This window comes from Haemaphysalis longicornis, unplaced genomic scaffold (genome assembly GCF_048455015.1).
Source record: "Haemaphysalis longicornis isolate Haplotype H1 unplaced genomic scaffold, Haemaphysalis longicornis Haplotype H1 scaffold_5, whole genome shotgun sequence".
Classification (NCBI taxonomy): Eukaryota; Metazoa; Arthropoda; class Arachnida; order Ixodida; family Ixodidae; genus Haemaphysalis; species Haemaphysalis longicornis.
In genome coordinates, this window is record NW_027526385.1 from 153,854,393 (window position 1) to 153,926,481 (window position 72,089).

At 47.5% G+C, this 72,089-nt stretch overlaps 1 protein-coding gene across 1 annotated transcript; it reads right to left on the reverse strand.

The window, feature by feature from the left end:
• Positions 1-5,342: 5,342 nt before the first annotated feature.
• LOC144139470 (uncharacterized) lies at positions 5,343-58,558 on the reverse strand. The gene is made up of 5 exons (XM_077671805.1): positions 58,415-58,558; positions 45,247-45,352; positions 21,785-21,873; positions 20,459-20,567; positions 5,343-5,523 (listed from the first exon to the last, which is right to left on the reverse strand). Exons 1-5 carry the CDS (start codon positions 58,524-58,526, stop codon positions 5,424-5,426), a joined length of 516 nt encoding a protein of 171 aa, XP_077527931.1. The 5' UTR covers positions 58,527-58,558; the 3' UTR covers positions 5,343-5,423.
• Between the last annotated feature and the right edge of the window lie 13,531 nt (positions 58,559-72,089).

Here is a 72,089-nt window from a genome sequence, read left to right on the forward strand (position 1 = left end):
CACCGAAACCGGACGGATGCTGATCAACTCTTTCTTCGTGATACAGGTTGGTGTAAAATACCAAACATATTCTATTCGAGACAATTCCGTTACGTTGACGGAGCTGCCAAGCCAACACTTTCTTGTTACCATGATGTTTGATTGTATAAGTGTTATCAAATTATTGTTGCTAACGTCGGGTGATGTTGAACTGAACCCGGGGCCGTCCTCGGCCTCTGAGTCTGATTCTGAAGCAATGACTACGAAGCAAATGCTAGAAAAAATATTGAAGGAACAAACCAAGACAACCCAGACATTGAAGGAACTAACAAAAAACTTAAAACATGTTGAAACAACTGTTGCTAACATCCAGGAAAGAATTAACGCGATTGAGACTGATATGGGTCGTTTGACAAAGCGTGAAGAACAAATTGCGGAATTCGAAGAAACCTGTCAGAGAACTAGTAAGCAGGTTCAAGATATAGTGGCAAAAATAGATGACTTAGAGAACCGGAGCCGAAGGAATAATCTTGTCATTTACGGAGTTACTGAGGGTCCGAGGGAGGATACCCAGTCATTGGAACAAAAAATGAAGAAAGACATTTTTAAGGACATATTAGGTATCGATGTAGCCTCCATAGAACGAATTCATAGAGTTGGTTACCCTCAAAGCGGGCGTCAGCGACCAGTCGTTCTCAGGCTTTATAACTTCGCCGAAAAATACAAAATTCTCCCCTGTTGCAATAAGCTCAAAAGTTCCGACATCTCAATTTCTGAAGATTTTTCAAAGACAGTTAGGGAAATACGCGAAAAACTTTGGAAATCTGCCGCGGGTGATAAAGTTAACGGAGCAAAGGTATCGCTTGTTTATGACAAAATAAAAATTGACGACAAACTATATGTTTGGGATGCTGAAAAGAACTGTCGAATTGAACAGGCCAAAATTCGCGCGAATTCACAGAAACGCCTGGGAACTCCTGAAGGCAAATGACCGGAAAACATAAAAACTCTCCGAATTATCAGCCTTAATGCTCGCAGCGTAGTAAATAAATTCGCACTGCTTGAAAGTATCATCCTAACCCACAACCCCCACGTTATAATCATAACGGAGACTTGGTTGCACGCCGGTGTGCAGGACTCTGAAGTTGTTCCTTCGTCGTATAAGCTACTCCGCAATGATCGAGGCTCACGTGGTGGTGGGGTAGCTATTGCCATAAAAAACAACGTTAAATTTTCTCGCATGCCTGACATCATTAACCATGAAAGTGTGTGGTGCAAACTGGCATATTGTGACAAAGCAATTACTTTAGGGGGCGTATACCGACCACCTAAATCTGGTCCAGAATAGGTTGAAGTAATTCATGATTACTTAGGTCGACACACTAATTCTCGCTCAAAAATAATTATTACGGGAGATTTTAGTCTACCAGGTATCAATTGGCTTAACCTGACGCACGATGGCAAGGAAACCTCAAGTGCCGATTCTTTACTGTTCACTGCCTTCAGTTTCTCATTAAACCAGCTTGTTACCGATAACACTAGATGTTCTTCTACGCTTGACCTTATGCTTGTTAGTAGTTCGTTAGAAGATTGTAGGACCACAGTAGAGACTGGTATTTCCGATCACATGATGATAAACCTAACCTGTCCATTTTCAACTTCGCGAAAAAGGGTAAAGCCCAAAACCACCTTTTTAAAGACTACACCCGTGCAAACGACGCGGCTATCATGAAATACTTAGAATCCTGTTTCGCCCAATTCGCTGCTATTACTGACGTATGCACGATGTGGTCCCGCTTTAAGGCCATTGTCTCGTTTTGCGAAACACACTTTATACCAGTAAGAAAGCAACGTGTTAACCGCGAATACCCATGGGTGACAAGAGAAATAATTCACCTAAAAAGAAAGATAAAAAAGGCGACGCAAGCATGGCGACACAAGCCAGCTTCAAATCCTTATCACTGAGATGCGAGATAAAGTGCGCGCCGCAAAGGAGCATTTCTTCACGAACACGCTTCCTTCGTTTATGCGCCATGAGCCCCATAAGTTTTGGCGTTACCTATCTGCTGAAAAGACCCTAGTCCCAGAAATAAAATCGCCTAACGAAACGGTGGTTGATCCTGTAACCGTAGCCGAAAAGTTTAATAGCTTTTTCCAGTCAGTATTTACCCGTTCTTGCTCACAAGTAGCCTTAAAACCATATACTGTTAATAACCCTATGCCTGAAATAAATATCAGCGAGGAAGCTCGACTTAAAAAAATCTCCTGGCCCTGATAGCATAACAAACAACTTCCTATTTAAATACGCTGAGTGGACTTCAAAATACCTGTACAATATTTACACAGCCTCTCTTAACACCGCCACAATTCCAGATGATTGGCGCTGTGCAAAAATAAAACCGATCCATAAGTCAGGCTCAAACCAAGATTTTAATAATTATAGGCCAATTTCATTGACAAGCACGTGCTGTAAAATGCTTGAACATATTATCTTCAAAGTAATCATGACCCATTTAGAATCTAATTCTCTGCTTTACGAGCGTCAACATGGTTTTAGAGTTGGTATGGTTTAGAGTTCATATGCCGCACAGAAAAACAAAAAAACACGTAAAATAGCTTGGGCTAAGATTATGAGTACGGCGCTTAAAGAGCGGGTCTTTTGACGCGGGGCAATCAGCACAGGGCAAATGAGACGGGACAAATAAAACGGGGCAAATAAGATGGGCAAAAGAGACGGGGAAAATGTGTACGGGGCTTGTGAGTACGGGGCTTTCGAAAACGGGGCAAAAGCCGCGGGGCTTCCGGCGCAGGGCAAACCAGACGGAGTTTTTGAAATCGTGGGCTTTCGTGCACCACCCCTTGGCCAAGGTGGTCTTCGCGCCATCTTGGTGCGAATGCCCAAAGGGTATCCGTTCTCAGCTTTCTGGTGCGCGCAAATATAAAAATTGATTTAAATTCTGTTACACTGAACGCTTACGTCGGAAGTTTCCGGGAGTTATCCCCATAATACAAAGTAGGTTTTTTTCGCAGTTATCTCAGCTTTGAAATTTCGTGTCGGTACTACTTTAGGGGCACGTTGAGAACCTGGATGACTTGCACTTCAGGAAGGGACCGTAGTACGATCGCAGCGCCAATGTAGCAAATGCCACCGCTGGCTCAGCGCTCGGATCGACGTTCTTGTCTCCACACGCGCTGGGCCGTCCTCTGTTTTAGATGCAAAGCATCTCTTAGTCGACCCTCCGTCGTCCGTCGGCGTCCGGCGTCCGCACCTCTCCTCCGCGTGACCCCCTCTCCACGCCAGCTGCGATATCGCCGCTCTCCTCCTCACCGCTCGGCTCGTCTCGTGCCGGCTCAGGAAGACACCGGCGACACTGTCGCTCCAGGAGCCATCTCATGGTCGGGGCTACGTCCCTCCCTTGTTGTTGTGCCGTCCACACCCCCATTGCGCATGCGCGTCTCTCCTCCATTCTCCTCTCCTCCAGCTGTATAAAAGCAGGTGCGCGCGCTGCGCGGCGTTCAGTCTGCTCCGAGACACCGCCTGCGCCGGTTCTGCTCCGGTGTGGAGCCTACACGGAACCCCCATGCTTTGTATCACCGAATAGTTCCCTTCGGGTAGATGGTTAATTTTTTTTCTGCTGTTGCCCGGTGTGCACCGATCGATGATCAAAACTGTGCGACATGCCCCTCTCAATAATAAAAAAAGAGTGCGCTATTCATATATTTCATTTCGGAGGGCGTTGCTAGCGGTCACATTGGCATTTGAGGCAAGCAAACTACGCTCGTCGTACCCCCGACAATACTGTGGTGCCTGCTATGGTCTCTGCGCCAACTGATTGGCACATCGGTGGTGGGCCTGTTAATTCATATTCACCAAGAGGTGCACAGTGAGGCGTGTAGTGGCAGTTCGCACCTTCAGTAGTGAGAGGTGGCGTTTGTGCTCGTCGTACGAATTGAAGTCTCCTGCAGAGTTGGGGAATATGCTGTGCTTGCTAAACGTTCGCCTGTACAGCGCATTCTTGGTGCGCGTGAGTAAATCTAACTGCTCGCCCTAAAGTGTTATCGCATCCAGTTATTCGGAAGGTCACTCATCATACCAGCAAAAAAAAAAAAATGCCGGCGATGCAGAAAAATAGTATTTTTTCGCAAGAATTGGGTATGGGTGAGAGTTCATGGTCGCATGAAAGAAACCTTACACGCGAGGCCTTAATTTTCGATTCTTACGGAATGTTTATTTACATCCCCGCGGTTTTATTACAGCGAGTAACGACTTTAACTTCCCCCCGATCCCTGGCAGGCTCTCTAGATGTGCATGTGGCGACTTAAAGAACTCACGCCTTTCGAAAGGCGTGGGTTTGGTCCCCACTCTGGGCTGGTGTTTTTCTTTCTTTCTTTCTTCCGTATATTTAAAAAAAAATGTCAACTTCATTAACCGTAGTAAAAAACAAGAGCCGGCCTAACCACACCCCTATGCCTCTTTTGGCGTTGGAGACTGCCGACCTATCTTTCTGTATATATATATATATATATGCATATATATATATATATATATATATATATATATATATATTACGCGGTTTCTCTGATGGATGGGGAATGCGAAAACGCCCGTGGGTTAAGATCGCGGTGCACGTTAAAAGCGTCGAGGTGGTGGCAAAATTCATCCGGTTCCCTCATTATGGCGTGCCTATGATACCCCAGGCGTAACGTCCACCAGTTACACCCCCAAAATTTTATTTTTCTTCTCTTTCTTTTAGTTTGGCACCAGGGAACGTTGAAGTCTTGGTTACTATTTAAGCAAATATTTTAGGGATGAAGCTCCTTAGTGGCTCGGGCTGTCGGTGTCTTCTTTCGTCGTCTCATGTCGTCACGTACTAAAACAACACGGGACACTCGTTTTCCAACGCCTCGGACACGACCGCTTCATGCCCGTGGCAAACACGCGTCCTAAAAGAACCCGCCTGGACACTAGTTTCCTAACGCCTTACGCTAGAACACTTCGCACTTCAAAGACACGAGACTTTTACATCAAAGCTGAATACCTCTACCCGCCACGATTTCATTTCCGTGGGCAACAATGCCACGGCGCCAATACTACGCTTATACACTGCATGCTTCGCCCCTCCCCAGGTTTCACGTTCGTGGAGATGGCCGGGTTTGTCTAAAAAAACCCATTATATTTTGTCCCCACATCGCCAAGGCAAACATTTTGGTTTATTGATGCAAATAAAAGTGCAGAGTTAGAAACTTATCATAAATTGCTATGCTTAACATTCAGATTTCATTTTCCAAATGTTTATTAACAGAAATTCTTATTGGAAGTTACAAAAAAATAGCACACTGTGAGCTGACAGTCCTCTTCTGGTCGTGGTTTTTTCAGTGTGCAGCGATACCGTCCAATTAGCTCCATATTTATTCCTATTATCTCCTCCTTTACGCCTTTTTTGTTACGAACAAGCTATTACTCCACAGCAGGCAGGGTACGGGGCCTCTTCAGCAAAGGATGCCGTGCACTTCGGGTCCTTAAGCAAATGAGCATTGGGGCACCTAAAAAGATAAGAAGTATTAATTTTCACTGTCTCGTGGAGTGTATTTCCTCGTGTCATCTTTTCTTTTATGCTTTGTAACCTTACACACCATCTGTGAAGCAAGCTTAGATATTTTTGTATAACTTTTTGCATCTAACGACGTACTCGTACCCGTAATGTGAGCATGTTCAGCAAGAGCGGGTCATTAAACAACTTGTCATGTACATTCCACTCTACTCTCAATGCATGTAAACGTTTTGAAGTGGATTTTATGTGAACACCTTTTTGCAATAGAATAAGTAGAACAAGTAGCCGCAAGCGCTGTCTTACCGGCTTAGAGTAGAGGAAAGGGAATAAATCCTAAGAATTAAGAAAACGCGAGGTGTTTTCGGATGGTTCATGCAAGTTGTGGAATTTTATACAAAATCATATTTACTATGCCTAGATGAGCAGCTAATATGGTATACGTAAAGTTGTTTTAAGACGAGCAGTTTAGAGACGCCACCGAATCACAAGGTGTGGCATATGAACTTCCATGAGTAAAATCGCCCAATATGCAAGAAAAGCAGGCTGTGTGCATTCAATTCAACGAATTGTGTTTTTGTTTCAAAATAGCGAGGTGGAAGATAATGGGATGACTAGTGAGCCGCGGATAGGAGGCCTAGTCCCTCATAGGTTGACACATCATAACTTTTCTCATCAAGCGGGACAAAGGAGTTTCATTCTGCTCCCCTATCTACTCTAACCCATCACTGTCCCTCAAGAGGAGTTGGATCGCGTTTCTGCTCTTGGAAAGTTCGCCTCATTTATTAAGTATTGCCATGAGCACCACCAGAGTCCCCTAATAAGCATTGAAGGACTCTGCTAGTATATATTATTGTAAAACTCTACGGCTGAGACAGCACCATCCCGCCAAACGGGGCCACCAGTCGGTATCGGTAGGCTTTCAATGCAAACTGCGCCACTCAATTCCATAGCGAAGCGCTCCGCTGGACACACTAGCCAGTATATTGTTGGCATTATACAGTGCATGATTTTCTAAATTATAATAGAGAGTTTTAGCAGTCCGTCCGTTCTGTCGCGTACGTAGCTAGCGTGTTGACCGGGACCCGTCTGGGCACTTGAGCATTCGTCACGGTAGGGGGATTAGTTCCGCCGGCATGGCTTCGCCATGTCCGCGCCTCCTCGCCCTTCCTCCTCGCCCTTCCGCGCGCGCAGGCGCAGACCGGTCCCGGTAAACTCGGTCACAACGCAACGAACGGAACGGACGGACTGCTAAAACTCTCTAACAACGTCTGCTCACGTCAGGAGTATCGTCTGTCCGGATAACAATACGCTGGAAAGTCCGCTGGCGTAACAATACGCGAGCAGACGATACTTCTGACGATCTCGCAGACAATTAGCACACGGTACCAACGGTTCCAACAAGACCGCTCTACCGGTCTGCGCGTGTTACTAAATCTCCATTAAGCTGTGCGCATAAGATATTTTCCGCATAGTGGATCACGAAACACCCTGTTTTCACCACACCACGCACAACAAAGTCTGAAAAGCTACGCCTAATTTCGCAAACACGTCTCCTGGAGTACCGTCTGACAGCTGGATTAACTTGGTTGGCGACCAGATTAAATTATTTGGCACATGGAATACATTTGCTGGCGCCTGGATGAAATTAAATAGCGTTTGGAGTAAATTAGACGGCGCTCTGAATAAATTGGCTGGCGGTCTGAATAGAATTTGTTGGCGATTGGATTAAGATTAGCAGGAAAAACTGCCATTGTTACCGTGTACTCCTAAACGTTATGACTGCAATAAGAAATTTTGCAAGCATTCGGGCTTGCACTTTTTTTCGTTATTTGGCACATGGAATAAATTTGTTGGCACCTGGATGAAATTAGATGGCGTTTGGAGTACATTAGATGGCGCTCGGATTATATTGACTGGCGGTCTGGATAAAATTGGTTGGCCATTGGATTAACATGTGGTACCGGGGTTCTTGCACCCGGCCGCGGTTCCCCAGAAAGGACACTGAGCCCCCTCGATCACACCTTTACTTGGAGTCCCGCTACGCCAAGGTACACCACCCAGCCGATCCGGCTGCACACACGTCGCCCAGCCGAGTCCGCCATGTCCTCTCCTCGCTCCTCCCGCGCCACCTCCTCATCCTCAGCCGGCACATGTCCATCCCGTGGGATTGTCCCCCGCCACTATTGCCGGATTACCACACTCTCCCCCCCTCCGAAGAAAAGGCCGACGCTGGCTGCCCTCGGCTGCAGTCGTCGGCACTCTCGAGGGACTCCCACGGCTCAGCCCGGATGGCAGTAGACCGGTGCCACAGGTGGCCTCCTAAGACCCGGGGGTCCTTGCAGAAGGTCCAAACGTGGCAAGGTCCTGTCCGCGGGCCTTGCTCCGCGGGTCGCGTCGGCACTCTCGAGAGACTCCCACGGCTCAGCCCGGATGGCAGTAGACCGGTGCCACAGGTGGCCTCCTAAGACCCGGGGGTCCTTGCAGAAGGTCCAAACGTGGCAAGGTCCTGTCCGCGGGCCTTGCTCCGCGGGGGTGGTGCCCGGCGCAGTCGTCAGCAGCTGTCCGCCTCGAGCTCCTGCTTCATCTTGGCGAACTCCTCCTTGGTCATGGAGCCCTCGCCGAGCTTCTGGAGCTTCTCCCGCGAGGCGTCGAAGTCCGGCCGCGGAGGGGCCGGGGGAATGATCATCCCGGCGTAGTCCTCGCTCTCCTCCAGGGCGTCATGGAGCCAGATGAACTCCTCGTGCTGCCGAAGCACAGAGAACTCCGGCTTCTGGAAGTCCGACAGCGTCGTCTTGGTGTGGACAGTGAACTTGACCTTGTCCCTCTCGCTGAGGGCATCCGAGATGTCCACCACCAGAGACTGGTCCGCCAGGTCGATCGTGTCTGACCACATCTTCAGCGAGCTGTCGGTCACATTTGCCGCGGAACACCAAAACGAGGAAGAAGACCACAATGTCCTTCCTAGGAACCACGGCCGGCCCCACGTTCAGGGCGCCAAATGTGGTACCGGGGTTCTTGCACCCGGCCGCGGTTCCCCAGAAAGGACACTGAGCCCCCTCGATCACACCTTTACTTGGAGTCCCGCTACGCCAAGGTACACCACCCAGCCGATCCGGCTGCACACACGTCGCCCAGCCGAGTCCGCCATGTCCTCTCCTCGCTCCTCCCGCGCCACCTCCTCATCCTCAGTCGGCACATGTCCATCCCGTGGGATTGTCCCCCGCCACTATTGCCGGATTACCACAAACATTAGCAGGAAAACCTGTACTACACTGCCATTGGTACCATTTACTCCTAAACGTTATGACTGATATAAGAAATTTTGCAGGCATTAGGGCATGCACTTTTTTCACGCTCCCGAGGGCCTTACGTTAGTTTGTCGGGGGAGGTGTTGGGCGGTATGCGACTCCCAGAGGCGGATTTGAGGGGGGAGATAGGGTGACGGAGACAACCGCACCACCTCCCCCCACCCCTCTTACAGCAAGGTGACCTAAAATGACCTAAGAAATTTATATGCTTCGGACACCCATAAAGGCCTATTAGTGGTCCCTGCATAGGCTTGTAAATAAACGCGATTGATTATTATTGTTATTATTTTATTATTTGTAATATTTTTATTACAAGATAAATAAAGCTGATTACTACTGTCGTCCACTCTAATATCACCTACATCATGATCAATGAAAAAATTGGCGCAGCTTGCATTAATGGAGCAAGGCTGGAGAAACAGCAGAACTGGCGGCCCCTCTCACTTCGTCCGAGATCCGGCTGTTGTGTTGCACGTCCCACGGATTCCCGATCTTTCCGGCTGAAAGTTCCTCATGACGGGCAGGCTCAGATCATTTCGTTCGAAGGCTTTCACATCTCTCCCAAAGTGGAGCGCGTTCGCACGCAGTAGAACCCGCGACCAAGTACAAGGCCAAAGCCCACGCTACGAACCCAAAGGAAATGCTGTGCGCCCGGAAAACGATTGCTGAATCACTCATACGCCGGTTTCATACGCGAGGGAGCCAGATTCGATTCCAATGATCAGAAGCGTTTTTATTCCGTTCCTGCAAATGTTATTGTTCCCCACCGCTGCCAAACCCGCACCCGTCTGGCCTTTTGGGTGGCCCAGTGGCTAGGTTGGAGGACTCACGGCGTAAAGGTCCCGGGTTAAATTTCCGCGACCTCCTTATCAACATTTTTTTCTTGGGGCTTCACGGTTTTTTGTTGAGACGGACGGAGAAAGCTCGGAAAAAACCGCTCCGCTGTAAAACATCTTCCCACGGACCCCTACCTTCCACCCTCCCTCCCCCTACGGCGCAGCCCCAAATCCGTTCTTGGCGGATTGCGGCTCCTCACATTTCGCGGTCCGAGAACGCTACAAATGCAGTTAGTTACCGCATGCCCCGTACCACGTTTGTAGTTTATGTAAACTATTTGTAGTTCATCATATTGTTTATAGCTTAGGTAAACTATTTGGTGCTTCAACATCGGTTGTACTAAGAACTAGGATGTTGGAGCATAGTCGCGATCTGATGATTAGCTCGAGGAAATATTGAAACTGTCCTCCACTTGCAATTGATATTTCTTGCGTTGTCTCGACCGTTGTATAATCTTTGAAAGTAGTCCTTTGCATGGTATTTATTATCTTTGTATCCTCTTTGGGTAGATGACGGGGACATTCTGAGGACCTGGTCAGCCTTTGATGATTGCTAGCGTTAGCACGTGCAAGGGAACTTGACCTCGCGTGGCGTTTTCCGAATGTTTCTTTTCTTTTCTCCAACTTGGCTTTCTACTGCTGCTTTTTCTTCGTTCGCTGACTTAAAGCCTGGGTCCAGCGGGCATCGTCCTCGACTTCATGACGTCGCTTGCGTTGCTCCACAATGGGTCCCATCGTTCGTCGAGACTGCTGTTTCCCGCCATTCCAGGGTGGGGCGTTTTATCTGCTTCTTGGCTCTCCATTCAGAGCGTGTCTGGCAACAGCGCTCCATCGGTAAGCGTTGTCGACGCTCCAGGAATCTGGGACTGTCAGTTTAGTGATTCGCTACGTTGTCGACGTCGTTGCGCTCAATTTCGGGTCTCGTGACTGGCGCCGCGTCCGGCCTCAGCGCCGTCACCACGACATAAAATTTCGCGGGTAGATGCTCACGCTTAAACTGATGGTACACTCGCTAAATTTGTGCGACGTGGTTTTTGACCTCGTTCTATTACGTGATCGCAATAGTTAAATCCATTTGAAAAAGATCCGATGGAGGCTGGTTGAGTTTTGCTGGCCTCCTATCCAGTGGTGGGTTGCCTGGATGCTCCTCCTCGCCCTCGAAGGGAAGGTGAGGAGGAGCCGCCGGGGACTGAGGGGTGTATTCTGGCAATGACCAGTCGCAGCAACCTACCCAAAACACGGAAGCAGAGACAAATGAAGCTTCTCTTTAAACATTAGGCTCCATTCGTTCATTCCAACTTTAAACAGCTGATGACGACAACAAAGCGGAGAATGTATGGATAAATAGAAGCAATTGCTCGCAGATGGACTAATGTGTTCTGTAGGCGCAGGCTGGTCTTCACCCCTGCCACCAGTCTAGCATGTTTGGTCCCCACAATTTAGCAGCGTGATAAAACACGCTCAAGTTTATTCCGGGCGCAGTAATCAGCCTTTGTACGTGTGCATTGAGCTATGTACATTTATTTACTTCCACGCATTTTTTTTCCCTGCCCTGGTGAGGACATGGCAAAGGCGGAACAGAATTGACTGAGCATAGTTGAGTCACAATAACAGTCGCAGTCACTGCGCTGATGCGGACTTTGCCGAACCTTTGGTAACCTTAGAACCCGGCTGGGGTTGGCTAAGCGGATCGGAACACAGGCACACTACGCAGATTACAACACTTCCCCGGCAGAATGTGCACTCATTTCCTATCACTTTATTCATTTATTTTTGAAAACGCAGTGTCCAGAGTGCGTTCCGATGGCTCTTTGCTTAGCGTTGGATCACGGTCATTTGGCACTGGAAACGTCTGTTCCAGGGCCGTGCTACGGCTGTTTAAACGGGCGTTAGAATGGCCTCCTATCATGTACCGATTACCGTTGCAAGGACGTGTACTTTGCCTGCATATTCAAGCGCCCTCATACGGCTCTGTCACCAGTATGTGCAGCGCGGAAAAATTGTGGATAATAGAGAAATGTGACCTTCTCACGCTTTCTTTTATTTTGGTATAGTTACTTTGCTCGAACGCACGGGAGCGCAAATATATAGGACGAACCGGAAAGGGTTTACGCGTTGTTTTTTTTTTTGCCGGTGTATTGAAGATTTCTTAGCGCCTTCTGCCGTCTTTTCGGGCTCTGCTGGTGTTTTGGTCTTGCCACAAAGCGAGTTTGTTGCAACAAAGCCCGATGGAGCTTATTTTTGCTTTTAACGGCCTCTCGACGCCATGGCGGCAGCGTTTAAAGAAACTGCCACGCATCCCGGAGTCGATCCGGCTAAGGCTGCGTTCCAGTTGGTGGACAGCTTGGTAGACAGGTTGCAAAGCAGTCACGTCAGACGTGCTGAAAGGGACCAAACTAACACATGCTATGTTCTGCACCTTTCGACTATAGTAGTCGGGGAGAGAGCAGCAATCTGCACTGTTTATTCGCATCCCGCATGTACCGCGGGCCAACTTCTAAGTGCACAATGAGACCCCTTACGATCGCTGCAGCTCCTTTTCACAGCTAGAATTGTTTTCATTCCACTGCACTTAAGCGCAAATGTCGATTTAAGAGATGTTTGATTGTAGCGTCCATTGTGCCTTGAAAAGCTCTAGCTGTTTTTTTCTGATGTCGAGAGAAAGTCACCCAGCCTTTCTACTATTTCCAGTCAGGTAAACTGAGTGGCACTGGTACACAGGATGTGCAAATAGAAATCATATGTGCGGATTTGCTGCGATGTTCGGCCACAACCTGCACTGTCCTTACAGTTTAGGAATATGGCAGCCCACCCTCTAGTGTAGGTGAGGAAAACAACAAGGTATTCGTTGGAATGGGCGCATAAAGGATTTTCAAGTACATAAAGCTTCTGCATGCGAGTACGGCGCTCTGGCAGACACAAATGACATAAACCAGCCATGTTATAATGAAAATTACACGTTGGGGGTTTAAATTGCAAATAGTAAAGATTCTCTTCATTCAGCATCAATCTAAACCAACGTAATTCATTCCCAGTCGTACAGATAATACGCAGACAGTTGGTGTTGATCGCCCAGAGGCCTCAGCATTTTTAAAGAATCCGTATCTCACACGTCGCGAATGAAATCGTTTTGGCCACCAGGTGCACCCATAACCAACCCATCCAGGTTTTAAAAAATCTTCCGGTGCTTAAAGGCCAACTGCACTCAAATTTTCGAGAATGTAAAAATAATGTCACCAAATAGTACATATAAAAAGGGTGCGAAATGCAAAATACTGCGCTTCAAACATCAACGCGCGCGACACAAACGTCTCGTAACGTTGGCGTTTTCGGAACCGAAACTGAATAGAAAAGGCGGCCATTACCGGCGACCGGACGTGACGTACGTGGCGGAACGGAAGCGGCCGCGCCAGGACCGGCGGCTGCTGAGAGCCGCCTTGAAATGCGCTTGGTAGCGCCGCGTTTCGCCCCGTTATTTCCACCGAAGAACTTCCACTAACGTATGCCCATGATAATGGAGTTAGGCGCTATTCCGGCATCCCGTTGCTATCAGTCGAGATAAAGTAGACCGCCCGACAGTTATTTTTTTACATCATATTAACTGCCGGAGTAGTAGTTTTTGGCATTGCAAGTAAAAGAGCGGACCCTGATTTAGAAAGCTAGTTGCCCGTACGATTTCGAAAATCAGCTTCCGTTATAGCGGACGCCTCGGCTATCACGTCGCTCTCTTTGAAGGGAACAAACCGCACGCGGGCGGCGATCAATCACTATTTCTACTATATATACATTACGTACAAACAGTTTCGTGAATATCGGCCCAGTATTTTTCGCCGTGCTGCACAACGAGAATCGAATTATAAAAGTGGTCTGAAACTATAAGCTACTTCCACAGCCAAATGATGCACTAAAACACGAAAACATTTCCTATCTACCGCTGTTTTCTACTTTAACCACAGAGGCAGGTGCTGGTGAAAACATTTTACTTTCAAATAAACTAAATCTAACGCTTCACTTGGGAATTGAACAAAAATCTAGTCTAATATTTAGGAGAGGAGCAGTTTCGTTAGTTTTCGCACTTCGCAAAGACGATAGCCGATATTTGTGCCGATGTATTTGTTACTACCAGAAGGCTTCACTTAGCGAGTGAGGCAAAAGTCGCACAATTGTTTATAGCCGCGTGCACAACTCTATTTAGGTCGCCAAACTTTTGGAAAGGTCTAAAGGAAGGAGGTGGCGTTGGGCCAGCCCAAATATGGCCAATATCGGACGCGGGAGTGCAAGTGGTCAAGAACTTATAAAATATCTTTTGTTTTTCTGTGGTATAAATGAAATAGGAATGACAAATGTAAGGCAAGTGCTCGTTTCGAGCTTTTTTTTTTAAATAAAAATAATATTGTCAAGTCAAAAGAGTTTTTCTGACACCAAGACGTTCGCAAGCGCGTGAAAGTTTGAAGGCTTCTAATCTCTTTTTTTTTTCATTGAAAAAAATGGCGGATATTACTGCCTATGCGTTTAGTTTAAACATGTGATGGCGACGGCGGTACAGCGCGTTGGTATAGCAGAGAAACCCCGGGCGAACGCATCCCTGCGCCCGACGGAGCGCCCTGCGAGTCGCCGGAGAAGCGCGATCTTCGCGGGACAGGTTCCCCAACCTCCGTCACAGGCCTCTCGGAACTTGTTTCGGCGACTCTCCGCCAGGTGCAAACGTCGTCTGCTCGGAGGTACTTTGAACGGCGGTACCTAGCGCTCTCTGTGATTACGAAGCTAGGGATTTCGCCATGGTGATTTTAAGAGCATAGACTACTTATTTCGACAAAGAAAACATTTGAGTGCAGTTGGCCTTTAAGCCTGTTAACGTGCTTTGAAGTCGAAAGCCTGGTGATAATGATCAACGACCTGATTTGTGAGACGTCGTATTTGCATTTCTTTCCTCGCTTTCGTGATTTTGTGTTTTGGCGCGAATTATAATGAGCGGCTTCTTTTCAGCGACGGTGTTTTCGTCTCTTCCTTCCTTTCGTTTCTTCGTCTGGCGGCACAAATTGGGTCTCAAAGCAGACTGGCAAACGTCACAGCTTCTCTAGAAGCAGGGGGTTCTGCTTGGCTGGTATGCACCAGCTCTACTCATTTACCATTATGCTCGTTGGCACCCGGCACGCGCTACAGTCAAACCTGGTTATAGAGAACTGTAACATGCGACACGGTTAGTTCGATATATCTAATAGTTCGAAATAGCCGAACCCGCCTATAACGAGTTTTTTGTTACGAGTTCGCAATATGCGGGACTCCCTCACCCCACCCCCCTCCTCCTGCCATCCCCGGATGCAGAAACGAACGCAAGAAAGTATACGATTACCATACACAAAACTATGTATTTATTGCAAGCAATAAAGCTACTTTCCGCTGTAACTACCTCCTTTACCAAAAAGCGGTGATTCTTGTTTCCATTTTCGTTTTGGCGGCGTCAACTAGCTCAGCATTCCCTACATGAGACATCATTTGCATCAGTTGCAGTCCGCATCCTTCAATATCGAAGCAATCTTGGTGGAGCACATTGACTGCCGAAAACGCTTCATTAGGCATCGGACGGCTTTCACTCACGACACCCTCCAACTCTTCGGTGCGTCCAGCAGCGCCAGCAGCCATGACATCGGTGACGGTGTCGGCGTCCGAGGGGCTCACAGTGAAGGCAACGTCGCCGTCGACATTCAGGCAATCCTCGAAGGGCACTCCTTTCAGCACAACAACGGGAACGCTGGGGAGCTCTTCTCACAGTTCATCGATGCTTCCATTTTGGTCCGGACTCACTGACTGGGAGGGTTTAATCGTGAGTCAGGCGCGTCGGAAACAGTGACGGAAAGTGCCGGGAGTTACGTCGCTCCATGGGAGGCTCAATATCTCTATCATAGCCAATCAACATTTCAAACGCCGTTCCCAGACCCTGCATTTTGCCGGCAATTCTAGGCTCGCCGAGTTCGATATATCAGGTATTAGTAGGAATACGTTTCGCATGTATTTGCGTAACTGACCTTTCTTTGTTCGATATATAGCACAATTCACTGGGGTACGGACGATTCGTCGAAAGACAATTGGTAATTGGGCAATTCGTAGCAGGGCAATCGGTCGCGTAGGGCGATTCGTCATAGAGCTACTCGTCGCTTGGGCATCAAGTCGTTAAAAAAAATTTTGTTACATTTCCAGGCTTACAGCATAAAGGAATTCGGGAAAGAGGGGCATGGTACGTGCTTGCATAAAAGATAAAGCTCAAAAGGCTTCCCAGAAAAGTCCAATTCATCCTGAAGCTGACAGTGCACCGGAGGCTGCGCGTTCGCCTGACCAATCTTATCATTCAAGGCCGAAAGTTGAATGGAGCTTCCAGAACAAACTATCAAGACTTAGCGATAAAGTTCACCAGCGAAATACTATAAAATAACTGGTCTAAGCACTCGTTTTCGCTGTCGCTATGGACAGAAAGAGCGGGGAAATGCTGGTTTGCAAATGATTTTTATATACGGTTAACCTAATTTTTTACTGTTTTAGTACACGTACCTTGAATTCAGGCGGGAGGTGTATGTCTTCTCTGTGGGGGGGAATATCGTAGACAAATGTGGCACGTTGCCTTTGCCTTCTAACTGTTCGTCGAAGCATTGACGCAGAGGGGCATCACTGTGTGACAATCTTCTCAATAACAGCGAGATAGCTCTTCTTGATTCGGGATATACGAATAAGGGTACCTCGTGATGTATTTGCGTCGCAGCATGATGTATATAGTTTGAATATTTTTTCATGTTTTTAATGTACGACGCGGTCATTTTGCGCACGCGCGGAGGATTTGATTTTCTTAAATTGTTTTTCCTGAATAAAAATCTCTTGTTAGCCTGTACATGTGTCCTATGTTGTGTATGCCTAGGTCTTTGTTGTTTCGCGTAGTCTCAGAATGAATCACTACCAACTAGTCCAGTTCACAGCAAAACACACAAGAAACTTCTAATAGGGTGACGAATTGTCATCTTGACGAATTGCGCTATTACGAATTGCCCTATGCGACGAATTGCCCTACTACGAGTTGACCTGCTACGAATTGCCTTTCGACGAAATGTCCTACAGCCCAATTCACTCTATTCGGGTACGTTATAAGTGGGTTTCACTGTATTTTAAAACTATTAGGTTCCCAATTTATAGTTTCGTGAATTTTCTGAAGCGGGCTCATTTCCTAAAAAGCTCTCGATTCCTGGCGATTTCGCAAGTCTGTATGGTTATGAAGAAAGGAACAACAGCGATTACAACTTCTATGCTGGCAGCCTGCAAAAAAGACAGCACAGATGGTGAAGGAATGGCTGCTAATGTACAGACCCGGGTTCCAATCTCATCACATCATACCTGTATTTGTTCTTAATTTACTCCTTATGGCGGTGGCCATTTTCTTGACCGCACAACAACAGCAGCAGCCGCAGCAACAACAGCAGCAGCAGCAACAGCAACAACAGCATCATCATCAACAACAACAACAACAACAACGGCGCTTTTACCTACAATGGGCCCCAAACCCAGTCAACTAAAAAAAAATTAAGGAGGCTTGCACTCACGCGCAAGACTTGAATGGCGAAGGTGTTGTACGTGATCATTCAAGGACACAAAGATGAGTTTTAGTGTCATTGTGGTGTCGTGGTTGACCTCGGCGGCATGTGTTCTCAAAGAGCTCGTGTTGAGCAAGGTCAGAGTGAGCTTGTCGTTTTGGTCGACGTTTTTGTACGCCATTCTGCGAGCGCCACTTATCGTCTCTGGCGGATGCTTTGCACGCTCAGCGTCTCGAACAGCGGCCTCTTCCTCAGCCGTGCGAGTCAATGATTACCTACAACAGTTTCAACATTCAAGTCGCGGCTCTTCTACGGTACAGGGCGCATGCGCAGAACGACACGAGGACGAACGAACTAGGCTGGAGTTTTTTTGTGGCCAATGTTGACCAATCACTCTAGGTGGTATGCTTGGCTTGGCGAACGTGCGCTCGCAGCACGCGGAGAGTGTTTTTTTTTTTTGCAAATATTGGCCAATATACCTAAGTGGGTATATTTCGCTTGTTTAACCTGCGCTCGAAGAAAGCGTGCACGAGCGCTCGGCATTTCCTTGATATTCCTAGAACTGTGGACACCATACATAAAGGATTTGCGCTACAGTTAAGCTGTTAAAAAAAGACATCCCCCTCGCGAGGGGCACGATCAAATGCACAGCATTTCCGAGGGGGTGCGCCGGCAAGTCGTATCTCTCGATCGCGGGACCCGTGTCGCCATCTTTTGGAGGCGCGGGACAACTTGTGGCGCTTTCGAAACAAACGAGAAATGAGTGAAGGATATAAGGCGCTTTCGGTGCATCGAAATCTGTGTCGGTTTCGTGGCTCGGTCGGTAGTGCGCCGGGCACCTTGCGCTCCGCCCGCGGCGTCATGGGTTCGAAACCGGGCGCCGGAAACTGTTATTTCTTCCTCGCTGCGGACTACGACTAGGCGCGCATGCGGACTACGACAAGGCACGCCAACGCCGCGTGACATTGTGAGTTACTAAAATGCTATGCATTTAAAAAGGACCACGCACTTCACGCAAATAGAGTGTGCAGCTTCCCAAATTTTTAATAATATAGCGCGAGCGACGGCCGATCGGGATGTCAGCGCCTTATCACGGTGTTCACCGGCAAAACAGGCGAGGGTACGCGCACGCGCACAGAACTATCTGCTCCGCTGTTCTCCTCAGGGCAACACAGCCCCTGTGTTTTAGGTGCGGAGTACCTTAGGACCGCACAATGTGCGTCCGCGTCAGTGCGCATAGCATTTAGAATCACAAAAATCACACAGGCACCGGTACGATTCGATCCTGTGTCTGGTAGACCAGACAGAGTTAGTGTCCGTCGTCTTACCCGTTGGGCTACGACCGTTTTTTTCTTTACGACCGGCTTGGTACAGTGAACAAAAACAAAACAATGACAGATGCCTCAACACAACATAACGGTAAAAAACCTATCAAACAATGACACATGCCTCAGCAAAACATAATGATAAAACCCTTCCCGCTGCTACGGGTGGGGCGTGTTAAAAGCATTTCAGGTTGACTAGTTCATCAAATATGTTAGCCTAGTCAGGTTGCTCGTATTGCATTTTCATTACATCTCTGATATAAGCAATGCTATCAATAAAGTATTCCCTTGCAGGTCGTGCATCCGGGTCTGCATGACGCACGGCCATACGACGTTTCCAGAGACTGTGCAGGCTCAAGGCTGTCCAGCCTGCGGGGCACTCGACACTCACTACCATTCCCTCTGCGAATGCCCCGCAGACCCGTACTCACCCGTTCCCTCCCCTCACCACTGGGAACAGATGTTGCGTGACCCGGGGGAGTCAGGCCAATTCCTGACCACTTCCCGGGCCCTGGCGGTCGCGGCGGCCCTGTGGGCCTCCTCCACCCCTAATGATCCCGATGGACGAAAAAACGCATTCCTTCCTTCAAGGCTATAAACATGTCAAGTGACATGCCTCCATCGTTACGCGTTGGAAGGAAACGTATTCTGTGCAGATATACCGGCAGTTCTTTCTGTAGTGTCCGCTGGAGAATGTCACAGTGGAACACTGTGTCAGAACAGTCCAAGAAAATGTGCTCTATGGTCTCCAGTTTACCGCAATGACGACAATTCACTGACCTACCTACAAATATTCCTTTCTCCCGCAGCCAAGGACTGACGGATAGCGTTCTGGTATGTAATTGAAAGAAGAAACTATTGACTGTTGACTTCACAGGCGTGTGTTTAACTCTCCTTATCCGTGTGTTAGTACCCGAGAGTCAAACGGCCTACCCCCTCGCCTGTAAGAGCGTGGAGTGCCGTAGCACCTCCCAATATCCGCCAGCGTCCATCCGTGCGAACACCACCATCAAGTGAAAATCAAGCGAAATTATATTTGAGCCGTAAGTTGCAGTTTCATTTATGGAATAATCAAGTTGCAACTCAAGGCTCACATCGAATGATGGTCGGGGCGCAAGTCGGATGTCAATCGGGGCGCAACTTGGATACCATTTCGAGTACCCGTACTCCGCACCCTCGCCATCATCTACGGAGTGGAGATGCTGCCATTTTTCTTATCTTGCAAGGACGTTTCGCTACCGCCAAAGGTAGCTAAGCAAAGTGGGGCACAAGTTTTTATTTTTATCAGATTTTTTATTTATCGCATTGTATCGTGCAGCGGCCTGAGGCCATTCCGGCCAGAAAAAAAAAACCATCCTATTCTACTTTTATTTCTCTTTCCAGTGGCAATATTCCTCGCGCTGTGCGGGGCAAGTGAACCGAAAGAAAAATCAAACGCGCATTTGATATGCGCATGCGCTTCAAATAACCACTGTTTCTCGAGAACAAAGGCATTCAGATGCAGTGGCAGGGGGTGCACCACTCTCAAGGAAACAGCGTAGCAGACGACTCTCATACAGAAGATGTAGCCCTAGGCGCGTGCGCGTGCTCTCGCCTTTTTCGCTGCTGAACACCGTGATAAGGCGCTGAAATGCCGATCGGTCGCCGCTCCCGATATATTATTAAAAATTTGCGAGGCTGTACGTGGTTATATCGGAAAAAGTATTATATAATGGTGCTTTTATGGTAAGAAGAGCCAGTCAAGTAGAACCAGTATTTATGCGACATACAACCTATTTTTGGGGGCAGCCAGGTGGTCAGGTATTAATATACAAGCGTGTACAATTTGTGATGTGGCCAAACTGCACTACAAAGAGTCACAATCTCGAAAAATCTAGGACATACTTCTCTGTGGTGAGAGTTCCATTATTGCAGATGTATTTCTCACAAGGAGTTTGCAGGCTTTTTGATTCTCCGTCTTTCAAAAGTGTGCGGTCCGACATCATGCAGGGGTCTAAATAAAAGACAACCGCCGCTTTCAACGTGTACTCTTAATACAATATTTTTCTGCAAAGCGTACAATATAAGGTTAACCATATAATAGTTGCTACAAATAAAAAGATATTAATAAAACTATTAGCGATAGAAGCGTCACCTGCAAAACTCCTGTGAAGGCATTTTTATAGCGAGATTTACACTGAAGTAGAAGTCGGTAGGGATCAACTGCCAGTGTTTTTCTTTCGCCCCAGAGCAAACCTTATGGCCTTTGACTTGGTGGCGTGCCACTGCGCAGGAACAGCAAAGGCCTTTAACCCTTACTTTCCCCCAGACCCTATTTTACATTCCGACACGCTGTACTTCATGCTCTTTCAGCGCATGCGCATGAGTCAGAATGTGGGCACGTGTATCGGCAGGTTTAGAAGCGCACTTGACTTTTAGAACACCTTCAGTGCAGCTGGTTCTCTTTCGCCCTATCACTTTTGAAAAACAATGACAATGGCGCTTTCCATTACCTAAACGGCCATTGTTTTACATTGCGCATGCAGTATTAACGCTACCACAAGAGACTTGTGCTTGTGCTTGTTTTTTACCTTCGCCCTCAGCATGGTCAAAAACGTTGCCAGTAGTCACTTTACACCACAGGGGGTGGTAGAGGGAAAAAGAGGGCCAGTGATGAATGATGCGAAGGCGCCGAAGAGGAGGGAGCGGCTGAAGGGTGAAGGTTGAAGTAGAGTAAGTAAGGGCTTAAAAGCAAGGCGTAAAAATAGAAGGAGAGGTTGGACAGGATAAATTCCCAGAATAAGAAAACGTTTTCACCTTCAACATTCAAAGTTGTTCGGCAATCAGAAATTTTTGTTTGTGATGCAACAAACGGCATAATGAAGGGGTGAGCTAACTGGCGACGCAATAGAGAATCATTTGACACATTATTTAGTGCCCCACATGGGGCCTTTCACAGGCTTGTTGTAGACGTAGGGTACTCAAGACGAAATGGCCGCTTCCAGGCAAAGTCATGAGTACTGCGCCGGTGATTAGTTGCGTAACAAATAGGTGTAGTAGAAGTATCGGCCTGCGTGAAACGACAATGGTCACTGGTTTGAGCCACACGAGGAAGGCCATTATTTATATAAGTGTGTTATACGTGGCCTCTATGGTTTTAATTCTTCTCGCTGCCGAAGGCTACACAGTTTTCAACAGAATAGTTGGTGTTATCGCTGAGCAAATACTCACAGATTTTTGGGGGGCAGGTCTCCCGGCAACATGCTGGGAAGGGGGCTTCGGGACATTCCCGAGAGCAGCCAAATCCTAAGGGCTTGCACCTAAAAATAAAAAAAACGCATTTCTGCCAGGTTTTTTATCGCATGAAAGCTGTGAATTCGAAAACGTAGAGGTGTTTCGTAATATGTTAAAAAACAGCTTTGAGACATAAAGCGAAAAGCAAGCGAAACAAAAATCTGTGCGAGTGAACTACACCGTTTCTAAAGCAGACAAATTATAATTAGCAACCAGTATTACTAGGTTGTAAGCAGTCATAGACCAAAAATATGTACGAAATATGTATGAAATAAATAAAAAAATGTGGCAAGTCCATATTGCACATGCGCGAGACAAGGTGTACAATTTCGTAATGCATTTCCTGCTTATAAAAATTAGACGTTGATAAAATAAAATCTGAAGAGCTATATAAAGTTGAAACGGAAACAACATCAAATCTACACGTCTTTTACAGCGCAAGACAGCGCAACACATTGTTTTAAGGATGGTCGTAGGTGTATGCTGAGAGCAGGAGGCCGACCAAGAAGCTCCGCGTCAGCACCACTTTATTCCAAGATCGGTTCTAGAAAACTTCTCGCGCTTCCCTGTCACGCGCCTCGTCCGCGATGTAGCTGCGGATGCCACGCGACCTTGGAGGTTGACCGTACATCTCCCTCCCAAATAAACGAGTGAGGGTACAACATCTCCCTCCGAAATAAACGAGTGAGGGAGGTTCAGGCCGTATACTTCTTCGGTCGAATTACACAGTGTCCACAGCGGCTATGTGCTTCCTGGGTTGACCCATTTCCCGCCACATTGTTGTTACGATTGTTGAACCTCCGTTTGAGCAAGCTGTTTTCGTTCACGTCTTTGGGGTCAGAGTCGGCGCCAGCTTGCTGAGGGTCAGAGGTCGCCATAGGAGCAGTGGGTGGAGGCGGCGGAGAGGGCGTTGCCGGGCTTCCGAAGCCGATTATAACCGGCGCAGACGGCACTGGAGTGCTCGAGCCCCTGTTGCCTGACGTTGGGGTGGTCCTGGGCTCAGATCTTCTCGCAGATCCACGTCCACTCCTAGCGCTGGGGGAGCGTCTCCCACTTGATTCGTTACTTGAAGTGCGTCCACCTCTCGCGACACCTCCACTCTTTCTGACGCTTTCTGAGCTTCCCGGACTGCAGATGAGGTTGGCGATGGCCCTGCTGGTCGAGGTACTTGTAACCGGGCCATCCCGTGTCAGGTCAACAACCAATGGTTCACTTTTCTTTAAAGAATAAAACCTCGGAAGAGCAGGCGGGAATATGAGGGGCCGAATAGAGTTGAGTGCGATGCTGGTGTTTCGCTTTGGCAAGGATGGAGGTGGCTGGACTTTGGCACCTCCGAACAACGTAGAACTGACGCGATCCGTGCCTTGCGTCGTGCGGCGCTCGCGCATGAGCGCTCCCTGCAGGTGGGCTTTCTCGTCGGCGTACGTGCGAATCTTGTTCTTGATGTTCAATCGCTTCACGCTAAGCGCATCAGCGACGGGCTCCATCTGCGAAATCATCTTGGTCACCTGAAGCAGTGCTTTCTTCAACTGGGGATACTCCTCAGGCATGATGGTGTCCGGGGAGCCCTCGATGGCTACAGCACACAGACTTGCTCCTGGACGGCCGCCAGGGGTGTGTTTTTAGCCGAAGTCCCCGCTTGCGGCTCCTGGGCAGATACCTTCTGTGGCTTTGGAACGAAGGTGTGGGGGGCAGTGCTCACCCCGGCACACTGAAGACGCACCGGGAACTCCAGAAGCGGTGACTAAGGTCGTGGCGTCTCGAGGAGCTTCAGGGGCTGAAAAGGCAGAACGTTTGGGGTGGCTCTGGGGCTTTTGATATCTGAGAGGGGGACGGCCATGACTGTAGCGGTGTGTCTTCGTCTGCAGCAAGTTCCACCGTTGCTTCTATGGCGGGAGCAGGTCTGGGTTCGTTCCATCCGTTCCAGTTCCTTTTTGGTCTTCTCGTAAACGGGAGTTGGAATGCGTCGGGGCGAGCACAGTGAAAACGGCGTCGCTCCATCTTGAAGGCGAATGACGTGCTCTCCTGGAACAGTGCCAATGCCAGTGAAAAGTGACTAGAACTCCTTTTTAGGGTTGACCATGTGGCTGATGGAGTTGAGGCAAGTGATCAGCCGGAGCTTTTCAATTGCTGGCTTCCCGAGGAAAGGGTAGCGCACTTCGTCGAGAACGTAGACATCTTCGGGGGTCTGTTGATCTCGGAACGCTAGCTACAGTCGTGCTACTCCCCGTACAGACAACGGCCATCCAACTGGCCCGTGGAGCTTCCGTTGAGAGTTGACCAAAATGGGATGACGTTGAAGTCGTTCGAAGCCTTCTGGGGAGAATACAGTTTCATCTGCGCCCGTGTCTATTTTAAATTTCAAAGGTTGTCCTTGCACAATGATGGTAGCTTCCCAGTTGTGGATGCCAGGTGAACTCACGGTGCTAAGAAACGCACACTCGGCTTCCTGATCGGTGCATTGAACAATGTCCACCCGTTTGGAGAGGCATACGGACAAAAGGTGTTCTTTTTGTGACATGAGTTGCATTTTCGTCCTTTGCTGGGCAGGTAGATCGTTAGTGTGAACCTCTCCTACACCAACGGCAAGTCCTAGGGCCCTGAGACGTCTTAGTCGCGGGTCTTCCTTGACTCGAGTCAGAAGGTGGTTTGGGTGTGTCTGGTCGCTCTGCACAACTCCTCGCGCTTCCCTTTCACGCGCCGTGCCCGCGATGTAGCTGCGGATGCCACGCGACCTTGGAGGTTGACCGTACAACACACATTATGTAAAATCATCAGCATGGGCGTATTGATATACAAATAGGGGCCGCAAAGTCACGACAGAAAATTCTTGGAGACACTAAAGTCTGCTCACGGGCTCTAAAGGCGACGACCTGGTGATACTAATCAAAGTCTTCGTTACTGCTAGATCGTATTTTCGGTACTTTCTAGTTTCCGTTTCTTCATCTTTTCTTTAACGGGCAGACTGGCGACCCTTAATTGTGCCACAGCTTCCCCTAGGTCGGTTCTCTCTGTGCCTGGAGTGTGCCTGTTCTACACACGTGCTCTCAAGTACATCTGTCAGGTGATGTACAGTTAGCACTCCACCCACTAGTCTAATGCTTGTACCAACGCTGGCAGCGTGCTGGTGTACAGCGTGGTGGCAACGCACTCTGCTCCTACGCTGGAGAGACAGCTTCAAATGCAATAGGAACTCAAATGCGCTTTTTACTCTCTAAAGTGACTGCCGTCTTCTGTACCAAAAAGATAGAGAGAGAGAAAGAGAATGATCTTTATTAGAGAAGGAAGCAAAGAGGTTTGCCAGAATCTCAGCACCCACATTCTACTCGGCTGAGAAATGGGTAAAGGAGGATAGGAAAGGCCCTGTAAATAACAGGAGAGACGAAATAAGGGAAAAGAAGTAAAAAAAGCAGACAGCGTGCAGTTTACTGAACAGTTGGATGAACAGCACGAGCACAGTAGTATTGTAAATCCTTTCAGTGGCGCCAATATCGTCTACGCATTCATATAACGCCACTAGTGTTTTGCGTTGAGCTGAAGGGGGTGGCATGGACCGAGCAGTACTTCTAAGATGATTGGACCTGGGCGTAGGTTCTTAATTTCCTGTACCAAACGGAACCTCCAGAGCATATTAGCGGGACACTCTAACAGTACGTGTTTCGCGGTTTCTGGCGATGCGCAGTTATCCCAAAGGTTTGAGGTTGCAGGGAGTCGAAACAGGTATGTTTTCGTAAGCGCTGCGTTTACGTCTAATCAGTGGTACAAAGGTTATAGCCCGCGCCGTAGTCGCTCTGGCAGCTTGGTCCTGCGTGCGGGGTCTATGTAGTGCAAGAAGGCATAGTGGTGCTATGGTGGAGACCAGTGATGGTTCTGCTCCATTAAAAAAAGTGCTTTCGTCAAAGCTTATGCATCATGCTTGGTGGAGAAGACCTTCCTCTTATTATGCATTTGTAGGCCCCTGCGAGCTGTTGTCTTCATTTTCGTTACGTGGAGCACCACAGTGGCCTGAAAGACACTGAATTATCACCTGGTGCCCAGTGCCCTTCTCTAAGTGGTGCAAGTATGTTATTTCACGAGAGGAGTGTTCGTGAATGCTGAAGCAGTCGTTGCGTTGTAGGCTTTGGAGGGCTGCTTTGGAACCTGTGAAGATCGTCCATTGCCCCGGTGGTTGGCGGAGAATGTACCGGATGGCTTCCTTCACGGCGTAAAGCTCGGCTTGTACAGATGACGTTGCCCGCTCGAGGTGACGAGAGAAGTCTGGGAAGTGCACGAAATAATGATCCCAGAGGAACTGTGATCAAGCGTACACGAGCCACCTGTAATATTTTGGTTTCTGCCTGAGTATAGCCGGCTAACTTAGCCGAGTGTTAACTGTAACAAGCCACTTTGAGACATTTTCTTTTTAACGTCAATACCGGGGATGTTGCATCTATTAAATATTCATGGCAAAAGGGTTCATGGCGGGAAATAAGATGCCACTAAAAGTGCAATCTCTTCAATCTTCGATTAAATATTGAGTTACCATTTTCTATTATGCGCGTTAATATATGGGTATTGGCGCGCATCCGGTGTCGCGGATGTATCCGCATGGTTTCTTGGATCCAATCACGCCCAAGGGCAGACAGCCAGCTTCAGCGACAGTACCCAAGCACGACGACCACCTGGCAAGCCCGAGGCAGATACGAAGGCAATAGGTTTTTGCCGGATTTCGTTGCTTTCTGCTTGTGGGTGACAGTTTTCGGAGGACAGGGAGACTGTAGCGAATTACGCCGTCGACATAAGCTTTAGAAAGCATTATCACGGAGCGGCAGTCACTGCCCCATCGACTACCGGCAAGATACCCGACAGTCTTGGACATCGCAGATTTTCTCGTACAGAGACTTTTAACCTGTGGAGCCCACGCGAGATTACGCTTTATTAAGATTAAGAGAAATCTTTGAGTACGTACATACTGCACGGTTCGGCCTCCGAGGACTAATGGATACTGACTGATTCATGTTATTGCGAGTAAAAGCCATCGACACACTTTTCTCGGAGGATAGATGCAGTCTTGCGCGTGAAACGTGTGCCGACATTTTCGCGATAGCTTTGTGCAATCTTTGTTGTGTGGTCCGATGAGATCGCGCAGCACTACAAAAGCAAATGCCGTTCGCAGACTGTGACATGTACAACAGTAGAGAAGACTCGCTTTAGCTGGATGAGTGTCAGGTTGAAGAGGAGAGGGCTCAAGATGGCCCCTTGAGGCACTCCATTTTGTATAGCGTAGTAGGAAGTTGGGTATTGCGGAATTCAAATGAAGAGTTCTCGGACCTTAAGGTAGCTTGGTATTCACGCGTAAAGTTTTCCCTCGAAACCAAGAGCAGCAAGGGATGATGAAACTGCATCATAGAAAAGGGAATCCATTGCTGATTCAATGTCCAAGATTATTGCAATGGGGATGTATCCGTTATGCGATTCGTGTTCTAGAGACTAAACTAGTGAAATTAAGATGTCGCTGGCTGCTCTACTCTCACAAAAATCGTCCATCTGAGGTGGATAAATTTTTTTTGCTCTCAAGGTACCAGGTCATTCTCCTGAATATCATTTGTTTCATAATTTTACGGACACAGCTTAGCAATTAAAGCTATCGGTTAGAAAGAATCATACCTAAAGCTGAATTTGAAGGTTTTTTTTATTCAAAAGAATGGCTAAGGTGGCGCGAAAAAAAAGCCACTGCAAATATGGTGGCTTGACGGAGCTCCCATCCCTCACTGCGCAATCAACAGAAAAGAGACAGGAAAAAATACAAAATTGAAAATTCAAGCCAACAAAAAGAACGCCAACACCAAAAAAATGAAAGATAAAACGCAAGCGCAATAAAATATTTGTTTAAACCAAATGCATCAAATCGGCGTGTTGATGTGGTATTGTAAAAACATTCCGGTCGTAGAGCAAATACATAAATCGTGGAAATCATGTTTGTTAGCACTAAAGGCAAGGTGTACGATAGAGTTTGGAGACCGTAATTTGTGCGAGCAGATTTTATGGGCCAGTATTCATGGTTTCCTGTGTTGTGGGAAATTAAGTTCTGGTCTAAAGTAGCCCTATCAGACAGAAAAGTAACATCGTTTTAAATTTGAGTTTTGTATAGTTGGAGAAGGAGACATTCTTAAATGTGACTGACTTCTATAACGGCCTGAAAAATCACCGAGTTTCTCGTCGGGTATTTTCTATGCTACCGAATGGCACTAGCTTTGCTAATTTCCATTCAGAAAGTACGGTGACAGCGAGCGAAAGTGAGTTGTAGTATTTCAGGAAACGTAATCGAGAGGGGTGGGACAGGTGAGAAATGGCCTCAGGTGATTTCGTCTTGACCAGGCCAAGAACGCTTGCTGGCCAGGAAATCGCTGCGTTGAGTTCTAGCGGAGAAAAGGGAGGTCGATGGCGTGTCCAGCAGCTGGCGGTACTTCGGAGGAGCCACTTGTAGGGCATGTCAGAGGAACTAATCTTGTGGGCAGGAGCCTAGAGTACTCTTCAGTCGCCTCTTTCGGAAAATGCCGCCGTGCAACGACAGCGCTATGAATGGTTATAGCTGCTTAACATTGTTGAGCATTCCCTTAACAACGCACCAAATGCGCTACAGACGTTTGTGGATGTTTAGTTTTGAGCGGAAATCCCGCCACCGCTACCTCCTCAACTTTTCCAAGTGTCGTCTCACCTGCTTCTGTGCTCTTTGAGCCTTTCGTAGGTCTTCTAATGCCTCAGTGCGTCGTGACTTTCATTCTGCCCTCCTGCGAACGGCTCCTAATCTTTTCTAGTCTTGGTCGGTCTACATATCGAGACGTTTGATCATAGTTCGGGAGGATTCTTGAAGGCAGTTTGTTAAAGTTAGTTTAAGGTCTTCGTACGCAGTCGCTGCAGTGACTTGGATATCTGCAGATACCCTGTAGCCTTCCCAGCCTTTGCATTTGACCTTAATTTCACGTGGAAACATAGCTGCACTGGGAGAGGATGTAAAAATGGGGTAGTGATCGCTCCCACTTGTTTGGAAACCTGTACACCAAGCAAATTTTCGGATGAAATAGCTTGACACGAAAGAAATATCCGCGAAGCTGGAAACTTGTTTTTTAACAACGTTACACTGCCGTCACTGAGCGGTTAAATAGAATGTTTCACCTCACTTCGGCGAATCTTACTCCGCGAGAATTAGTAGAAGCACTCCCCCGAATTTCGTTGTGTGAGTTAAAATCGCCACAGATTATGTGAGGTTCATGCGTGCTGACGATGATACTTTCGAGTCTGGAAGCATCAAAGACAGTCCCTGGCACCAGGTTTGAGGCTTCGGCTCTGTTGAAAAGTCGTACCCAGGGTTATGCGGCAGCAATTCACAAAACAAGTTCCGCTGCTGATGCCGCGTTTCCAGCGACCATTACTCCAGTAAGGCGGAGCCCACACCCGCTTCACATGGGCTACTGCTTTGTACCGCCCAGGCTTTTGACCTCCGTGGAGCAGCGCTCTATAATTAGTATCATCGTGTTCGCTAAGTCATCAGCTTCACCCTGATACCCGCCACAAAAGCCTTGGACCATTTCTCACCTCGCCGGACCCACCCGAAGTTTCAAGCGGTGAGCGTCTCTGCTAACCCTAACGTTCCAAAGAACACGGCTCAACTGCAATCGTGGACGCCTTCGGGCGCCCGGCCTGCCTGCGCGGAGTCTGGAAGTCGACATGCAAGAATCGCCCCAAGCCCCACCGACATACGACCCGGACAGCGGCCGCACGCTCCCAACCTATGACCCCTGGCGTCAGATCTTACGATCGCGCCACAACCAGCGCATCACTCCTTCCACTACCCACGTGCCAGCTTCCGTCTCTGCTCCACGCAGGGCAATCCAACCGAAACTCCCCATGAACGACTACAAGGTGATAATCCGCCCGAGGTCCGGCCTACGCGTCGAAGCCTGGCCGGCGCGACAGCTCGCACACAGCCTGCAACAAGCCACCGGCATCCCACCCTCTACGTTCTACGAGCAAGTTATCACCTTCCCGCAACCGCAGCAGAATCTTATCACGACAAGCACCCCTAGCGAAGTATGCGCCGACGCTCTGCGCAAGATCACCACCCTCCACCTTGGCGACACGACATATGATGTCACAGCGTACCTTAAGAACCCCCCGGGGACTTCTCGCGGAGTAATCCAAGGCATCGACCCTGGAACACCTCCTGAGCAACTCCTAGCCATAATTACGTCCACCGGACCGCCCATCGTTGAAGCCCGCATGCTCGGCACCTCGGACACAGCAGCACTCACGTTTGACGGTCCTCACGTGCCATTTTACGTGAAAGCGTACGGCACCCTGGTACGCTGTCGCCCCTACCGCAATACCTATCAATGCTGTGCGAAGTGCGGCGGCCTCGGACACCGACCCGATGTCTGTCCCAACCCTCAGCCCAACCTGTGCTCCCGGTGCCATACCCCCAACCCAGCTCCTGACCACCCCTGCCAACCTCAGTGCCAGCTGTGCGGACTCCCCCACGTGACGGCCAGTCGAGAATGTCGCCGAAAGCTCAAGCCCCCACCACCGCCCGCGCGCACCCGCCTCCAACGCCAAGCACAAGAAACCCGGCAACCAGCCCTCTCCACACTCCGAAGATCGTCCGGTCCAGCCTCCAAGCCCTCTCAGGTGAGCTGGTCAGCTGTAGCCGCCCACACCCCCCACGATGACCCTTTCCCCCCCTTGCCCACCCCTCAAACCACCGTGTTAACTGCTGAATCTTCCGACCTAGCGACTCTTGCACAAGAAAATGCACAACTAAAAGCACAATTAGCCGAAAACGCCAAGCAAATTGCTACCCTCCAGCAACAGCTCTCGGAGCTTAAGACACTTCTGCCACAACCACCCACTCCCTTCGTCCCACCCTCACCAGCAGCAAATCCAGCAATGCCCGACAATTCCGCACTGGCACCCATTTTCTCTGCCCTGGATGACCTCAAGCTACTTTTTCAAACCAATTTCACGGCCCTAAAAGAAGAAGTCACCTCACTCTCGGGCCGCATCAAGGTTATAGAAGACCGCAACGCTGAGAAAGTAAAACGCAAAAAGCAACGCCCGCCCAGTTCTACCCCTCCACCCCCTACAACCGCTCCACTTGACGAAGCGATCGAGGAAGACTCGGACTGTTTATAATGCCTAAATGTACCACCTCCCCGTCCCTTCAAATTTGGCATTGGAACTGTCGCTCCTTTCGCAGGAAAAAATCGTCCCTCCACCAGCTTATCGCCCCTAACCCCCCAGCAGTACTCGCCTTACAAGAAGTAGAATTCACCAATCCCTCTCTCCGAGACTACACCACATTTCAAAATCCCAACTCGCCGTGGACCGCCACGTTCGTGCACAATACCTACCCAGCGCAACATCATCCGCTGAGCACTGCAATTGACTGCATACTAGTAGAACTCTTACCTACCAGCAAGAAGGAACCAAGTGTTTTTATCCTCAACGTCTATTCCCCTCCCTCTGGCAACCTCCAGGAACTTCCTCTACTCCTCCGGACTGTCATTAAATTAGCTAAGCACCACCGATTAGTAGTCCTCGGCGACTTTAATGCACCGCACACTGCATGGGGTTATGCGCGCAATGCGAAATCAGGAACTACCCTCTGGGATGCAGCACACCGTCACGGCTTTACTCTTTGCAACATGCCCCTCATTCCGACCCGTTTCGGCTCCAGCGTCACCCGGGATACCACCCCAGACCTAACATTTGTTCGTAACGTCTCCCAATACACATGGCAATGCCTCCCCCACACTCTCGGAAGTGATCACAGCAGCGTTCACCTCACCATTTCGGGCATAACCAAGACCCAACTAGGCGTCGCCCGCCTCACAGATTGGAAAGCCTTCCGGGATACTCTACAAGCTACCCCACCCGCCAATTCGGACCTCGATGAATGGACGACCACCATTGAACGTGCTCTTCAAAAATACACCAAACGAATCCCGATCACGACCGAGTACCCCGCTGTAGATCCGCACCTCGATCACCTTTGGACAGCCAGGCACAGCCTGGTAACACGCTGGAAGCGTAACAAAACAAACCGGCGCCTGAAGTTACGCATAGCTCACCTCACAAAGCAAGCGGAAGACTACGCACAACAACTAAGTCAGAAGAATTGGCTCCAATTTTGCGCCCAGTTACAAGGAACGCTTAGTACGCGCAAAACCTGGCACCTACTTCGATCACTAATGGGTACCCGAGAGAAGAAGATCACCAATCAACATAACATCCGCCGACTCATGCGTGCCTTCCCAGGAGATGAACAAGGCCTCCTCAACACCTTAAGACAAAGGTACGAACTTTCTCCACAGACTCCTGTGCCTTCTTATTCGGACTATACTGGTGATCCTAACGCGACGCTGGACACGCCTTTTACCTACGAAGAACTCGAGGCAGCAATCCGCAACCTCACGCGCAACACAGCTCCAGGTCCAGACAAAATCACGAATCGTTTAATACGCAACCTTCCTCCTGCCAGCCTCGACCAGCTCCTGAATCTTATCAATGATCATTGGACACAAGGCACGCTTCCGCCTGCCTGGAAACACGCTGACATCTCACTGATCCCCAAACCTGGCAAACCAATCGAGATACCCAACCTGCGTCCCATCTCCCTTACTTCATGCCTCGGGAAACTGCTTGAACACATGGTTTCCAATCGCCTTACGGCGTACATAGAAGATAACAACCTCTTCCCCACGACCAAGTACGGCTTTCGACCTCAACTGTCTACCCAAGACGTCCTCCTGCAGCTCAAGGAAGACCTTCTCAATAACCTTCCGAAGCATCACAAACACTGTATCCTCGCTCTCGACATCAAGAGCGCGTTCGATAACGTTTCCCACGACGCGTTACTAAACAGCCTGGCCACTCTCCATGTTGGGACACGACTATACAACTATGTGAGAGCCTTCCTTACCAACCGCACCGCTACAGTGGGGATCTCTCATTTACGCACACCCTCCTTCCCAGCGCTTCCCCGAGGAACACCACAAGGCTCTGTCATTTCTCCTTTGCTATTTAACATAGCTCTCAAAGATCTGCCTCCGCTACTGGACACCGTCCCATCCCTCCACCATGCCCTATATGCCGACGACCTTACCATATGGACCAACACAGGTTCCATCGGCGAACAACAAGAATCGCTTCAACGAGCCATCGACATCACTACCATATATCTCTCTAAATGTGGTCTTACCTGCTCCCCGGAAAAATCCGCACTGCTAACCCTTCAGCAGAGAACTCGTGGACGACACACGGCGCCGACGCCGGACCCGGCTCTTACTATAGAGACTCGCCCCGTTCCTGTAGTAACCCATCTCAGGGTACTCGGACTGACAATCCCACGAGATGGCTCTGGCTCGCACACCATCCTCGCAATTCAACGCACAGTTACTCAATTGGCACAACTAGTTAAGCGCATCACCCACCAACGTACTGGTCTCAAAGAAGCTGAAACTTCCCGTCTGGTTCAAGCTTTTCTCATCTGTCGCCTTATATACGGAGCTCCTTACCTGTCCCTCAAACCAGCAGAGCACAAGAAACTTGACATTTTAATTAGGCAAGCATACAAAATTGCACTCGGCCTCCCCACTAACACCTCTACTGACTTGTTTTTACGCTTGGGAATACATAATACTTGGACAGAGCTGTGCGAAGCTCAACGAACTTCGCAATTCCAACGCCTTAAGCTTACACCCACTGGCTGTAGTACTTTAGCTCGCCTGGGCTATCCGACCCCGACTCAGCCTCACCGCCTGGCACGTCTTCCCCCCCTACTACGCGCTCGCATTAAAGTCGCCCTGCTACCCCGGAACATGCACCCAGGCATCCACGATGGTCGTCGCACCGCGCGAACCAACTACATCCGCACCCACTACCAGCATCTGCCAGACACGCTTTACGTCGATGCATCCCCATACCCCAACCGTTCGACTTACGCCGTCGCGACTGTAGATAGTCAAAAACGTACCGTCGCCACTGCCTCCACGCGAGCCTCAACACAAACTGAAGCGGAAGAGATAGCCATTGCGCTGTCCCTTACCTCCACTCGTCGTGACTACGTGACAGTAATCACGGACTCGCAGGAAGCCTGCCGACACCTTCAAAAAGGTCTACTCCCTCGCACTGCCCTACGCATCATTGAACACTCCTCTTACCTCCCTGAGGAGTGCCACATTTCATGGACCCCTGGCCATTGTGGGTTGGCCGGCAATGAAGCGGCGCACGACGCGGCCCGAGAAGTGGTACACCGGGCCATTGCCCCCGACCCCCCTCCTACCACCCTGGATGCCCACCCCCTACTCACCTACAATGACATACACACTACAAGCTCTCTCGTCGAACCTTCCCTCCACCTCACCTGTCTCTAACAAAAGCCGATGAAATCACTCTCCGTCAACTTCAAACCCGGACCTTCCCTCACAATACACTTTGGCATTTGATTTTCCCCACCTCTCACTCACCACAGTGCAAGTTTTGCCCCGAAAGGGGTACACTGTATCACATCGTATGGGAATGCTCCCACACACCCGACCTCCCTCCCAATACCCACCCCTCCCCTTCACAGTGGGCGGCGCAGCTGTCCAGCTCTGAACCCGGCTCCCAGCTTAACCTGGTGAGACGGGCCCGGACTGCCAGCCAGAGCCAGGGACTCCTGGACTAAGGAGTCTCCCCACTGGTCTGCCTCCACACACGGAGTCAGATTGGGCCCGAATAAAAGTTTATTCCTCCTCCTACTCCAGTAATTGAAAAGTCCATCACGCAGGTAATGCAGCAAGTGGTCGCTCCGCTTACTGAGACTCTTGTCACGCTGACGCATGTCACAAACCTTTTGGCGGCAAGGTTAGGTTGCTCAATACCGGATGTTCCCACTAACCACCAGGCCACATGTTCTACTTCTGAACCTCAGCTTGTAACACACTCTGAAACAGATGATGCCCAGGCTATTGCAGGCTGCTCCTCACGGCATACAGCAGAATCAGTTCCAGATTGGGGTAGCGATGAGACAGTCGGTCCGAAGGGAGTTCAGGTTGTTAGTAATGACGAGGTAGGAAAAGCCGCCCCGGCTGTAGACATCGACGACTCCTACGTCATGGAAGTGAATGACGTTTCCACAAATAAAATTCTCCCCACAAAACAGAAGAGGCGTATCTCCCCTCTAGATGAAGCTAAGGCTGCACGTGGAAAACCAGCAAGCAAAAAGGCGTCCCCTACGTCTTCAACTAATGGCACTGATATACTGGGGGCCATTGTTGCGTCCACAGTACACGAGGCAGTATAGCATCTCTGAAGATTGTACAGTGGAACTGCCGCTCCGTGAATTCTTCTTTTGTTGATCTCAAGTGTCTAGTTGCAAATTACTGTCCTGATGTTGTCCTACTTCAAGAGTCATGGCTTTCTAAGGACAATTTTTTTGCTTTGGGAAATTATCGGGCCTTTAGATTAGACCGCAATAGTAGAGGGGGCGGGTTACTAACCTTAGTTTCTTCAAAACTTTGTCATAGAGCATTTTCGTCGTTGGAACTGATGTCACCCAGTGGCGAAGTTCTCGCGGTAGATTTGCTTCTTCCTGGGAGTCCTCCGATCTCCATCGTCAATGTTTATTTTCCGGTAGGCTTCCGTAGAGTAGAGAAACTGGACAAGTTTATAGCCAGTAAATCGACAATTATTGTTGCCGGTGACTTCAATGCTCACCACGTTTCTTGGGGATACAGAACGGACTCTCGTGGTCTAGAGCTCTGGCACTGGCTTCAGGAGAATGACCTTTCCTGTCATAATTCCCGGGCTGTTACATTTTTGCGTGGTGGATCTCGATCGGCATTGGACTTGACCTTCTCCTCAGGCAATGTACAAGTCGCGTCCTGGGGTACATTACCCTGCGGCTCAAGCAGTGATCATTTCCCTATTGAGTTTACGGTAGGTGTCCCTCTAACTAGAATTGAGGTCAGAAAGCAAAAATTTATTAACGCGCGAGTTTACCAAGGGGCACTGCGGGATTGCTTTACATCAATGCAGACCACTGAGTCCATTGTAGATGTTCAGCGAACGATGGAGTCTTTGCAGGCAGCAGCAAAAAACGCTGAGTTCACAGTCAATTGTACCGCACAGCAAAAGGTCTTTAACTGGTGGAACTCTGATTGCAGCCGAGATTATCGCCGTAGAAAAGCAGCTCTGAGGACTCTTCTGCACAATCACTGTCCTGTAAATTGGATAAACTATAAGTACATGGCAGCAGTGTTCAAACGTACAGTTGCGAAAGCTAAAATGGATTACATTATAAATCTCAATGACTCTCTTTCGAATCCGAAAAATAAAGCAGCGCTCTATAAGTTCATGGCAAGCAATCGGGCGGTTTCTATCAAGAAGTTACAGTCATCAGAGGTCTTGACTTCTGCTGAAGAGGCCCGGATTTTTGAGCGTTCTGCTAGAGGTCTTGCGGTTCGCTTTTCTTCTCGTTGTAATAACTTCCGTCTTATCGGTCCTCCAGAAACGGATGATTTTATGCCAGTCTCATCTTGTGATCTGACGGAGGCCTTGTCCATCACACGTTCTGCGGCGCCGGGGCTTGATGGCGTGACTGTTGGTGCTATTAAATTTTTGACTGAGGAATTCCAACCGGTTCTATTGAATGTGATAAATTCATCCCTCACGTTTTGTTGGATTCCACTCAACTGGAAGGTGTCCAAGATAATTTTGCTCCAAAAAAAGCCAGGTCAGGGTTTCGATTTAGACAACTTAAGGCCGATTGCTCTGACCTCCAACATGATAAAATTAATAGAGAGAATACGTTTTAAACGGATGACTTCTTTCATGCAGGACAGGCAAGTACTCAGTCCTGCTCAGATTGGCTTTAGGCGGGGATGTTCTATTTGGAACGCTCATGTGGACTTAGAGGCGAGGATCCGCTTAGCACAAAAAGGGAAACTGGTGTCGGCACTAGTTACCTTAGATGCAGCTAAAGCTTATGACAGTGTCGAGCATGGTATCTTACTTGACAAACTAGCGCGTATAAACTTGCCTACATATCTTTTTGCTTGGATTAGGGATTTTTTGGCTGATCGGGAATTATTTTGTACAAACGGAAGGCTATCTTCAGGAAGTTTTCCTCAAACTAGAGGAGTGCCTCAAGGATCGGTTTTATCGCCTTTACTTTTTAACATCGTTATGAGTGACATTCCTATATTCCCAGATGTAACAAACTACGTTTATGCGGATGATATAGCGTTTTTTGCGGCCGTAGTCGACATTCATTCGCTATATGACCGTTTGCAGGCCTATTTATCTGTCTTGGAGACATGGCTTGACAGCATTTATTTAACGTTAAATGAGTCGAAGAGTGCTCTACTTGTCTTTCTGGTTGCAGGAACAATTTCAATTTCTCTCGCTTACAAAAATCAAGTCATTCCGCAGGTGGATTCGCTGAAATATCTTGGTGTTACATACACGTCTGCTCTTGATTGGAAGGCACATATTAACACATCGGTCACAAAAGCGGAGAGAGCATTTGGTCGCATGAAAAGACTATGTGGGAAACGAGCAGGAATGCGCCGGGACACACTTTTGCTGTTGTACCGAGCCTACGTCCGGCCAGTCATGGAGTTTGGGTGCGTCTTATTTTGCAGTTGTCCTATCTACAAACTGCGTCCGTTATACCTGTTGGAGAGGCGCATTCTTCGATTTTGTCTTGGCCTTCCCCGGTTCGTTTCGAACCGAGTTCTGTACTTAGAGGCACGCGTTCCTGAACTTAGGGTCCGTTTTCTCTTGCTGACGGTGCAAACTTACCTCCGCATGTACGAAGCCCCCTCTGGGGCTGCCAAGCCTGTATTTATTTGTGAGCCGAGTATATTTTTTACATCTCCGTGGCCTAAACGTATCTCCTCCCAAGTGCTATTCGTTCAATCATGCCTGGATTGTATTTCTGTTAAGCTATATGAGGTCATTCCGGTATCCACAATCGAGCGAGAAACTGAGTTTTACTTTCAAAACCCCTTCCCTTCCGCTGCAAAACTTCTACCACGCTCGCTATTAGCCGCTATTTTAAATGAATATTTATCCAATTATCCTGCTTCTTCTGTGATTTATACTGATGCATCTCAAAATGGCGAGAAAGCTGGAATTGGTATTTTTTCACAATCTTTAGACTGGAGTTATTCGCTGCGAATCCCGGATTACACACCCAATTTTATGGCCGAATTTTTAGCAATAGCTCTAGCTCTATGCAAAGTACCGCAGCATGTTTCAAAAATCATCATATTATCTGATTCGATGGCAGTTGTATCGGCGTTAACTTCCTCTTCGGACTCTCCATTGTACTGCACACTATTATTTTTTGTTCCCAGGCCCGTGAAGGAGGTACGCTTGTCTTGGGTCCCTGGCCATACGGACATCAGGGGCAACGAGCAAACGGACCATTTAGCTAATCTCGCCGTCACAGCTCCCATTCAATTCGGAATTCCTAATCTGGCTCTATTTGCATCTGCGAGACTAAGACGATATTGGCATTTAGACGCCACCCGTTCCGATTCACTCTTATCATTTGAAGAGTTCCAACATTTAAAGTACGGGTGGAATCTTCATTTTTGTGGCTCTCGGCAATGCGAGGTGACCTTCACCGAGCTGCGCTGCAGGGTACCGAGGCTTAATTTCTATCTGTTCAGATCAGAACTTTCACCTACAGAACTATGTGTGCGGTGCCAGGTCCCCGAAACAATCGACCATTTTTTCCTCGACTGTCGCCGTTTCTCAACAGCTAGACAACTGTTTTTGAAGGAGCCGATGGAGAGGTTGGGCTTGACTTTATCGATAACACTTATATTATCTATTGGCGCATCAAAGCTGGGGTTTGCAAGAAGGGATATATATATTTGCATTCAAAATTTTCTTTCTGCCTCAGGTCGTTTGAATTGATAAGCGGTGCTGATTAATGGGTAATTCGGGTTTCATTAACAACTAAGTTTCCTTTTACAGCCTCTTACCGGAAATAAGTATATTGAAGTCCCCACGTTTTTAACCGATTTAGCCCTGGCCAATCCCCCCTTGTGGGTACGTGCCAAAAAATTTGAGGACATCATCATCATCATCATCAGGTAAGTACCAATTAGTGTAAACGGTTTTGTTGCAATTAGAGTCCAAGCGCAGACCTATTATTCAGTATGATGAGGTGGGACGGCCACTGCTGTAGCAGGCACGTCGTTGCAAAAAACCTATAAACAACCGGCTTAAGCCCGTTCTACATGGCACGAATTTCTCCTGCGATTTCGCAGCTGCGGCGCCACTCATGCGGCAAGACGATCTATTTTCCCTGTTTTCAGTGCTGTGACAAATTGCGAAATGCCAAGGGGCGTTCCCAGGAGAAGTTCGACTGTTCCAAACATTCCACAATTTGCCACCGAAAAGAGAATAGATCGTTTTTCCGCACAAGCGGCACCGCATATGCGAATTCGCAGGCGGAATTCGCACCATGAAGTACGGGCTTTACGCCGTTTAAACGTTCCGAATGATACATGTGAGTTTTTTTTAAATGAAGCAGATCCGCAACACGCGATTCAGAAACCACTACGAATGGGAACTGATATAAATGTACAACTCCACGAAAGCCTGCAAGTTTCAAACGCGAGCCACCACTGAAAAATGGTACAGTCTCTGAAATGGGCGTCTAGAGACACTTTCGGAGACGTCGATGGTGGCTGAGTCATCATTGTTGTGATCGGCCGGCACACCGTTGCGCTTTGAAGGTAGATGCTATGACAAGCTCTAAGGCTAGAACAGCCTCGAGTTCAGGAAAGCGCTGAGTGGAGGGGTTGAAACGTAGCAGTGCCTTGATGGCCAAAAAGAGCATCGGACTAAGCATATTCACAATGTCTGTCTGGTCGGTCTGACTTGCTGATTCATCATGGTGCTTAGGAGAGCGCCGTTTCGAGGGGGAGGATGCGTCCTTAGAACTAGGATCAGAAGGGAATTTTGATTTTTTGGTTGACGACGGTGCTTGTACGACTCTCGCATAAGACGTGTTCGGAGAGGTGCTACTCTGAGCTGGTGGATCATGCGACGATTGCAACGCATTTGCAAAACGAGGTCTGGGTTCGGCAAACGTTCGCGCCGACTAGGAACTTTGCTCTGCATTTGCTCCACACTACGAGCAAGAGTGGCCGCCTTTTTTGGGGGGGCAAGTTCCAAACGACGTAGGAATGACGCACAGTTAGCGCATCGTGGTTGGGCCCGTGAGGTGCAGTCTTTGTATGACTGACACCCGGAGCAAACTTGACATTGTATTGGCCCTCTGCAAGTTTTAGCGATATGGTCATACCTCTGGCATTTAAAATACTGCGTGGCTGTACCCATGAATTCCGTAATGGGAAAGCTACAGTAGCCAAGGAATACTCGTGCAGGAAGTGGCGTGCCGGACTTGAATTCTAGAATTACGGATCGCCGGTGGGTTTCAGCAACGACACTATCCTAGTTACGTGAATAGAAGACTTGCCTGGGAACACATACGACGCCTTGGTCACGTAGGTAGTTCCCAAGTTCTTCATCCGTGTATACAGGGTGTCCCAGCTATCATGCACCAAGATTTAAAAAAAGAGAAATAGCGTAACTCGAAGAAAACCTAGTGCATAATGTTTGCAGTACTGTGAAGAAGCGGAGAGTAATTTTTTCGTTAATGAGACTTAATTAATTAATTGTAATTAATTATCTAACTCGAGAAATACTGTCCTAATCACTAAAGTGTCAATGAGGCACTTGTAGGTAACCACGAGGGGCATCTAACTGCGCTATTTTCAGCGACAAACTAATTGCGTACTCATTTATTCTGACTGATAAAGGAAACCCGCGAAATATGAAAAATACCACGTGACGACGCTTACGCGCGCATTGTAAAGCAGCGTCCCCAAACAAAGCTGATTGAAAGCAACTGCTTCGCGTGTTACCCGCCCGAAGAGACAGCGCATCACCTTGATAATAGCATGCATGGAAGGAGCAGCAGCAGCAAGATTCGCGGGACGCGTGTGCAGATAAGGAACAAACTCGGTCGCGATTTCTTCTTTCTTTCTTTTGTCCATTTCATTCTGGCTAACTCAGAGGCAGCCTGTTTGAGGGCGTTGCTTTACGGTGCGCGCGGAGGCGCCGTCACGTGGTCTTTTTCATATTTCGCGGGTTTCCTTTATCAGTCAGAATAAATGTGTACGCAATTAGTTCATCGCTGAAAATACCGCAGTTAGATGCCCCTCGTGGTTACCTACAAGTGCCTCATTGACACTTTAGTAATTAGGACAGTATTTCTCGAGTTAGATAATTAATTACAATTAGTTAATTAAGTCTCATTAACGAAAAAATTACTCTCCGCTTCTTCACAGTACTGCAAACATTATGCACTAGGTTTTCTTTGAGTTACGCCTTTACTCTTTTTTTAAATCTTGGTGCATGATAGCTGGGACACCCTGTATAGAGGGACCGTTTGAATCCTTCCGTAGGTAGCCATGAAGGAGGCGGAAGCCGAGATTCAACCGCAATACAAGCAAGGGTTGACACCTGGAGAAGACCATTGGCCGCATATAGATAAGACACGCTGAAAAAAGGGCTGTCATCGTTGTTCAAGCGATGAATTAGAGCTTTTTGTTGTGCCGCGTCCACAACCTCCGCTGCGACGACGTTAGGGTTGGCTCTCCAGAGACTGCATCCTGCTTGAGCCGGTGGAAACACGACCGGAATGCCCATGGTTCGCTTCTTCTCATACAATAGAAGACTGAATGTCTGAGTCATTTCTTCCACGTTGGCATCTGGAGTGTCAGTATTCCGCGGAGTTCGGTCGATCGCACGCTTTTTTGGGGCTGGTGGGCTCTCTGGGGTTGTTGAGGCAGGTGTGTCACATGACACGGCTGAAGGTGGCTCGTTCGGTCCGGAGCAAGCGACCGTGTACTGGCCTAGCGAGCGAGGAGGACAGGTGCTGAAGACAGGAAGGCAAGAAAAGCGAAGAAATTGCAGGGCAGCTAGAGCAATCAGCAAAGCTAACCGACTTCTCCCTCTTCTTCCAAGTGACTGGCTGACTCCTCCTAATTTCAACTAATGTGTCCTTAACACGCGTTTGCTTTCTGACCCAGTCTGCTCTCTTCTTGTCCCTTAACGTTACACCAATCATCTTCCGTTCCATCGCTTGCTCAGTCATCCTCAATTTAAGCTGAACCCTTTTAGTGAGCCTCGAAGTTACTGCCCCGTAGATGAGTACCGGTAAGATAGTGGTGGTGGTACCACTGAAATGGCTCATACCCACTCAGGGGGTTTCGCCAGGAAATGGGCGCCTCACCGAAAGAAATTATGTAGTTTTTGTAGGGAAAGAAAAACATTTATATATTGGGATATATTAGTAGATGACTAGAGAAATAAAAGTAAGGAGATTATAGAAATAAATAGAAAAGGGTCTTTTCGCCTCCATCAGAAAAGCGGCCGCCATGGCCGGGAATCGAATCCGCGACCTTGTGCTCAACAGCGCAACACCTTAGCCACAGAGCCACCGCGGCGGGTTTATCTTTTAATTATTGATGCACATTAAAACAAAGTTAGAAAATTTTCTTAAGTTGCCGCTCTTAACGTTAATTGCGGACGAACCGCGGTTGGTGAGAACATCGGCGGCTCGATTTTGCTATAGGGGCACCGCCCGTAGACGGGGCCTGGTTATCCAGAGTAGTAGCAGAGATGCTAGTAATTGGCAGTACGCTAGACGTCGGTGTTGCGAATTGTGTGCCGGAACTGTGGTTCATCATGGATCAAAGATTGTGAACCGAGAGGCTGTTGTGAACGCAGAGGAACTTCTTGTTGGGGTCAAATTTCAGTTGGATGCGAGAGAGAGTACGGAAGAGTCGGCAGAGAAGGTCGGGGTGGTGTGCCGGGACGCTCCGAAGTACAAGCCGGGCCGTACGAGACTGGGCATGGGTACTTTCACTCCGTCGCCTTCACGGAAAATTGTCGGGAATCGGCTGGTGCAGCATGTTTGCAACTGAGGCTTGTGCAGGCTCAGTCTGCCTGATACCATACTTGTTAGCTCTTCTCTGAAGGCGAAAAGGATTGGGTGGTTGTAATATTCCGTCGTAGACCGCACGTGGCGGGTTGAGGGAGATGCCGAAAAGAAGCTGTTCTTTAACGTCGTGCACAAAATAATACAAGTTTTTTTGCTTCCTGCCATACCGGGATCAACTAGCCTGTGGAGACCACCCACGTCCTTCATGAACATAGCGGCGCTCTCGTTGGGTTCTGGGAGCCTTCTTCCAGAAGACGCCGTGCCTGGACGCAACGGCCGATGTTTGCGAAGTTCTCTTGAACCTTCCGATGAATGTCATCCTATGTGTGCATGCTTGCTTCGCTGTTTTTTATCCATGTTTTTGCATTTTCTTCGAGTGCGAAATAGAAGTTCCGGAACTTTTGCACCGCGCTCCACTAGTTGAACGTGGCGACAACCCAAAACTGTTGAAGCTAGTCTTTACTTCTTCGTAGCATCCGCGCGAAAGCAAGTGGGACGCGGAGGTACTGAATTGTTGCCGATGTAGGCATTGCTTCTCCCCTTACCTCCGGCTGCGAGTCCTGACGCTTTGGTGCGTACTCTGAAAGAGGGTTGTGTTCTGGGAAAAGAACGAGTTGGTGACGGCTGTTCCAATAACACGGATTGTGCGAAGTCCTCCAGGACTAATGTTAGACGAGTCCTGAGAAGTGGAAACACCCTCCACCAGTTCTGCGTCCTGCCAAATGGAGATGGCCTTTAGCTTCACACAGGGAAAGGGACTATATATTAGGCGATGTGGCCAGCTGTAGAGGCCAGTAGAGCGAGCACTGAAGGTGGTGGTCAGTTGGGCGCCCAAAGCATAGGCATTCGAGCCGCTGGCTAATACGTGTCTTCAACGTCGTCTTCTGTGGCATTTTCGAACAGCGTGCACATCACGTCTTGGGTGCTCAGACGGGGTGTAGCGGCTATGTCTGGGATGTAGATGTACACGTCACAATATTGACCAAACATTGTAAGCATTACCATCATCATGTGGAGAAATTGGACCAAAACATATTTAGCATTATTAGGAAATCTGGGGCTTTTCTGAAAATTCTCTCCTATACTTGCCAGCAAAGGCAAACCCCGCCTTAGTAGCCGTTCTCGGATCTTAAAAACTTGGAATTCAGCATTCTTTAATTTGACGGAGAAAAGCTTGACAGCTGGTTATACCGATTTTGGGGCCTGTTCTCGAACGTTTTCTAACACACGTCATTTTGATGGGAAAACTGCCCCGTTGCACAAAAAACTAAAATGCCCTTGAGAGCTTACGTTTTTGGAAATTAGACCAATTAGTAAGGCGATATGATACTTAGCATGCAAAAGATTTTAGCCTGAAACTGGCGCTATATGTGGAACGTCTGAAGTTTTGTTAAAGTTCATGGTTACAAGTTGTGGCCTATAAAAAATGCCTGGTAGGCTCCACCTCCAGATCGCAGTAGACGAAAACCATCGACCCGTAGAACACCAGGGGTCAGTTCATAAAAATGACGCCAAGCGCGAACTCGTTCAATCTTTTGACAATACTTATGACTAAATACTTTAACAAACACTCAACCCCTTTGACGGGTAAGTTCTGTGGGGATTTTAAAGCAGCGATTGGTTTATAAAAAGTCCCCGGGGAGTGCACCCCTCTTAAAAATTGCTGATTATACTGACGAGGGAAAGGAGAGATTTAAAGTAGGTACTAAATGCTGTTACTGCGCATTTGTCACACCACGTGTGGTGTAATCGCTTGTCAGAGCGTAGCGATAACACTGGGAGTGTGTATTTCCAACTTACTCACCACGTATTTCGTATGAAATAATAAGAACAAGCCGGTAACCTAGTTTGCGTCATCTTATTTCACAAGTAGAAGAAATGGCAAAACACATTATTTTCCATTTCATGTTCAAAAAGTCTCAAGGCGAAATTTAGCAGACGAATGTCCAAAAGACTTGTTTATAAAACCCCTTAGGCAAATGGATTGTGTCACATCCCCCAATTACACGAAATACTGCTGCATTCTGGTTACACGACACCTATTAGACATTTTGTAGCTTTTCTCAGCCGCGAATAACTCCCCTATGCGGGCCTGCAACATTGCCCATTCGGCTGAAGTGAACAGGCATAGTTTATAAGGCCACCAGCACACATACGTTTTGTGGCATTACTAAAGAGTGATATAAAGCTGTACGTTCGCTACTTCGACGCCGTTTATAACAAGTAAGACCCTATAAAAAGCGTGCTTTTTTATTTGTTTGTATCTCGGTGATCGCAAATTTTTCACTTAATTATTACTAAGCGCTGTTCAACACCAAAGAATATTTACAAAATGCATTCTACGTACTCTATCATCTCCACTTTTTTCGATTGAGGGTAGCAGGTCCACTGTCCACAGGTTTCTTTGCACTCCATGACTGAAGTGAAATATTGGTCGCGATAAAAGCAATATTCTGCAAAAAGGTTTACATTTATATGGCGTTAACAGCTTTTGGCACCTGTATAGGAAAACAACAAAACACGATATCTTTATCACACGCGAGTCCCTAGCCTTGTGCAAATCAAACCAATAGATTCTTAACGCGTAGCATCATTTGCCGTGTGCGGGACAATGCACCTAGTGGGAGGTTGCAACTGCGTTGGACTCAAAAGCACTTACACAGAAGGCAACAAATAGTTCAGCTCAGCAGAAGAAGCAGAACTATACGCCATTGGCAACGCTGTTCTCCACCTCTCCCAATGAACACCTTCCCACAATATGTATACTGACAACAAGAGGCCATGTCAACTGTTAGATTCCGGCTATACATCCTGCTAGGCGCCGCAGCTACTGAAACATATTCAAGGAACAGTGAACCTTTACTGGATTCCTGTCCACGCCGATGTTCTGGGAAACGGAAAGGATAATCAGCTTCCCTCGACACACATCCGGGCTTCAGCAACGGCTGCTAAAATCCGTCATCCGTCAAATCAGTTCCCCCACAACATAGCCTTAAATAATGCCGAACACCTAAACGTTAAATCCCAGAACCCCACGCTAATCTAATCTAATCTAACAAGCCAGCAGCAAGTGCTATTCCGGCAGGCACAAGGAGGAACACTCGTAACGTCAGTGAGGCTACGTCTCATCATATGTGACAGAAACACTCTTACGACCATGTTTACAGTGAAAACTCATCAATAACCAAAACCACATCCTTGGGAAGTGCCCCCAACGAATCCAAACGAAAAAAAGAAAATACACTGGAGAGTGGCTGACCTCACCTAGAAGAGAAGCGGAGCAACGCGACCCGATGGATTTTATTCAGGAAGCCGTCAGCAGAAACCTTGGCCGAGGCCTCTGAATCTCACAACGCTCTCTACAACTCCTTTCCTTCTTCAAGGATTTCAAGGATTATTAAACATTTTTCGGTACATACACATTGCACGTAGTTATTAGTACAGAAGGAGGTCCCAAAGTAAAACTGTCGGGGGGACCTCCTGTTAATAAATGCAAAAATGTTGTTAAAAAATATGTAGGCATTCGAGGTACGGGTCAGTTTAGCACGCTAATTGGATATGCAAACACTATTACAAAAAATTCTGCAATTATATCTCAGAAAAAAAAGGTTTGAGTACTATAAATAGGGGGAAGCACAAAAAGTATTATTCAGAAAAAAAGAAAAAAAAGTAAGCAAGCATGGTCTTAAATTACTGTGCAATGAAGAAGCAATATTTTGTACAAGTACTAAAGTTTCGCAGTTAGGTACGGATCAGTGTAACACGCCAATAAAATATGGAAGCACTAGAACAAGAAATTATACAATATTAGCTCTGGAAAAACAGGATTAACTACTATACGAGACTTTATTATTCGGAAAGATTGTTAAGCAAAAACGATCTTAAACTACTGTTGAATGAACGCATAGAATAAGACAATTTAATTGTTATTGGTAATGAATTCCATAGTTGAATGGGTGCGAAAATGGCTGTTTGTTTGCCGTAGTTAGTGTGAACCTTAGGCAGCAGTAGGTGAAGGCCTTGTGCAAATCTTGTGGGGTTGGTGTTTGTTAGGTGGGAATCTAAGAAGCTACTAATAATTATGCCATGTGTGCAGCCCGAAAGATGATAGCACCCAGTTTTAGTTGAAACGCAAGTTTTAGCGGTGGAATCTTCAGACTGGTGTAGATGGAAAGCGCCGATGCGTTGTAAGGGCTGAATGTAATTAGGCGAACTGCTTGGTTTTGTAAATGATGGAGACATGACAAATGAGTAGAATATGTGTTTCCACATGACGATACGCAGTAATTAAGGTGACTGTGAACAAATGCATAGTATAGAGATACCAGGATATGTTTCTGAAAATAGCTTCGAGATCTGATTAGTACGCGTATGCCAAAACCAATTTTTTTAAGTGATTTCACGTGGAGATTAAATTTCAGATGAGTGTCGAGTACAACTCCGAGGAATGTTACTGTGCGTGACACAGGAATGGCGGTGCGTTCAAAGCAAAGGCTTGGAACTGAAACTGGATGCTTATTAGAGGTATGAAATATTAAATATTTTGTTTTTGTGGGGTTTATCTGCAGTGCGTTTTTATTGCACCATACTGCAATATTTTCGAGGTTTTTGTTTAGCCTTGCTGTTAGGGCGTCTAGATTAGGATCACCTGTTAGTATTGTTGTGTCATCGGCGTAAAGAATACAAGTTGTGTTATTTAGGCATAGGCAAGTCATTAATATACACTAAGAAGAGAGGTGGACCTAAAATTGACCCTTGCGGAACGCCTTGATTTACAGTTATAGGTTGGGAAGTTGCGTCTAAAAGGCGTACCACTTCGGTCCTGTCTGCTAAATAGCTCCGCAAAAGTGTTAGAGGTGGCCCACAAATTCCGAGTGATTCTAATTTAGAAAAAAGAATTTTATGATTAATGGTATCGGAAGCTTTCGTGAAATCAATAAATACCACTCCAGCCCAGTGTCCTTTGTCAATGAGCTGTTTAATTTTATCTGTAAATTCTATAAGCGCAAGTTCTGTTGAAAGATTAGGGCGAAAACCAAACTGGCAGTTGGTTAGAAGGTTGAATTTAGCAAAATATGCCATTACACGATCTGAAATAAGCTTCTCGATTAATTTACTAAAGAACGGAAGAATAGTTATAGGGCGGTAATTAGCTAAAAAATTACGCTCTCCTTTTTTGAAGACTGGAACAATTTTGCCACGTTTAAGTTCAGACGGAAAAACGCCGGTCGTAAATATGTTATTGATTATGCTAGCAAGTACGGCGGACACGTCACGAGAAACTAGCTGTATTTTTTCCCTAATTATTACTTAGCGATGTTCAACACCAAATATCTGTTAATAAGATATCTGCTAATAAGATATTCTCTCTCTATCTCTCTCTCCCAGAGCGTGAATGGTGTAAGGTGCTGCAGTTGCAGAAAAATGCATATTTGCCGGAGTTAACACATTTTATAGTTGTAATAGTGTAAATGTGAACCAGAATTTTGAGACCAAGAAATACCAAAATTGAAAAGAGAAACTTACAAGCGTACTGTCAAAACAAAACTCGCACCTTGACAAAAGAACCTACACAAAAATAAAAAAAGTACGGAAAGATTACGAAAACGCGACCAACAAAAGTCCTAAAACGTGTAATGTTCTTAAGTTGCACAACAAATTAATTACAGCTTTCGGCATGCACAGCAATGTCCTTGTCATGGTGCATCGACTTGTGGGTAACAGATGCCGGCATTTACATAAGATTATGACTTTAGGTTTATGTACGTCACGCCGTAGCAGGCCTGGGTGCGTATATGCGTTTCCAAGTCAGTACAGCCAGCCGTCACCTGAGCTTGCTTATGGAGGTGGTATCACAGCACAAACGTACCTAAAGCATACAAAACCACCAGAACTGAAACAAATAGCAGCCAAAACAGACTAGCAACGGTTGCAAACCACGTCGTAGAATTATATTCAAAAGAAATAGCCGAAACCGACCGAAAAGGGGCGAACCCGCGAAAACGTACAAGAAGCAGTAGTTGAAACTGACCAAAGTCAACGAAAATACCCAAAATACAATTTATAAGGCATAAAGATCTCATAAATACATTATATGCGTGATAACAAATGTTACGATTGAAATGTGACAAACTTTGAAAATAAAAAAAAAGCGGTAACAGGATTTGAAGCCGGGTTAGGCTGTTTTCTTCGCAGGAGCGGAACTACTACCCTACGAGACCTTTTTTCTTTATTACAAGGGAGAATACGCTCAGACGGGACAGAACGAGGAATACATAGTCAAGAAACAAAAGAATACACTGAAGTTATTAGAAGCACATATACATCAAAATTCAGGCAAGCAAACAAAATTGAGGGCATGTCAGTAGACGTCATTGACCTGTTCTACAGTGTACCACAACAAGGTCTTCTGGACGCAATGGAATCAGCGATTGACAGGTATGGCGCAGTCAAGTTCATGAACAATGCTGGGTTGAGTGCTGCGGATTTTCTAGGGCTCATCAAGATGTATCTGCACTCGTTGATCATCGAGTTCCAAGGAGAGCTGTACTCACAGAAGGACGGCATTTGTATAGGTTCCAGCATTGTCCCTATGCTGTGTGACCTATTCCTCTCAAAAGGTGACCGAGCCTTGCAGGATGCCTTCCATGACATGGGGGTTATCAAGCGCTTCAGGTATGCGGACGACTTCCTTGTGTGTACTGAGATGGGGCGCTGCACTCGGGACAACGCGCGTAATATACTAGAAAAATTCCAGGAAGTTCACGAAGGACTACATTTCACCTTTGAGCAGCCCAAGGAGACCTGCCTGCAGTACCTTGACTTGTCGATAAAGTTTGGCAACTGTGTGGGCTGGATGTACAAGACACGTACAGAAAAAGGTTTGCTCCCGTATGCGTCAGCCCACTCAAAAACCATAAAACGAGGCATCGCGGTGTCATATCTGGCACAGGCCATCAAGAAGTCATGTTGTGACAACGTGCACGAGAGCATCACCCTGCAGAAAAAAAAGACTGAAGGGCGCAGGGTACCAGGAACAAGTCATTGCATCAGTCGCAGAAAAAGTGTTGAAGATGACGGGGAAGGGGCGAAAAGCCGAAAAAGACGGCAAAAAAATAAAAGCAGAAAAAGGCCCGTGGTGTTACCATACGTCCATGCTATATCGCACAGACTACAAAAGGTAGCCGCCGCACACGACATGCGCGTTGTCTTTTCAGCGCCCAACAAATTAAGGTGCCTTTGTACGAGAGTTAACAGTGAGGGACATGACGACACTACCGAACCGAGCTGTGGTGTTAAGCACGTGCAGAAGTTTGTTAAATGTGAGCAAGGTGTTGTGTACAAAATTTACCTTCCGGGCGGCAAGTCATACATCGGCCAAACTGGTCGCTGCCTCAATGAACGGCTCCGCGAGCACAAGTACGCGTGCTCGTTGATAAATGCGCCGAGCAACTTGGCACAGCATTGTGCAAGGTCTGGATGCACGCCTGAGTACCATAAAACGTGAGTCTCCTGAGGTCCAGAAACAAGATGCAGCGCGAGAAATGGGAAACATACAGCATGTTGTCTGGAAAAGAATGGGACTACGTCAGCGCACCATCTATCACATTAGCAAAAAGAGAAATAGACTTCTTGTCGCGCTAAGAACTGAGCATGCGCTCCTTGTAACACCATGTGCAGTTGTAATCTTTTTGTATCTTTTTTTGTATCTCTTTTTCATACAAGCACGTGTATATATATGTTCATCCACGTTAATAAATCAGTTGTTAGTTTGCGCTTCGTCCTGTGTTGTAGTCTTTCTCGTCCTTGTTTGCTAGTCAAAGTTTAAGCGCCCTCCATTCAAGCTACACAAAAGCGTTCAAAAGTGGGAACCAGTCAGGTGGTTGGTGAAGTGAATTATACACACTATGTACAAATGCCACAGTTTCTCGGAAATATGACTTAGTGGATCTTGGTGGCTCATCATGGCTATCACATAAGCGACATCGCCACAGACTGCACAAACCAGTCAACACAAACACGCCATAAGGCGGCTCACCAGAATAGTCAAATGGCGAAAACCGGATAGAGAAAGGCGTAATATCGATGTCTTTTCTGAGCATTCGCTGCAAAATGTCCCAGAAAAAGACAGCATCTCTGCAATTTACAAAACCGTGTTTTATTGTCTCTGGTCGAGAACAGAGCCGACAGTCTGTCGACCAAGCTATAAACAGACCTCCGTGTTTCATCCAAGTTTTAACAGGGAGCGTGGCAGTGTGTAATTTAAAGAAAAATGTTTTAACGCCTGGCGGAACACACATTTTACACACTCTATTGAGAACATGCTGGTACGGACACTGGAAGTACGGAGCACGATATAATAGTATGCGAAAAAGACCAGAAACCAGGGCATCGGAAATAGACTCGCGCGAAGCAGTAAACATCTACTCAAAGCTAAACCGAGCCTGTAAGAAGCGAAACGTGTCAACCACTTCTTTTAGAAACCTCGCGGCTTCGGGATTCTTCGACAGATAGCGAATACACCACAATATCAGAGGGAAAATTTGCAAGACGTATTTGCAGTACAGCTTTCAAAAAAGGACGTTGAACATCTCGAAAGTAGAACAAACGAGAAAGCAGCTGCCAAACAAAAAGATGAACAAGCCCAAGTCCCCCTCGCACAACCGGAAGAAAAAAGTTATCCCGACGCAGTGGCGCACTACACGAACACCAAACGAAGGTTGGAAACATTGGGTGAAAAGCCTATATCCTAAGTCGAGAGCAATGTAACACCTGTAGGACATAAAGAAGTCGGGTCACAAGAAACGTGTTACACCCCCGAGCACGAGAAAAGATGGACAGCTGCCATCGCCGCCAGTCATTCACTTGGCGCTGTGCATTCACCGCTTGCTCCGACCAATGCGAGTTAGACCAAGCGGTTCTGAGTGAATAAATTGAGGGCCACAAGCACGTAGACATAGCTTCAAACATGACCGTAGATGGCGCCACGCGTCACTTGGCTGACTAGGAAACGCCTATACGCGGCATTGGTCACCTCATTCTGCTGCACATCAACCTCTAGCGGATGGGGCCTAACGGAGCTGTGGCCCAGCGTCCACGATCATTACCATAGACAGTGAAAGTTCGCTTTCGGGCTGTGCGCCGTTTCAGCATACGGACATGAGTAGTGATAGGCTGAAAGCTTCGCTTTAAAAGCCATGAGAGCGGTCTAACCCTGTAAGCCCTTCATTTACAAAAATGCGCAACAGACGGATTTAACAGATATAATTGCCATGATACACTACATACAGCACATCCGTCATGATAATGCACTTTGTGCTTAAAAAAAAAAAACTTTTTACTGAGGTTCTATGGAGTTAAGAAAAAGTTAATTAAATTCATACTGTATGGACTGAAGTCCTAAGGAAGTCAATAAACTTTTTATTGCACAAGCTCAACCAACATTTAATTGCTTTCAAGACATCCTACCATCAAACTCCCAAAAACCAGCAGCCAATAAAAATTCAATAAACGTTGTATTGCAAAAATGCAACAAGAATTTTATTGCCCCTCAATATACAGTAATCCCTCGTTAACTCTAAATAAAACCCGCTGAAACGTTCGAGATAAGCGGAGTTTCTAGTTAAAATAAATGCCGAAAGTTTGTGTCCAGGTCACTCAAATGAGAGCTGAGGCTGGTAACAAACGCTCCACGACACCGGGGAGCTTTCGTAATAAAGGCAAAAATGTTCGTCGGAAAAACGAAGTTTTAATATTGCGGAAGAAAGAACTGCTCAGTGATCGCCCGTTTCGCGCTCGTATCTACTCCCAGCAAAACGTTCTCCAGCTGCTCAATGCATCGCATCAATTTTTGGTCTCCACCCCTACATTATACCTTGTTGCGGAGCAGGCGCAACATATTTGTTGTTTCTCTCGTTGTAGGCACTTCTCGAGCCTTCTCTGCGTCCGAATTATCAGCTGAATCATCCAAAGCTCTCTTCAATGATGCAGGCATCGGACAGCACTTCAGCAACGGGAACACCGGCCTCGTGCAGAGTAAATGTGTTGTTCACGGCCACGTTTGGCGCGTAGCAGGAGCTAAGCGTGGGAACAGAGACCTTATCAGCTATCTGTAGAAGAACTTGCTGTGCGCCCTCTCTGTCAACATTTGGAGATATTGGCGGTTTCCCCCAAAAGCCTTCGAGATAAAAAGGGGGCAAAATAATGCCTCCTATAGGAGTTAAAAGCACGGCAAAAACGTTTTGAATCAACCGTTATTCCGAGATATCGGAGTTATAGAGTTAACGAGGGAGTACTGTATTGAGTTTTAACAGACTCTCTATCGCCTCTTTATAGGGTCAATCGATTGATTGTGGGGTTCAACACGCCGACGCTACACAGCGGATGAGGCGCGCCGTAGTGGAGGGCTCTGGATTAATTTCACCAAACTGGGCACCTTTCACGTGCGCCGAAATCTCGAACACAGGGGAGTTTTCGTTTCATGCCTCCATCAGAAAATCGGCCACTCCTGCCGGAAATCAAAACCCCGTCTTTGGGCTCAGCAGCACAACGCCATAGCCACTGAGCCACCACGGTGGGTCTCTAAAGGGTCAACCGAACTCCTAGTTTGTAAAGTGTGGTCATTACGCAGGCAATGAAGTTTGTATTACCGACACTCATTATGCATTTCATTGTCTTCAATCTGTTAAGTTTTATCGGTCTCTGTATTGCGCCTCATAGCCCACCCACGTAGGTCTGATAGTTTATCGGTGCATATATGTGGGGTGATATTGCACCGGGTGCCCCACGCATAAACCGGGATCGCGCTATGGACGGCCCGCCGCTTTGTCTTGGGAACACGTAGGAGCGCGGTGGCGCCTGGGGTGACGGGCATCACCGCTAGACATTGCGAGTCACTAAAAAGCTCCGCTGTTAAATCTAACCCGGCAACCTGACTCAAGTCAACAGGATATTACAATTTTATGGAGAAATAATTGAGATACATGCAATAAAAACTCATCAGAAACTATATTAAAACTTAGCTCATATGTCGGGGAATGCTATGACTGGGCACAATAAGATTGTTATAGAAATATAATGCAGACAAATTTAATAAAAACCCGTCACTAACTGCATTCAAATCTGACTCACACGCGACAGGCTGTTTCGGCTACACTCAACAGGAACTGTATAGAGAGCTTATTGAAATTTTTTTATAAACACCTTACAAGGAACTCACAAGAAACTACATTCAAAACCCGTAAGGTCTATTGACTTGGCGCTGTAGTCTTTTAGTTAAAACTAGCTAGGTAATTTCTAATGAAAAATCAGTAGATATATTCCATAAATTGCTAACAAAACGTTTGCAGGATACTTTCGAGCAATCGTGCTTAACAGGTTTTTTTAAATCTCGGTAAGCGTTTTTTGTGAGAGATTGGCGAAAATAAACTAAAGAACATTGTAAAGCAAAAAAATTAATAAGAGTATTTTACTCATCCGTAATTGCGGCTTCCTAAAACTCGCAGTGAAGACAAGCGGCGCAAGAAAGCTGCACTTTAATAGACCAAACTCTGAGTATCTGCACATTTTAGCTGGGGCTGGTCCACAACACACACGAAGTGCTGCTTGGCGCTGTGAGCCTACATTTAGGGTATGCGAAGCAATTTTTAATATAGAAAGTATCAGCCAGCAATTTTGTTATTAAACAGCCAGAGTTCTACAATAGGAGAGGTGCCGCTACTGGTGTGCAATATTCTGGAACTGAATAGAACAGCTAAATGAAAGTCAGTTGGCTTGTGCAGGTACTATTGCCAATTATATTCCCTCACCGCTTTGCCCCCGCCAATAGTGGGCGTATTGATGGAAGGCTGAGATAGGTGATGTTACCAACAAGTTATGTGGCCGGTTGTAACGGTAAAACAGGGTTGTGAGGATAAAGAGCACACCACATCACAAAATATGCACCGTGGTTAGGACCATGGGCTAGGCCGTGGTATGGCCAGTTTCGTTCTAATAAAACCCAACATAATCTTCCCTATACTCGCTTTTTCTTTTAGCTCTGTATGGAGCTCCAAGATATAGTCTTGATATTGTAGGCGTATGCGCGAAATACAGACCACATGCGTCTTTGGGGCGCTTGGGAGTGGGCGTGTATTGGTGCACATGCGGTGGTGGCATGTACAGTTCATGGCCGAGCGAGCGTGTTCCGGCGCGCCAAATAGTACGCACGCTTGAAAAGATGTAAGATAGGCGGGGGTACGCGTGGGGTGTGGTATAGCAAGGGAAAGGGGGGGGGGAGTTGACCGACCAGCTATTCAGCGCCACACTGAGGATGACGAGTAACCTAGCGACAAGGCATCTCGTGTTCCCTAGCGGAGTACATTCCGTCGTCTGCTCCTGGTATGCAGTATGGTTACCACCCGCCGCCGCTCTACAAGCAAATCATGAGTGTTCGGCCCTGTACGTACATGAAGAAGTGCTTGCATTCGGGCTAGTTGGTATTCCATAACGTTCATCTTAAGCGCAGAAAAAACAGGGACACAGTAGACGAGGACAAGCCTACTTCCAACTGAATTTTATTGAAACACGGGGAAATATATAGCAGCGAAAATACAAGAGATACAGAAAAGGTTAACATTAAACACAGAATAAAATAACGGAATCCTTGTCCTTCCCAAGGCAGCCTACCTTGCTAGAGTTCGGTTTCGTCGAGTGTACGACGCAATAAAACCGTTGCTGTATTTGTTAGAGACTACGGTGGCGTTTTGGGCGAGGTGACCCGGAGCTCACCAACTTGTTCAACGACGGAGAAATCTTCGATTCATCCCCATTTTCCTAGAATTTTAATTCTTTGCGGAGCGGTGGGATTGTGTCATCCCCTTACTTTCAGTTTTGAGTCTTTCTCCTTTTTGCATTGTTGATGCAAATCCCTTTCGTCTTTGTGGAGCCCACGCTACTATATTTTCATATAGCGACCTGGAACTATCCGCAGCAGAAGATATAGGCGATATCGCGCACGATAAACGGCCTCGAATGCCGGACTTGAGCTTTGCGCTCTCTAGATGACGCTGCACGAATGATCAAAGCGGAAGCTTTCTTAGTGGGACCGATGGCGTCCTGTCAATAAATTAATGCATTTCCTCAAAGGCCGCTTGGTCCACCGAAAAGCTCTGACAATATTTCTGGACACACAGTGCTTCCATTCCGTCAACACACTTACCTGAAAATGCCGGAAAGGAGCGGTTTTAGTTAAGACATACACGCATCGATCACGAATAAGATAAGATAAGATAAGATAATCTTTATTTCCTCCAGAAGAAACTGGAAGGTCGTCCGGGCTAAAAGCTGCTAAAGACAGCTTGACAGTGGCCCGGAAACCCTCACTTGGTAGGGTTCAAAAAAGGGGAAAAAAATCACTCATAACGAAAGCAATTGAAAGAGTACATCCTGCGTACGTAGTTCACAATAAGCTGAATTCGAAAAATTATACAAGAATTATGGTTTCAAAATTCACAATTCGTACAAATTAACACAGAGAGACAGAATGAGGAGTACATCTTATGTTAAGGCTCAGTGGCTAAGGCGTTGTGCTGCTGAGCACGAGGTCGCGCGTTCGATTCCCGGCCGCGGCGTCCGCTTTTCTGATGGAGGCGAAAAGCAAAACGCCCGTGTGTACGAGATTTCGGCGCACGTTAAAGATCCCCAGGTGGTCTGAATTAATCCGGAGCCCTCCACTACGGCGCGCCTCATCGCCTGCGTTGCGTCGGTGCGTTAAACCCCTACAATCAATTAATCTTATGTTGTCTTACATTTGTCTAATAAACCACGTAATGGTTATCGGTATACATTAGGTCTTTCGAAGATTCATCTACTTAAGGCACGAAAAATCGTTACAAGGATTAATTGTTCGTTTCCGATATGGGTCTTTGAAGGTTTGACAAATAAGTGGATGCACTTCCAGCGAAGGCAGGACGCACTTTTAGCTTTCGCGCTTCTCTGAACGTTTTGAAGGCAGGGATGGTAAAGTTATTGGCCCTAGGGTGTTAAAAGAAACTAAGAAACCGCACGAATCACCCATTTATTCCTGCACTTCTCGTCGGAACCTGCAGCCTTGTTTTCTTCCCTGCAACAGAAGCTAATCGATGCGGCCTAGCACAGCAGTCTCTGTCATTTGCTCCCGCCAGCAAGGGTACGCATGCTTACAAGCGCCAGCGCATAGTAATGGTCACCTGTTGCTACTCCACGAATACTGGCTTGATGAAATATTTGCGTCACAGTGAGGACAAAAGTGACGCAACTTTTGAGAACTTGGTGCTTGGTGGTTAGGCTTTGGGACGTCCAAAGCGTTAGTAGGACCGTTAGATAGAGGTGGGTGGAAATCTTTAGGAGAGGCCTTTGTCCAGCAGTGGGCACAACCAGGCTGATGATGATGATGATGATGATGAATAGTGATGGCAATGGAGTGCATTCAAGAATAAATAAAAGGACTGGCGGGTTCCAAGGAACAGCCGGCGGAATGCCTTCCCTTTGCTCGCCCATGCGTTCGGCGACCGCCGAGAGCGGCACCGCTCCATGGTGACAGCAGGTACTAGGAAGACCGAGCGTCTCGATTCTTCTTGGTGCTATCGGGCGACGTTTGTGACGACGGGCTACGCCATCTCCAAAAATACTGCTGTTGTACAAAAGGCCAGTACCGGAAGCGGCGCGTTCATTTGAACAAGGAGGGTGGCTGACTAAGAAAGCGCACCAACGTTACGGACAAAGACGAAAAACGATGGGGCACATTGCAAAACTCTTGACGCATGGTCTCATTGGCATGATTTGGAGTCACGGGCGGCCTTTTCTTGGACAACTCAAGCCAGTGACAGCGGCGGTGTTGATTGACAGATCGCAGTTGTTAATGTCATGTCTGCTCAGCGGCGTAATCACGGGCCCCGAGCCTCATTCTGACTGCTCAGTGGCCCTGATCTGCAAAACCCTGGACCCATCATGAGAAAGGGTACGGATGTGAGAAAGGCGACGAACGTAATACGTGAGAGAGGCGGTTGTGCACAGGGTGATTCAACGGGCTGTACATCTCAACTACAAATTGTCGGAATCTACACTCTAAGAAATCGGTGCAGGTGGGCTTCACGACGACGCCCCAGAACGACCACTAAGTGCGCTTAAATGTGCGAATTTGACGAATGACGAGGCTCAGCATGCGATTAAAGTAAGAAACTAGGATGTGCGCTGGGACAACTGCGCAAGGCGCGCGTGTGCAGCGTTGTCCCAAGGGGCACCGGTGCACGTACATTGTGTGCATGCCCCTTATGTGCACAAGGGATATGCGAAAAGCTCCGCGTTGTGCATATCTAAAGCCGGAGCAATGCGGACGTACTGAGCCAAGCCACAAGTTTGCGTGGTAGAGGGACGAGATGCTCACTCATTTTGTAGGAAGAGCAGTGAAATATTGTACAGTAGTTGTTCCCATTTAGCTGTATCGAATCATTTCAAGGAAGGTTAAAGCAGTAGATGGTTTGAATATTTGAACTTACCTCCGCGAACTTCCACGTCAAAAGCTGTTACAATTTTCGTAAAATCAAAGTCACTGGCTTGATTAGTTGGCAGCCAGATAAATACATGGACAAAGAGAACGTTGAAGAGCATTGCACCTCTTTGCGTGGATAGGCTTCTGAAGGAATTCTGAAAATAAAGCGGTGTGAAATATGACAGTCACTACATATAAGCTGCAGATAGCTGAATCGTAAAAAAATTGGCCGCGTATCTGCTCCCTTCGTTGCAAATGTCGGCGAAACACGATTAGTCGACTCGCGCCAGTGGCAAGTAAATGCCTCCCTTACTTTCCCGCTCACCTGTCATGCTGTTCCTCTCCCGTCTCGTTCATCCCAAGGTAACACACTAGAGGTTTGTTCAAGTCAATTTAAATTTACTGCGTTCCACTGCTCCATGTCGGGTGCCTCGATGAAAGCGCTGCCATACGGTGGAGACGCGGGTGAATCGAGGCACCCTACTACAACGTTTATAGAACCACATTGCCCCACTCCACGAGCGTTCAAAGGGGAAGGTGGGACATATCCAGTGGAACCTTTCAGTGCTGTTGCAGTTTGATTTTTTCAAATGTCGCTAGGTAGCGTGGGAAACAGCAGGCAAAGGTTTTCTGCAGTTGATGTAATATTTTATTTGCTATCGCAAAAAACAAGCATCCGTGAACTTTTTAGTGACGGAACACTGCAAATATCACTCTTGTATTGATTTACTGCCTTATATTTGCACAGTGTCTTGTTCTTGTTCAACAATGTTGACAAGTATAAACCTTAACACCGGACTTAGACGTTTAGATTGGATGTGGGTATAAAATCTGTTGCGCAGCTTCTGTTTCACTAACGCTGCGTGGGGAAATCGAGTCACAGACAGACAGACAGACAGACAGACAGACAGACAGACAGACGAACAACATACAGACAGACCAAAATTTCCGCGTTGAAGTAGCCGAAGAAAGACTATCGTCTTTAAAATTAAAGCAGTTTCACTCAACGTGAAAGCTGCGGGTAGTGCACAGCAGTGGTTCACCACAGTGGCTGTGGTGCCCTTCTCCGCTAATTGCTACCACCCCTCACTCTTTTACCCTCTCTGTCTCACTCCTCCCCTGATGAATTGAACAGAGGTTTGTTCAATGCCATTGAATTTTCGGTCTCCACATGCTCGCGCGCCTTCTCTTCGGACAGCTTTCGTCCTTTTCTTAATCTGTAGTTTGTTGTTATGGCTGGAACCGCTGGATCGGGAGTTCTGTTATTTTTGTGCTTGCTTACATTTGGGACGTGCTGGAATCTTTCGGCGCAGTTCTTAAAGCGTCGTTTTTTTTTCTCAGAGGCCGCTCTTTTTTCTTGGTTACTATCGTTAAAACCAATCCAATGAGCATTCCTAACTAAATGGATGTGGGGATTGCCGGTAAATTACTTATGTTTTGCCTCAAATGTAACCGCATTTTTTTACGCTAAATAATGGGGACATGTATGGCAAGTGCCAGCGGTTACCCGAGTTTCGGAAGGTTCTGCATAAAAACCTCTGGTTCCAGCATCCGTTTAACTTTTGGCCGGAAGGCTTAATCGAGGGAGAAGCAGGTATCGTTTCGAAGCCTCTGTTTGAGTGCGTGACGACGTGTGACTGCGGTGGCTAGATAGCGTGACATTGGACTGACTATGACGACCAGCCGGGCCTCCTAAAGTGTTCTGCACTTAAAAACGTACGCACTGCAGCCACTAAATTCTGGGGCTTTTAATTAGAAGCGTGAGATTAGTGAGCGTAACCCTGTGAGCCATTTCTTTTCAGAAGTAGCGGTGCTAAATATGTTATGCCACATGAATGGCAGAGACGCCTTTTATAATGGTGGCGAATCGGAAAGCGTAACGTGCGCTTCGAGTTCCAAGCACGCCAACTTTACCGTTGCAGCGGCACCAACGTGGGCGAACGTCGATTCAGGGTGCGAAGGCCACCGTAAAAGGATATGTAGTTCCTGGTGAGGAAAAAGCCCTGTACTATTAGCGGCCCTGTGGAGAGTACAATCAGAATCGACAGGGCGAACTGTAAAGGCCGTGCTCCACTGGTATTAGATGAGCGGAAAGCCGTCCGCAAATGATATTGATAGTAGTATGTTGCAGAATTATCAATCCAGTATTATTTTCAGCGAATACCGATGCCTTGCGAAACTATTTTTAGAGAGAGAAATAAATGTTTATTTGATGAAACAACTAGCTAAGACTTGGTCCTTGCCGGTCCGAGGGGGTAGGTCTCCTCAGTCCAGGAAACCTCTGGCAGTGGCTGCCGTCTTCGCCCGGTTCACCAGATTCTTCTGGTTCTCTGGATCCTCGTAGACGAGTAGTGCCTCCCACTTTTCAGCGATGTCGTGGTCACCATGTCATGTCACCATGGTCACCGTGGTCCATGTGCTCAAGAACTGTACCAAACAGCATATTTAACACAAGGGAGTGCCACTGGGGATGCAAGTGGCGCCCTTTTGTTCTTTTTCTCGCTGCAGCGTCTTTTTCCCCTTTGCGTCTGGTATAGTTTAGCCAACATGAACCGGGAAGCCCAGCTCTCCACGTTAGCCGTAGGGATCATAACCATTTTTATGCCAACTGCAGGACGAAGACCACCACAATAGACTTTTACCGCCCATATCCTGCCACATGTATATCTGAGAGCTGCACCTATTTATTTCTATTTATTCACCCCATCATGTTATCTGCGTCCCCTTGATCCGGCTCGCACGGCTCACGTTTAATGGAGTCGTCGCCGTGTTGTTGATGATGCCCGCGTGCCCTTTTCAGCCCTCTGTGCAGCGTTGAGCCAGTGATGACGGCGACTACGACCAGTTCCGTTGGAATGGCGAGTAATATATTTACTATTTGCACAAAATAGGTAGATATGTACGAAGCGGAGCACAAATCCTGGTGGTCGCCCTGTGCATATTGCAGTTCGTCCGAGATGAACCGCGATGCCACTCGCTCGTTCTCCTGTTCCCGCACAAGAGAACTCGTATGCCACTCAATTTCCTGCTTCCCCGCGCTCTCTTCTCAAAAACATCTCGAACTCCTGCCATCGTTCACCCGAGGCGCGCGCTGCGGGGCCGTATAGAATTCTTTGCGGCCACCCCGTGAATTCCCGTGCCCGGGCAGCGCGCATTCTCCGACTCCCCCCACAAGGGGCTTTGCTTGGGGTAATTTTTGACAACTTCACAAATTTTGTCTACACCTTCGCCCGTGGCACTTTATACTCCTGCTTTTTCAGGCATTTGCTTCTTCTTTTATGGCAGTTTGCGGGTCTTATTGGTGGATTCTCTTCTACAGTTACCCCTGTTTCTGACAATACTGTAATTAAGTTGACATTCCGCACGACTTCGCTATCTTCCCTATCTCGGGTTACGGCCACAAATTTGTTCCTAAGTGTCATAGGACATCCCTGCGCTCTTTTGTACTTACCACAAGTCTGTTTTTTTGTTTCCTGAATTTATTGTTTCTTAGCTTTGTCATCGCTTAAAGAATTCTTAACGTTTTCTCATAGCTTAAAGCGTTTAACGTTCCAAATCATCCAAAGCGTTTAACGTTAGACATTGTTTAACCTTTTAACAATACTCAACTTTCTCACATCCCATGCACAACCACTGCCCGCCTGCAGTGGCTTGGCCTCAATACAATGACCTCAAAACCCATAGGGGTGCACCTAACGCGCCAGTGGAAGACTCGAAGAAGCGGAATGATTCCAGGTCCATTCTCTTTGGCCGCCTACTCGGTCCTGCACTCGCTGCCAACTCTATCTTAGAACCCGTACTAGCGATGACAGCACGCGTAGGGATGCTGAATGACGGGCCCATAGGGCGAAAGAAGGGACGAGCTAACTTGATTGATTGATTGTGGGGTTTAACGCGCCGACGCAACGCAGGCGATGAGGCGCGCCGAAGTGGAGGGCTCCGGAATAATTTTGACCACCTGGGGATCTTTATCGTGCACCGAAATCTCGTACACACGGGCGTTTTTGCTTTTCGCCTCCATCAGAAAAGCGGCCGCCGTGGCCGGGAATCGAACCCGCGACCTCGTGCTCAGCAGCGCAACGCCTTAGCCACTGAGCCACCGCGGCGGGTGCGAGCTAACTTAGCTAGCCCTTCCCGCCCGATCTTGCCAGCGAAAGCAGCTCCACCGCAGCCAATGGCGTAGTCAGCTTGATGCTCGGCACAAAATCTCCCACAGAGTTTGATATACTAATATATACTACAGGGAAATCTGGCACTGCAATCGCGGAACGTCATGGGTGCCGCCATTGCAGCTGGTGGTGTTCCTCACCTACTTGGCTTGGCTAGCCACATGGCTTCGTTATTGTCTCAAAGCCAAAGTCAATAAAAAAGGGCAACAGCATTTTCTAGTTCATCTCGCACGACGCTTCTAAATAAAAGCTGACAAATAGGTCTTTTGGAGCTTCAATTTTATAATAACAAAACAAATTGGGTTAATCGTCTACCCTGTCATTGTTGCTTTTTTTCAGCCAGAGGCAACTTTCCAGCCTGTTCATGAGCCATGCCAAGGACAAGTACAACGTGCCTACCCGGTACATGACGGGACGCTTTGTGAAGTGTGGCTCGCCTAGACAGTAGCGCCAGAATCTCTCTAGTATATAATATAGTATGAAACTCTATGACTTCCCTGCCTCCCGCATGTGCCCTTTTGTTTTCTGTTCTTCTGTGGCTCTGTGTCCACGGATGGACTATACAAATTTTGCAGGCAACACAAACATGTTATGCAATCCTCTCCACCTAAGAAATATACGCTTAAATCTCTAACCAACCACTGCCTGTTGCCTGTGCGGAAAATACACCACACCCTGTAACCTCATACGAGCATGTCCCCATGATTCCTTCGTACTAATAACCGCTAAGGAGCGCTTAGAGCCCGCACTGCGGAAATCGGACCTGGACATTCAGGTCTGTTCATCAATAGAGGTGGCGATGTAACTGGGAAATTAATACCACCAGCCGGAAACTGTACGTGAATTTTATTGAGAAGAATGAAGTTTTCTTTTTTTTTTCGGGATACTCGATGCATCCTGAGCCTTGGCGAAGTAATATGCAGGAGAACACGTCGTCCCGTTGCTTTGTATTCATGGAAATTTAGGTGACCGGAGTTGAGGCCAAGTCAGGTGACATTTACGTCACCTTTAGCCTCGGCACCGTGTAGTATTGTACACCCCATTGCCAAAATAAAGTCAATTGAATTCAACTTGCAGGTGACGTTTCCGTGACTCCAAATCAACTGAGGGAGCAGTTATGCCGCCTGCTCTCCGTGGCGTAACTGAAAATACCAAAGCAGACGCTGCGGCATCCAGGGCCCATAAAATAGGTGTGCCACTGTTGCCTGTCCCATTCAACAAAATAGCTATTTAAAATTTCGATAGTATGCCCTTTGCCATGCTTCAGCTCTTGTGTAGAGGGTTGCCTGCAGCATGGGGCGGTCTTAACGGGCCGCACCGAAGCACCAATACCAGCCTCTCAATCTAATCCCAACTGAAATGGAAAATTCTTCACTGTCTTCACAAATACGACTAAATGGTCTTTCATCGCACATGACTTAATTTGGCCTACACACGGCACTTCCGTTTCAAACTTCAACAGACATCTCCCCACTGTGTCCACTGTGTGAGGTGCGCGAGAACTTAGACCACCTCGTTTGCGAATGTGTGTGGTTCTCTGCGCCCAGAATGCCCCTTTTATTCTCCCTGGGACATCCGCAATCTCCAAGACTGGAATGGTACGACGTGTTAGGCCCTTCTGGTGTCCTACACATGTGCACTGGGTGACCAAAGCTTTGCTGAGTTTCTAAAAAGTACAAGACTGGAGCAATATTTATAAAAAAACAATGTGCAAGCATGCGGATTGTCGTCGTCATTGTCGTCATTAGTTTCATTAGCTTTAAGGTTTTTTAATGACGGAGTAGCAAGCAGGAGTCTCTGCTAGGCTAACATCGCCAGCCACATTAAAATCTCCTCTCTCTCTCTCCCACACCTGACGATTCTCCCGCTTTTATGCCACCCACTTCACCAGGGCGCAGCGATTTCGTCTGGCTGTTCCTCTACCATAATTTGTGCAAGGTAGCCTTGTTTGACACCGCTTGGTCAGCCACGTGGTCGAAGCACGCCCCAAGGCCACTTTTGCATGTATCGACGTGCCACTATTTCCCAGTCATGCTTACCAAGTGACAATAAGGCAGTGGTCCTTATGACCACTGGTGCAGGTGCTGCTTAGGGTGTTCTGGCCCCAATTATTGCGCATAACACAGGCAACCTGGCAACGCTACTGCTTCATCTTTCTTTTTTATCCTATCGGGCAGCATTCACCTTACTTGAGTGTGAAGACAGGCTAGTTGATTGCTACTTGGCGGAAAAGCAGGGCCAAACACAAAACAAAGACGAACACGCGCGCGGAGTTTGTCTTTTTCTCGTCCTTCTGTCTTTAATTTAGCGCTGTTTTATCACCTGCCTACCACCAATAGTTGCAGATGATGTTGTAGTGTGTGTCCGAACGCACTAAGCCTTCGCGCCCCCAACCAGTCCACACGATACATTCACCGAGACTTCAGCGCCTCCATTTTTTCTAACCCCTGGGAGGACCTCGGTGAAAGCATCATCAACTACACTCCCGTGTCATACACACAGGCTCCAGCATTGACCACGCCCTCGGCAGCTTTGCCCCAGCGTTAGCATTTTCGAGAACATACCCCGAGTTCTCCCGCGCACATTCTTTATCGGTCTAGGCGAGGCTCCACCCCGCGCTGCTGTTGGACTGACGTTATCGTGTTGTAGCACTTTTTGAAAAACCAAGTTTCGCATTGCGAACATGTCCCGAGAAAGTGGAGTGTTCTGGGGATTCCTGAAGGACATAGCCTGACGTCACAACCACGACCCCTACCGTAGCCGTCTGAACATGGCGACGTTGCGGATTTTCAACACGAAAGTGCTTTATTCCGGGATCCATCGATGAAGATCTGACCGACGTCAAAGAATGACATCGCCAGGAAATGTTCCATTGCCGCGGCTGCACCAGGATTCGAGCAGGCAACTCCACCACCGCAACGGGAGGTGCCAGGTGCTTTACCTACTCCGCTACGAGCTGAAGCGCAGACAGCTTCATGAACGCGGCATACATCCTTTCTATAACGTCCTCCATTTAGATGGTGCTGCCGCTTAAGAGAGGTGAAGTGAAGTGGTGCATCACGATGCTAATGAGCGCCGACAGTTGGCGTCAGCTGAGCTCGTCGCAACGCAGCCGTCTGCCGTACACCCCACGGAGCAGGAACGCAGCGGTCGCACATTTGCCAAAGCGACGCGCCACTAGGTCGTGGCTCGCAAAGAACACCCACAAGACAGCCCCGAAAATCATGCTCTTTCGCTGCAGTGCACCGTGTGTTCACAAAACGATTCGCTCACAACAAATTTGGCTTCGTTCACATGAACGGTTGGCGAGCGCCTGTTGTTTCAGTCGGATTTACGCAATGCTCCGAAACGTGTAATCTAGTGTCTAACGCTGATGCGTATAACGGTGTCATACCGACGAAATATCAATAGCGATGTGAAAGTTATTTTCGATGCACAATGAACATTCAATTGCTCCTGCGAAGGCACCTTTCACTTTCGTGTTTTACCGATTCCTATAAAACAGGGATCAACCACGTTTTTTTCTTGCCATCCGCAGTGCACGCCGTGTAACAGACAGTGTAACTCTCTCTGCCATGTAATCCTGGGCGGTCAGCCACTGCTCTCACTCTGTGTACAACCAGAATACAAGAATCTCGACGACAACTTTAGTCGGGGCGTCCATCGCGGAATAACTATGCAGGCACTTCCACTAAAGGAAATCTAGAGCTTAGAGCTGGTGTCAGCGCCACCGAAGCACATGAAGACGAAGTTCTACTAGTCACAATGACTGATAGCAATACACAATTCGCAGTATTTAAAGGATTATCATGTATCACCGCAAGCACTACGAACTGAATCAAATCTTACGCAACAATTCCAATATACACACTACAGCTATACTCGGGACCGTGCGAACGCAGGTGCAAACAAGAATGAGAAAGTCTACACTTTACCCCAAGCTGCTGTTCATCATGCACGCATGCCAAATACCAGCCGTACATTCATTACTAAAAACAACACTGCCAATCTAGAAATAAAATTTGCAGGCATTGTTTACAAGCCATTAGGATTTGAAGAACCGCTCTCCCATAGCCCATAAATTCGACCTATCTTACCCTCTCTTCATTTGGTTAGTGCAGACACGTTACGAAGATACAAGTACACACTATGGATATGGCGGCACTTCCCTCAGTTCAAAGTGTAGGACATTTCGCGCAAACTCTGGGTACGCAGAAATATATATGCAGTGAGGCACACGACGACGTGCGAGTATATACTAATTTCTGCATTTCTTGCGGCAGTGCTTGCTGGGGGCCGGGCGTGTGTCTTTGCCTTACATGCTCACTTTGTGGTGTTATCCGCGTGTAGTGACGCATATTAGCGCTGTTCTACTCAACGTGAAAGCTTTCGGAAATGCAGAGAAATAATTCCCCCTAATGGGCGGTGGCGCCGTTATCCGCTCACTGATACCACCCATCCCGCTCTTCGCCGCCCTGTCGCACTCCTCTCGTAATGAATATGCAATTCAAATTTCCCGCCTGCTCAGTGCTCGCGCACCCTCTGCCTAAAACTGCACTAGGAAGGGGGCGGGGGGGGGGGGGGTTCTGTCCATTGCGTGGTTGCTTTAATTTCGCATGCTCGAGTTGTTTTGGGACATTTCTAACGCATAAATTCTTTTCTTGCACGGCTGAAGCCTTTCTGCGTCATTTCGAACTCGCCATTTTTTTCTTGCGCGGCCGCTTTTTTCGCTCACTACTGCAAAAAACCAACCCAACGAGCGTTTCTAACTAAATGAACGCGGCGGCAGCCGAGTACATGCACCGATTTGGCCTAAAATGTACCTGTAGTTTTCTTTGCTCTAAACAACGGGGAGATGTATGACAAGCGCCAGGGGTTCACTAGGTTCAAACGCGTATGACTATTTAAAACTCGTGGTTTTCGAATCCTCAGCCTGACTTCCTGACGACGGTACACCAGGCTCTACTTGGGTCGTTATCTCGCTGAGCCGCCTGATTCCGGCAGTCGCTTGACATAGACCGTTAGTGAGCTACGATGACAAGGCGAGACCATAAAGTGCTCTGAACTTAAAATTGTAGGTTGTGAGTCATCGCTTGCGCCGTTTTGTTAACCCTCTTTTTGCCCCGCGAACATTTCAAACATGTATATTTAACAAACTTTGACTGAACCAAAATATATTTAATGTTATCGAAAAAGAAGGAAGCTAGGAATGGGACCTTGGAAGCTACAAAGAAAAAAGTTGCTTCAGCTTTGCTTTTAAACCACAACAAACATTACCGTGACAGTTTTTTTTTTGCGTTATACGCTTCGCACGCGATGGAAGCACTGTTGCATGACAGTGCTGCGGCAGGAATCAGCAAATTGTATGAAGTCTGCTTACAGGGAACCGGTAGCATGTGTAATACAGGATTAGTAATTCTGTTGTTTTATATTCTTGCTTCTGTCTCATTTTGTCAACTTTATTCACATCACAAACCAGCACTACTAATTTATTAAAATTGAGGCGTGTACTTCTGTCATCTGTACGGTGGAGGCCATTGCGACGTGGTGAATCTAAATCGGTTATGTAGTTTGACTACAACACAAGGCATGCTGAAAAAAAGGCACCCTTAGCTGAGAAGGGGTGAAGCTGAGATAAGTAACGGAAAGTCCGTGGAAGACCACAAGTAACGTGACATGTCCGACAGGTTAGGCGCATTGTCCGCTAAACCCATATGCCATATCGTGGCGCCGAATTTCCCAGGTTTACCTATAGGTTCACATCTTCATGTTCGTCTTACGGTATACTGAAGAAACAGTAGCGTCAAAGACGGGACGAAAACACCGAGTACAACCGACGAGCGCTCGTCTGTTGGACTGTGTTCCTCCGTCCCGTATTTTGCGCTACTGTTTCTTCAGCGTTTTCTACCGACTTCCCCACCTGAAACTCCTGCTGCGTCTTAGAATTTAGTTGTTTAAATGGTCAGAAGTCGCCATGCTGGAAACACAGAACTGTTGAACAGTTTACTATAGATCGCTTAAATGACAAGCATTTGTCTTGGTATCCTAACCGCCTGAATAGCTCGCTATTTCAATGACAATCAACTGAAGAGGACGACAGTGTATTCAATGAACCCACGGCAAGGGAGCTCCGCAAACTTTTTAAATCAAAAGTAAATGCGCAAACATTAAAAACAACTGTTTATGACGTTGTAAACATTTTTGAGTGAACTGTAAAGTTGATTGATTGATTGCAGCGTTTAACGCGCCGATGCAACGCAGGCGATGAGGCGCGCCGTAGTGGAGGGCTCCGGATTAATTTTGACCACCTGGGGATCTTTAACGTGGGCCGACATTTCGTGCACACGAGCGTTTTTGCTTTTTGCCTCCATCAGAAAAGCGGCCGCTGCGGCCGGGAATCGAACCCGCGACCTCGTGCTCAGCAGCGCAACGCCTTAGCCACTCAGCCACCGCGACGGGTTGAACTGTAAAGTTAGATTCAATATACTAAAAATAGCATGACAGGAGCCCACACTGAGTATATTTCCCCGCCCTAGCGGTGCGCTTAACACATTTTTAGCAGAAAGAACAATTGTAAGGAAAAATTCAGTTTAACTCTCATAAAGTTTACATTTTGAACGCATCCGTAAGACAGTTTTGTTAACAAGAAAGTGTGGGCGTTACCTCTAGAAAACGTAGCGCTAACGCGTCCGCCAAATGTTTATCCTCCGTCTGGGAAACACCTTCCTGTTTTGTTGACCAACGTCGCATGTGTCCACTGGTAGCATACTTGTTTTTAATGTCGAGTGTTGGATCGACACCACAAAGGTCGTCATAATTGCTTCGAACAGAAGGCAATCCATCATTCCTGATGGTCGTGGCAGGGGAATTTTCCGACAGTTTCTGGTTGCTTATCTCAGCATGTTTATTTTTGTGGGGGAACAAAGAGGACAGCTGACGCCTCTGGGCGAACAAAAGGCCCAGCACTACAGGAAGAAAAACAGTTGCGAAAGATTGCTAGGATAAGCCGGCTGTAAATTTTCTGAGTGTGCCTTTTCGAAATGGCAGAGGTGTAAAAAAGACTCATAATATTACATCTGGCGGTATCACAGATATTAATTTGGTATTGTTACATGACAGGACTACTTCAGCATTGTTGTGGCGCTACTGATTACCCGGCCTCCATTCACTGTGAGGCGTGGAATGAAGCAAGGCACATCGCTTAGACGGTCCACAATAACAAATGGGTTTTGTAACGGGACACAAGCTTAGTGCACAAACTAGGTGTCCTAAAAGGAATGAATACCCAGACAGAATCACCTTAACAGTACGCAAAAATGTGTTATGGAGCGTGTCTGTCTGTAGAATGACAGTGTGAGGACTGGGTACGCTGGCGGGCTAATTGACAGGGCTTCGGTGAGGCGGGGGTATCGGCAACCGATGCCTCGTCGTACAAGAAAAAAAGGGTAGGATATTGTCGAGATGCGTCCGGGCCGTGCGTGCGTACGTGAGGTAGAAGGGACTGTAGCTGGTTTCATGCCTGGTAGTGTTATAAGCGTGGGTTGTGAAGGGTGGCACTTTGTTTTAGTTTTTATGGTCGGATGGGATGTAGGTCGAAATCACGTGGAGGCACGTGTGATTCGTGTGTTAAACAAGTACATTAGTCGCCTGCGGATGGCACGGTGCAGCATGCCGGAGCTGCGAGGTAGAATAGAATAACAAGTTTCCGTAGAGCTTTACTGTGGGGAAAAACACGACATAGGATAGGGTCAGAATTGGTATGGTTGGATGTACTTTGGTAAGCGACGTGACTCAATGTTAACTGCCGAATAAACACTCACCTCACGGTAACTTGAAGAAGAACAGACAATTAGGCGAGTTGGTACTGATTCATGCTCACTAACAGCGCGCACAGACGGGCGACAAAGGCAAAGAATGCGACAGCACCAGCGCTGTCCCGTCGCGTTCTTTGCCTTTGTCCTTCGTCTGTGTGCGCTGTTAGTGAGCATGATCCTGTAACTCGAAGTTTTTGCAAAGAACCCAGACCCATTCTATTTCCTCAGAACGCAAATTTGGACAACTAAGATGGCTCGATACGAGAAGTACGCAGCCGTGTCCGGTCTTTACCAGTGTTGTACACGTTCCTCCAAAACAGGAACGAAACTCGTTCACCGTTTCTTCCCAATTTTGAAACGAGTTCACATTACAAGTTCCTTTATATCGAAAGAAACGTGTTCAAGTTCCACTTCGAACATTGGAACGTGCCGTTACAATAACGTCACAATTTGTTCTTTTATTAGAGTATGGTGTCGGATAATCCCGAGGCGAAATAAAGTCTGAAATTTAAAACTCACACCAAACTACGTATACGAATAGGACCACCTAAGGCAGCAAATTGTCTGGGGATAAATAGAATCCAAGGAAACGCTCCTAGATGGATGTAGCCCACCTCTCCATGTCAGGGAGCAGCGGATAATCTCGAGACATGTCTAACGGGCAACACATATGGCCCTTCCCGCTTCAGTCTTACAAATGCGCTGTAAGGTTACTGCGATTCATATGTGCAAATAAAAAGTCATATGCAGGAACATGATTAAATTTCTTCCGTAGAAAATTGTGGAGAAAGGAACAATACATAGGCGTTTAATGAATGGTTATTACAATCTTGCAGGTTAATTAAAATGACTTACAGGACCTGCGCAGAAAATTGAGTGAGGGGGTTAAAAAAGTGAAGCTTTGCGGATCATACGGCACATGTTTGCGAGTAACAAAACACAACAGAACAACTAATGGCTACAAGGCTCACAATACAAGTTCAAGTCAAGAAAAATAAGAAAAATAAAAGTCAGCAGCGTAGTGACACATGAAATCTACGCGCAAGAATTACAAAGTATACCGAACACAATCAGGGTAGTAGATAATGTAAACAACCAAAAATAGAAATAGAACTGGTCAGAAATACGCATAAGGGAAAAGCGCAGCAGATAACGCGGAGCAGAATCACGTGCGTAAAAAACATTTACACTATAAAAATAAAAGCACAGGTTCAAACCGACCAGCCAAAGTAACTCTGAACGCTGGCCGTCCACGTTCCGGCAGCCTCTCTCAGGTATTGCATACGGCACGCAACGAAATTATGCCAAACAATCACGAAATTCCCGTCCTTTGTCAACACGACGCGTGCAATACAAAAGGTCCTGGCACTCCCGTCGACCATTCCCGTCGACCCACAGACCGCACCGTGACGAACTGCATGCGTGCTTAAAACTTCGAACAGTACAGCATCCCGAGACACTGCGACGCGCCCAGCCCTATTCATAGCCGGTGACACTTGGAATGACCTCACAGCGAGCGGAACTCCCCCGTCGGCACCCCACGCCAGACAGTTTCGGGCTCTTTTCACCCATGTATCCCCCTCCTCAAAACCTCATAGCATAGCATAGCAACGCACCCGCGCCTCGCGCGCACTAATGTGGTAATTACCCCTGATAATGTATAGGAATACGGTGGTTTCACAAATAACTTGCAGCGACG

Coding starts and splice junctions, on each gene's coding strand:
- LOC144139470 (XM_077671805.1), bottom strand. CDS start 58,526: ATGCTCTTCAACGTTCTCTTTGTCCATGTATTTATCTGGCTGCCAACT. Junction 45,353..58,414: donor TGACGTGGAAGTTCGCGGAG/GTAAGTTCAAAT, acceptor ACCTTTTTGCAG/AATATTGCTTTTATCGCGAC. Junction 5,524..20,458: donor GGAACTCTCACCACAGAGAA/GTATGTCCTAGA, acceptor TTATCTTTTTAG/GTGCCCCAATGCTCATTTGC.